General features: G+C 51.1%; 10 protein-coding genes across 16 annotated transcripts in view; 4 read left to right on the plus strand and 6 right to left on the minus strand.

Moving 5' to 3' along the window:
• LOC136958965 (ATP-dependent zinc metalloprotease YME1L1-like) overlaps nt 1-1,238 on the plus strand; it is an 11,906-nt gene extending 10,668 nt beyond the window's left edge. For both annotated transcript variants that reach the window (XM_067253127.1, XM_067253128.1), the window contains exons 15-18: nt 247-373; nt 602-675; nt 799-885; nt 1,018-1,238. In XM_067253127.1, coding sequence (XP_067109228.1) covers nt 247-373; nt 602-675; nt 799-885; nt 1,018-1,188 — 459 coding nt within the window. In that variant the 3' untranslated portion in view covers nt 1,189-1,238. The remainder of the gene's footprint in view (nt 1-246; nt 374-601; nt 676-798; nt 886-1,017) is intronic.
• Nucleotides 1,239-3,189: 1,951 nt separating this feature from the next.
• On the minus strand, nt 3,190-6,456 carry LOC136959525 (patched domain-containing protein 3). The gene is made up of 4 exons (XM_067253884.1): nt 5,737-6,456; nt 5,528-5,649; nt 5,117-5,262; nt 3,190-4,727 (listed from the first exon to the last, which is right to left on the minus strand). The coding sequence occupies exons 1-4, from the start codon at nt 6,454-6,456 to the stop codon at nt 3,190-3,192; spliced, it is 2,526 nt and encodes an 841-aa protein (XP_067109985.1).
• A 2,078-nt stretch (nt 6,457-8,534) lies between these two features.
• On the plus strand, nt 8,535-14,633 carry LOC136958867 (ras-related protein Rab-18-B). Of its 4 annotated transcripts, none has more exons than XR_010878709.1 (8): nt 8,535-8,735; nt 9,893-9,948; nt 10,054-10,115; nt 10,882-10,954; nt 11,054-11,172; nt 12,587-12,653; nt 12,947-13,998; nt 14,036-14,633. XR_010878709.1 is itself a non-coding variant. In XM_067252985.1 (7 exons), the coding sequence occupies exons 1-7, from the start codon at nt 8,668-8,670 to the stop codon at nt 13,117-13,119; spliced, it is 618 nt and encodes a 205-aa protein (XP_067109086.1). In that variant the 5' UTR covers nt 8,535-8,667; the 3' UTR covers nt 13,120-14,633. The 4 variants fall into 4 exon arrangements, 1 of the variants encoding a protein (XP_067109086.1); XR_010878708.1 differs by having other exon boundaries at nt 12,947-13,884; nt 13,922-14,633; XR_010878710.1 differs by having other exon boundaries at nt 12,947-13,884.
• A 1,280-nt stretch (nt 14,634-15,913) lies between these two features.
• On the minus strand, nt 15,914-20,038 carry LOC136958768 (homeobox protein Mohawk-like). The gene is made up of 8 exons (XM_067252868.1): nt 19,848-20,038; nt 19,187-19,331; nt 18,820-19,030; nt 18,380-18,703; nt 17,755-17,910; nt 17,528-17,663; nt 16,075-16,274; nt 15,914-16,020 (listed from the first exon to the last, which is right to left on the minus strand). Exons 1-8 carry the CDS (start codon nt 20,036-20,038, stop codon nt 15,914-15,916), a joined length of 1,470 nt encoding a protein of 489 aa, XP_067108969.1.
• A 4,984-nt stretch (nt 20,039-25,022) lies between these two features.
• LOC136958769 (MAGUK p55 subfamily member 7-like) lies at nt 25,023-33,244 on the minus strand. Its single transcript, XM_067252869.1, has 16 exons — nt 33,152-33,244; nt 32,803-32,880; nt 32,438-32,515; nt 32,222-32,353; nt 30,081-30,162; nt 29,622-29,707; nt 29,432-29,506; nt 29,159-29,355; nt 28,705-28,766; nt 28,193-28,237; nt 27,789-27,983; nt 27,534-27,614; nt 27,221-27,314; nt 26,285-26,393; nt 25,740-25,874; nt 25,023-25,202 (listed from the first exon to the last, which is right to left on the minus strand). Exons 1-16 carry the CDS (start codon nt 33,242-33,244, stop codon nt 25,023-25,025), a joined length of 1,722 nt encoding a protein of 573 aa, XP_067108970.1.
• A 2,129-nt stretch (nt 33,245-35,373) lies between these two features.
• LOC136958710 (ATP-binding cassette sub-family D member 3-like) lies at nt 35,374-44,931 on the plus strand. Of its 3 annotated transcripts, none has more exons than XM_067252792.1 (23): nt 35,374-35,498; nt 35,950-35,986; nt 36,114-36,209; nt 36,333-36,421; nt 36,640-36,709; nt 37,851-37,948; nt 38,168-38,291; nt 38,810-38,866; nt 39,121-39,263; nt 39,344-39,413; nt 39,600-39,669; nt 39,980-40,077; nt 40,288-40,379; nt 40,782-40,873; nt 40,966-41,038; nt 41,377-41,440; nt 41,737-41,814; nt 41,905-41,970; nt 42,220-42,309; nt 42,438-42,557; nt 42,822-42,926; nt 43,275-43,331; nt 43,560-44,931. In XM_067252792.1, exons 1-23 carry the CDS (start codon nt 35,389-35,391, stop codon nt 43,635-43,637), a joined length of 1,977 nt encoding a protein of 658 aa, XP_067108893.1. In that variant the 5' UTR covers nt 35,374-35,388; the 3' UTR covers nt 43,638-44,931. The 3 variants fall into 3 exon arrangements, with proteins under 3 accessions (XP_067108893.1, XP_067108892.1, XP_067108891.1); XM_067252791.1 differs by lacking the exon at nt 36,640-36,709 and adding an exon at nt 37,150-37,219; XM_067252790.1 differs by lacking the exons at nt 35,374-35,498; nt 35,950-35,986 and having other exon boundaries at nt 36,134-36,209; nt 36,337-36,421.
• A 93-nt stretch (nt 44,932-45,024) lies between these two features.
• Nucleotides 45,025-45,990, minus strand: LOC136958711 (caspase-8-like). The gene is given in 3 exon segments (XM_067252793.1): nt 45,025-45,392; nt 45,502-45,649; nt 45,652-45,990. Coding segments are annotated over 3 exon segments (648 nt in total). The 5' UTR covers nt 45,983-45,990; the 3' UTR covers nt 45,025-45,223.
• Nucleotides 45,991-47,465: 1,475 nt separating this feature from the next.
• Nucleotides 47,466-52,461, minus strand: LOC136958770 (amyloid beta A4 precursor protein-binding family B member 1-interacting protein-like). Its single transcript, XM_067252870.1, has 12 exons — nt 52,387-52,461; nt 51,874-51,937; nt 51,236-51,660; nt 51,088-51,165; nt 50,704-50,863; nt 50,438-50,559; nt 50,235-50,309; nt 49,850-49,993; nt 49,597-49,707; nt 48,574-48,672; nt 48,248-48,371; nt 47,466-47,912 (listed from the first exon to the last, which is right to left on the minus strand). The coding sequence occupies exons 1-12, from the start codon at nt 52,444-52,446 to the stop codon at nt 47,752-47,754; spliced, it is 1,623 nt and encodes a 540-aa protein (XP_067108971.1). The 5' UTR covers nt 52,447-52,461; the 3' UTR covers nt 47,466-47,751.
• Nucleotides 52,462-56,193: 3,732 nt separating this feature from the next.
• Nucleotides 56,194-58,666, plus strand: LOC136959501 (uncharacterized). The gene is made up of 4 exons (XM_067253851.1): nt 56,194-57,000; nt 57,567-57,773; nt 57,888-58,031; nt 58,510-58,666. Exons 1-2 carry the CDS (start codon nt 56,418-56,420, stop codon nt 57,737-57,739), a joined length of 756 nt encoding a protein of 251 aa, XP_067109952.1. The 5' UTR covers nt 56,194-56,417; the 3' UTR covers nt 57,740-57,773; nt 57,888-58,031; nt 58,510-58,666.
• Nucleotides 58,667-65,223: 6,557 nt separating this feature from the next.
• LOC136959523 (annexin A13-like) overlaps nt 65,224-66,341 on the minus strand; it is a 6,284-nt gene continuing 5,166 nt past the window's right edge. Inside the window, 2 exon segments of the mRNA XM_067253883.1 lie at nt 65,224-65,390; nt 65,393-65,480. Coding sequence (XP_067109984.1) covers nt 65,362-65,390; nt 65,393-65,480 — 117 coding nt within the window. The 3' untranslated portion in view covers nt 65,224-65,361.

Consider the following 66,341-nt stretch of genomic DNA (forward strand, 5'->3'; position numbering starts at 1 on the left):
CCTCAATGATCTGTTTCTCCTCCTCCTTCCTCTCTCACCCCTCTCCTCTCATCCCTCTATCCTCCCCTCCTCTCATCCCTCTATCCTCCCCTCCTCTCATCCCTCTATTCTCATCCTCCCCCTCTCCTCCTCTCATCCTCCTCTCTCATCCCTCTCCTCCTCTCTCACCCCTCTCCTCTCTCCCCCTCTCACCCCTCTCCTCCTCATCCCCTCATCATCCCTCTCCTCCTCTCTCCTGCCCCCCAGGTGTCCATGCTCCCTGAGAACGACCGCTGGAGTGAGACTCGCTCCCAGCTGCTGGCCCAGATGGACGTGAGCATGGGCGGGCGCGTTGCCGAGGAGATCATCTTCGGCAACGAGTACATCACCACGGGTACGTCCTCCAGGTCCGGAGCAGCCGAGACACGCTCAGACGTACCTGAGATCCTCTCAACCCCGGTCCTCGGGGACGCCCCCCCATCCTCGGGGACGCCCCCCGGTCCTCGGGGACGCCCCCCCATCCTCGGGGACGCCCTGCCCTGCATGTTCTAGATGTGACCCCTGCTCTAGCAAGCTGTCTGCATCCTAAGGCTTCATGTTCCTTCCTCCATCTCCTCCCCAGGTGCGTCTAGTGACTTTGACAGCGCCACCAAAATTGCCAAGATGATGGTGACCAGATTCGGAATGTGTGAGAAGGTAAAGTATCCAAAACTCATCCCCCGGGTTCTAAAGAATCACTCCAGGTTGTAGAGTTCTAGAGTTCCGCAATTGAACTCTGACCTGGGTGACTCCTCTCTTCCCCTTCCTCCCATTGGTCAGCTTGGGGTCATGACCTACGGTGATGTCACCAAGCAGAGCCCGGAGACGCAGGCTGTCATCGAACAGGAAACCAGGAAGCTGTTAAAGGTGAATGTTCAGCACCAGTCAGACTTCCCCTACAGTGGATGCCCCCCCCCTCCCCCAAACAAGTGTTGATGATGTCATAACTCCCCCCCCCCCTCCCCCAAACAAGTGTTGATGATGTCATAACCCCCCCAGGACTCGTATGAGCGGGCGCGGTCGCTGCTGAAGCTGCACGCTAAAGAGCACCGGATGCTGGCCGACGCCCTGTTGAGGTACGAGACGCTGGACGTCAAGGAGATCCGTCTGGTGCTGGAGGGCAAAGAACTGGAGCTCAGGGAACCTGGGCCAGGGGGGCTGGGGGCCTGAGATACACCTGGGGGCTGGGGGCCTGAGATACACCTGGGGGCGATGACCTGAACGGACACCCTGGGGCAGGGGGGCTGGAGCTGAGAGAGTCAGGGAGGTGGGGGGCCGGGGGCAGGGGGGCCGGGGTCATGGTTGTATATCATGGATCTGGAGCCCAGGGGGGCAGGTCTGTACACATGGACACCATACAGGACAGCAAGGGGCTAGAGAGGGTGGGTGATGAGGGTCTGGAGTCTGTATCTGGAATGTTGGGGTAGAGGTCAAGGGTTAAGGGCACTCCCTGTGACTGTGGAGGAAAGCCAGGCCAGGGGGGCTTGGGATTGGGGGGGGGGGGGGGGGGGGGGCTTGGGATGGGGGGGGAGGGGAGGGGTATGAATGTCGATATTGGACATGCTAATGTTGAATGGAGGCCTCAGGACTTAGATTATATTTTAAATGTCAACTGCAGTATGTATTTATGTACACACACACGCACGCACGCACGCACGCACGCACACACACACACACACACACACACACACACAGTCTACAGTCTTCCTGTTGTAAACAGAACCCAGCCCTGTGCTGAGTGCTCTGGTCCATTCAGAACCTTCCTAGTTGTCTAGATCTCCGCACTACGTGTGTGTGTGTGCGCGTAGTACAGAGCAGAATGCTGAGGGCTGACAGGGTTCCCCGTCTTGCTCCGTACCGCAGTCTGTCAACCGGGGAAATGTGACGTTACCGTTCTGTCCGGGTGCCCCATCCCCTGCCCCTTGTCGTCCTCCACCGGGCGTTGCCTGCTTTTGGTGACGCCACACCTGCTCCCAACGTCTGTGTTAGAGGAGACGACCGACCCTCTGGAATGTGAACAATCATCTACTCATTGCTGCGCGAGTTTGACGTGTGTTGATGTATGATGTTGTACAGAGGATTGTTTTAAAGCAACACCTTTCCCTTTTAAGAGATTATTTCTCTTTAAAGGGGAGGTTCAGTGTGTACCCAAGCATATAACCAACTATCATTTATCAGTTGTATTCTATGTTGTAATTTTTTGTTTTTATTTTGTCCAAGTACTTAAAGATCTTGGTTTCTGGCTTTTTACATATGCTTAGTTTGTAAATATGACCATGGTCGTTATGAGAACTGTATATAAATCTGTATAGAAGGCTTCTAGGCTGTCTGCATCATGTGAAGCACATCACCTAAACTCTTGTTCTTCTCTTAAAGAGGAGGACAGAGCCCAAGTTCAGCTGTGTGACGATGAAATGAATAAAACCTTGTAATCTTATCCTGTCTGTCTCCCCTGTTGATGCTGTCACTGTATGTTACATCAACATGGAAATTATTTCACTTTGCAGACTTCTTTACCAAGAGGGACGGACTTGTGCTTGTTGAAAGTTCAGCAGAACATCAAGCGCTGCTTGCCGCAGGGCCAAGCAAAAGAAAAAATAACTTGCATGTTAAAACATATTTACTGTGGTGTTTTGGGGGTTTGGATAAAGGCATACTGTGCAATTTATATTGGTCAATTTATCTTCTACCAGCTTGTAAACATATTCCTTTGTTTTGTTAGTTTATCTTTATTGAACTTTGTCATCATTGTTTATCCTCACCTCTGGGAAGCAACGTTGGTGTAGCAAATACTGCTTCTTTAATTAGGTTGGTATAGGTGCTGGTATTTATACGTTCATGTAACAAGCATACACACACCCTGTATGTAGTGAGCATAATGCGCATTCTAAAGGTGAAATAATGTATATTTATATGGAGTAAAAATAAATATAAAAAAGGTTCATAATGTCTGCAAACTGTTTATTCAGAGGAGCAAATATCACTTCTTGGAAAAGCTAAATTCCTTGAAAGCATACAGAATTTACTATTATAAAAAAAAAAAAAAAGACTTTTTCCACAAGTCTATTCAGGCCCTGTATTCTCATTATATTCTTAGATGCCCTGCGCTGTCCATCCATCCTTGATAAACCGGTTGGAAGATGAGCGGGCGTTTGATTGGCTGACGGGCGATCAGTTCCGGCACGTTCCGAACACAGTCAGAAACACAGGGATGAAGACGAGGCCGTGGAGCAGCCCGAACAAGATGACCAGGACCATGATCCTGAAGAAGGTCCAGAAGATGTAGCTACCAGACGCAGACAGAACAACCACTCCTAGGATGGTGGACAGGGCGCCTTGCATGATGGGATACCCCAGGTTGGCCAGGGCCTCCGTGGCCTTCTCGTTGGCGTCATTCTTGGAGCTGGAGACGAAGGCGTAGGCCACATGGGCCGAGAAGTCCACGGCGAAGCCGATGCAGATGACCAGGTTGATCATGGAGATGGAGTCCAGGCTCACGTCCCACAGAGACATGAACCCGGCCACGCCCACAATCACAGAGCCGATGGAGAAGGCCACCCACAGCGAGCACAGCAGGTTGGGAATCAGGATGAGGGAGACCACCAGCATGGCGACAGTGGAGACCCCCAGGGTCTGGACGGTGTTGTCCCGGATGACGGTGTACTGGTCGTGGTAGATGAAGCTAGGGTGGTAGACCATCAGATCCACCCCCAGCTCCGCCCTGCAGCGCTTGGCCGTGCTCCGCATGCCCGTCAGCAGCTCCGCCTCGCTCACCTGCCCCTCCAGCGTCAGGAGGAAGAAGCGTGAGCCGTTGATCCGCTCGTCCTCTGTGATGTTGACGTCCTGGCTGAAGGCAGGGTGGCGCTGGAGGAAAGCGCTCAGGTTTCCCTGGAAGGCTGCCTCAGTGCTGATGTCCTGTCCGGTCTCATTGGCGTATACCCGGAACTCCTGGAGCCAGGAGATTGCTCCGTCAACGTACCCCAGGCCCTGGAACGCCTCCATGCAGGAGCTGAGGTTGGCCCGTCCGGCCGCGCTCCAGTAGGGATATGGCCCCTTCACCGCCGCCATGACGACAGGGCCGTACGAGCCGTTCGAGGAGAAGTGGGCCTTCTGGTCGTTGTAGTAGCGGATGATGTAGGAGTCGTAGGAGGCCAGGTGCCTCAGGTCGATGCCCTCCTTCATCAAGCAGCAGCCGAACACGCTGGCGGCCAGATAGCCGGCGTACAGGACGCCCACGCACAGCTTCACCCACCCCTGGGTCAGGAACGGACCGTAGAACTTCCTGAAGAACTGATCCATCGGCTGACCCACCTCAGCCCCCGTGTCGAGGTTGTAGGCCCCTCCCACGCAACAGACACCGTAGCCAATCGGCTTCCCCGGGGGGAGGTCCCTTGGGATCTGAGAGCAGGTGAACCAGTGGCGGTTGCCGGCCTCCCTGCGGCCGTTTAGCGCCAGGACGCCGCCGAGGAAGCTGACGTTGTAGAGGAAGCAGAAGAGGATGGCGGAGCCGGCGTAGAGGCAGAAGGACTGGACCGACCCGAAGGACGAGCTGTAGCCCAGGAAGAGCGCCAAGGCGTCCGTCACCGTGGTGATGGTGATGGAGACGGCGGCTTCTCTGTAGGTGTCGGCCAGCCGCTCGGACACGCTGGTCAGAACGCTGGTCTTCTGCCAGGCGGAGAGCAGGATGAACATGTCGTCCAGGCCGATACCTGGGACAGGAAGTGACAGGAAGTGACACGGAGACTAGTGAGGTGGGGCGAAGAGAGGGTAGGGGTGGGCTTGGAAAACCTTGTTCCTTACTATGTTGATACTTTCTAATCAAATTAGTTATGTGTAGCCCTTTTTACAAGCAGTCACAGAGCGCTTCAACCCTCAAGGACTTGACTTCAAACAGTCAAATCATTCTAAACATTCCACGCCTATAAACAGTGTGTTTTTTTTACAAATGCTACACTGTTGTGTGTAACACTTCACACTGTAAACCTTACGGTGTTGGAGGCCTTACCCAGGACCAGGAAGGGTGCGGAGAGCCTTACCCAGGACCAGGAAGGGTGCGGAGAGCCTTACCCAGGACCAGGAAGGGGGCGGAGAGCCTTACCCAGGACCAGGAAGGGTGCGGAGGCCACGGTCATCACGAAGGTCTGGCCCAGCAGGAGCACCAGGCCGAAGCCAGACAGCACCCCCAGGCCGCTGGACAGGACCCCTGCTACCGCCACCCACACCTTGCTCCTCACCTGGTCCAGCCTGGGGGCGGGAGGTCAACATTGTGGAAGGTTGTATTTTAATAACATTGATTAACTAATACTTTAATCAACTTCACCACTGATGCACCTCCAGATGGTGAATAATTAAAGGTTCATCTGTTTCCAAACAAAAGTGGGGTGTAAACAGAAACCTGTTTTAGAAGTGAGCACAGCGGTGTGGAATAGAGTTGTGTAGAATAGATTAGAATAGAGTAGGCCATCGTAGAGTAGAACTTTATTGATCTCAGAGGGAAAACTGTACCAACCTCACGCAGGATATGATGGCGTATACGATGGCGATGGTGTAGGTGATGGCGAAGAGTTTGATGATACTTTTGGGAGTTTTGTCAAACTCCCACTGCATTGACATGGAGGTGGAGTGAGACACCTGGAAGGACACAGCAGGATGGTATGACATCGTCACCATGGAAACACGTTAAAGAGGCCTTGAACACGACCAGTTTTCACATCTCACCTGTATGGAAGTTGCGGATTCACTTGAGAGCAAAGCTATGAATTTCTCCAGCCAAAGATTGTTTTTTGTTGTGTTGTCTTCTCGTAAATAGTAGTACAACTGTATGGCCATGGCGCTTCGGACCAAGTTGTTATCCAGTTTCACACTGCCTAGAGACTGATGCAGGTTAAATTGACCGGCCTCCGAAAAAAAAGTAGGAAACGTCAGATTAATCCGATTCACGTTGCTGGGATTGTTGCTGAGGATCTCCAATATGCCGTTTGAGGTGCAGTTTCCGTCGACTGTCGCACAAACGTCCAAATACTTAAAGTGTTCCCCCGCCTCCTCACAGGGCACAGCCATGTTCCTCACCCTGCTGTCCAGGTCCAGAACCTCCCGCATGATCTCCTCCGTCCACACGTTGGTGTGGTTGGAGGCTATCCAGACGGCGTAGTCCCCGTCGGTGCTCAGTCTGAGGCTGGAGAACATGCCCTCGCGCTGGGGGAAGGTCTCCTGGACGTAGCGCCTCTCCGCCTTGGCTGGTCCGTCCATGGGGGTGAACTGTTTCTCGATGTTGCTGGACTTGCAGTCTTCCAGGAAGTAGAATCCGCTTCCCAGAGCTGCGGAGATGATCAGGGGAGCCGTGACGAACCACCAGGGGTGGGAGCCGATGAAGAGGCCGATGATCTCAAAGCAGATGCACACTGGCTTCTCTATGCAGTTGGTACGGCACTTAGCCATTCTGAAGACGGAACCTCGTGCCTCTAGAAAAGTTCTGACCGCACGGAGCACAGGTACTCGTCCACCTATGAGCGTCAGTCCCTTTGTCAGGTGTCTAGCAAGGTCTGCAGAGTGTGTGTCTGCTGTTGGAGCCTGAGTGTCCGCCGTGGCCACGTCCCAGGGTGTGACTGATATCCAGAGCAGCTGGAGTTGCTTCCTCTTAATCCAGAGACATTTGCATGAGAGGCTAGTCTTCTGTGGAATCTCACCATAAAAACAGGATTGGATCCCTCCCTCGCGCCCCTCACCCTGCCCTGTGCCTCACCCTCCCCTACCTCCCCTCCCCCTGATCCCCCCCTCCACCTTCCCCCCAAGCACACCCACCGCTCGGGAGTAATCTATAATATGATATATAATCTATGGTCTTGTTACTGTTGCTTAAGTAAACAAGGGTCTGTCCCCCCCCCCCCAGGAAGACCCAAGCTTTGAGGGTCCGCTACCCAGAAACAAGGACAGCTTGTGGCTGCTGTCTGTCTTCTCTTTGTGAGCAGCACTGTCATACCTGGTGGTTAAAAGATCGGGTTCTGCACCTGCTAATGGGACTGATTATCCAGGGTAGCGGTCCAACATGTCCTGGGGTAAGGTAACTCCATCTGAATCATCACCGAGAAAACTTCAGGAAGAATGATGTTGTGGTTGAGTTCTCACCGATAGTCTTATAACTATTCCTTTGCTTCGGTGGGTGGTTTTAAGATTGGGTATAAGTGAGGTGAAATCACGCACACCTTCACATCTTTGGGTGACACTACTGAAGATTTCAACTAGGAACTCTTACTATAGCAGTTACTTTGGGGGCTCTTGCATGGCTAGTCTCACACGACGCTATCTGCAAGTTTTGTCTTATTAGAGAATAATCATGAAGCCAGTTTGCTTTGTTTAAATATAAGTTTTTACAACACTGTTTATTGGCCCTAGCCTGGGGAGATTACCATTCTGCACCCTTCCTTCATGCACCTGCCTGCTATAATATGTAAAACTCAAGTTACTGAGTTACATCTAATAAATAACTAGGGTGCTATACAGTAATGACTGCCTTCCAAAACAACACCGTGTTAAATATACATTATCTTTCTAATACCACCTGTTAATGTCAAAATAATTTAGATTACATTACATTTCATACTGCAGTTAGTTAATTTGGCAGACGCTTTTATCCAAAGCGACCATCAAATAGTGAGTACAGAAAGTAGCAGAAGGTTATGTTTAGATGATAGGTTCTACAGAAGCCTATTTTGAGTTTACCGGACTTATTCGGTAAACTCGTTTTAAGGAACAGGTCCCAGGCGACCAAAAAGAATCAATTCCTTTAGGCCTGGAACGTTGACTGCGATGACAGAGCTGAGCACGCGACAATACATTAATTGTGTAAAGAGCTGTGGCGACTGTCAGCTTCTAACGTTTTAAACGTTAATATGAAACAAAAAACAAGGGGTGGGTCTATGGAGGCCCCTTCTCCACGACTGACCCACATCACCCCAAAAAGGAGCCTAAAGATGTTGTGGCTATTTATTTTCTTATCCTGTCATTTTGCTATCATTGTAAAAGTTTAGCTATGTCAACATTTTGGAAAAGTATTTTCGCCAGAAGAATGAACGACTGTCTAAGGTGACGATGCTGATGGTACGTCATACTTTAGGAGCTGGAACGGTGGACGTAGTATGATAACGCTAAAAGTCCACTGTGGAACAGCTGCAACATTTTGCCTGTAACAAATACATCCGATTATACCTTCAAAATAAAAGTTCATTATTCCAGTAATGGGTTACACTTAGTTACCATTTGCTACAACATTTAATGTATTTCTTTCTTTTTTTAAAGGTTGAAAAAAACAGTTCGAAACGTTAGAAAAATATGTATCTTTTTTTTTTTTTTTTTTTTTTTTTTAAAGGCTGAAAAAATATTTTCGATAAAAGGTTTTGAAAAAAATATTCGAAAGGTAGAAAAATGTATGTCGTGTAAAACGTAACAATATAATCTTAAGCTTTTATTTCGAAGGCATAGCAGTAACCGGACGTTGTGTTGTTGCTGAAAAACTTGTCGCTGCCGTTACAGTAAGTCAGATAACCACAGCGCCGTCAACTTAGTCAGCTCTTCGCAAGAGACAGGTTAAACCCAAAGCTAGCAAGTACCCACAAATAGCTATAATTAGCTAAATCCACCCACCCGAAGAATATGGATGACGACGTATTGACTACATTGAAACTATTGATTATCGGCGAGAGTGGAGTTGGGAAGTCGAGGTAAGACACTGTCAGTGTTGACATCAAGCTTGTTACGTAATTGCTTCAGTACACGTAGCCAGGGCCAGTTCAGAGGTAGCTAGCCCTGGCCTGGGTCTAGATGGCTAGGCTAACCAGCTGAATGTCTTTGCTCTGTGGAAAACATCAATATGCCCAGACAGTGTCATATCCACTCCACTTCACCGCTATTTTGACTGTATCATGGTCATTTCTGAGTATCGGATTGTTGTTAGATAGCTAACCTGCCCGTTTCTTTGTTGTGATGAAGGTGTAACCTTAGCAAGCTACTTTGTTTTATGTAATATGTGGCGAAGTTGCTAGGCTAGCTAGGTGCAATGGAAATTGTATGTTGTTGCTTAGGAAGCAATCAACTCTATATCCTATTTACCATCTGTTCATTCCTTGTCGGCTTCAAGCCTGTTCTCTACCTAGCTAGCGACATTCCTGTTGGAGTAGTCGAGAATTCTTTTGTCATGACGCAGGGAGAGGAGACTGAATCACGCAAAGAGGGGTAACTTCTACTGACGAAGTACACCCCATAATAACACAGCGAGCCTTCCCTGGCATAAGCCTGGCTTATTCGGTAGACTCGCTTTATGGAACAGGCCTCTACTATCATACTTGTTTCACTCAACCATCTCTGTATCTCTCTCTCTCTGTACCCCTCCCTCTCTCTGTACCCCTCCCTCTCTGTATCTCTCTCTGTATCTCTCTCTCTGTACCCCTCTCTCTCTGTATCTCTGTATCTCTCTCTGTACCCCTCTCCCTCTCTCTCTCTCTCTGTATCTCTCTCTCTCTGTACCCCTCTCTCTCTGTATCTCTGTATCTCTCTGTCTGTACCCCTCTCTCTCTCTCTCTCTCTCTCTCTGTATCTCTCTCTCTCTGTACCCCTCTCTCTCTGTACCCCTCTCTCTCTGTACCCCTCTCTCTCTGTGTATCTCTTTCTCTCTGTACCCCTCTCTCTCTCTGTACCCATCTCTCTCTCTGTATCTCTCTCTCTCTGTATCTCTCTCTGTATCTGTATCTCTCTCTGTATCTCTCTGTATCTGTCTCTCTCTGTATCTCTCTCTCTCTCTCTGTACCCCTCTGTCTTTCTCTGCCTGCCTCTCCACCCCTCTCTCTCCAACTACCCCCCCCCCCCCCCCCCCATCACTCAGTCTGCTATTGAGATTCACAGAAGACACATTTGATCCTGACCAGGCAGCCACTATAGGTGAGTCCAGATGACCTCCACCTCCACTGGAACATCCATCTCGTGGTTCAATGCTATCAGCTCGATCAGGCTGACCGATTTGTGCTTGGTTTTGTATCGATCCAGGTGTGGATTTCAAAGTCAAGACCATCGCAGTGGATGGGAACAGAGCTAAGCTGGCTATCTGGGTGAGTCTTTCAGCCCGGAGCAGGCCTTTGTTTTGCCTAAACACATCGTCTCAAAAAAACAAACGCCTGTAGTGTTGTAGTACAGACTTACACCACTAGGGCGCACCAGTGTACAGTGTTGTCTCTCAAATGCTGCATACTAGTTTGTAAATGTAAAAGAATGTCCCATTCTTCTACCTAGACCTCAGATTGAACACACAGATTAGACCACTGTGTGACCCTAGAAGAAGAGTGGTTTAACCATAACCAACCCTACAAGAAGTGTGGTTGTAAATAAAAATGTTTTTCTTACTTAACTAATTCATGAAGATAAGGAACAAACTAACAGGTAAATAAATGGTTACATTACATTACATTTAGTCATTTAGCAGACGCTCTTATCCAGAGCGACTTACAGTAAGTACAGGGACATTCCCCCCGAGGCAAGTAGGGTGAAGTGCCTTGCCCAAGAACACAACGTCATTTGGCACGGCTGGGAATCGAACTGGCAACCTTCAGATTACTAGCCCGACTCCCTCACCACTCAGCCATCTGACTCCCTACCTGGTTAGAGTAACTGAAGTGAGTCCTCCAACTGTGTGTGGAGGTGAGAGGCTGTCTGGTGAGAGGCTGTCTGGTGAGAGGCTGTCTGGTGAGAGGCTGTCTTGTGAGAGGCTGTCTTGTGAGAGGCTGTCTGGTGAGAGGCTGTCTGGTGAGAGGCTGGAGGTGAGAGGCTGTCTGGTGAGAGGCTGGAGGTGACCAGGCTGTGTTGATGTGTTGATGACAGGACACGGCCGGACAGGAGAGATTCAGGACCCTCACACCCAGCTACTACAGGGGGGCGCAGGGCGTCATACTGGGTGAGTTATACTCAAGTGTGTGTCCTCAGTGTATAACTCTAGTGTGTGTGTGTGTGTGTGTCCTCAGTGTATAACTCTAGTGTGTGTGTGTGTTCCCAGTGTATGACGTGACTAAGCGGGACACCTTCACCAGGCTGGAGAACTGGCTGAATGAGCTGGAGACCTACTGCACACGCAACGATCTGGTCAAGATGCTGGTGGGCAACAAGATCGACATGGTGGGTCCGACAGGGCCCAGACTCACCCCTAGACCCAGACAGGGCCCAGACTCACCCCTAGACCCAGACAGGGCCCAGACTCACCCCTAGACCCAGAAAGGGCCCAGACTCACCCCTAGACCCAGACAGGGCCCAGACTCACCCCTAGACCCAGACAGGGCCCAGACTCACCCCTAGACCCAGACAGGGCCCAGACTCACCCCGAGACCCAGACAGGGCCTAGACTCACCCCGAGACCCAGACAGGGCCTAGACTCACCCCGAGACCCAGACAGGGCCCAGACTCATCCCTAGACCCAGACAGGGCCCAGACTCACCCCTAGACCCAGACAGGGCCCAGACTCACCCCGAGACCCAGACAGGGCCCAGACTCACCCCGAGACCCAGACAGGGCCCAGACTCACCCCTAGACCCAGACAGGGCCTAGACTCACCCCGAGACCCAGACAGGGCCCAGACTCACCCCTAGACCCAGACAGGGCCCAGACTCACCCCTAGACCCAGACAGGGCCCAGACTCACCCCTAGACCCAGACAGGGCCCAGACTCACCCCGAGACCCAGACAGGGCCTAGACTCACCCCGAGACCCAGACAGGGCCCAGACTCACCCCTAGACCCAGACAGGGCCCAGACTCACCCCTAGACCCAGACAGGGCCCAGACTCACCCCGAGACCCAGACAGGGCCTAGACTCATCCCGAGACCCAGACAGGGCCTAGACTCATCCCGAGACCCAGACAGGGCCTAGACTCATCCCGAGACCCAGACAGGGCCCAGACTCACCCCTAGACCCAGACAGGGCCTAGACTCATCCCGAGACCCAGACAGGGCCCAGACTCACCCCGAGACCCAGACAGGGCCCAGACTCACCCCTAGACCCAGACAGGGCCCAGACTCACCCCGAGACCCAGACAGGGCCTAGACTCACCCCGAGACCCAGACAGGGCCCAGACTCACCCCTAGACCCAGACAGGGCCCAGACTCACCCCGAGACCCAGACAGGGCCCAGACTCACCCCTAGACCCAGACAGGGCCCAGACTCATCCCGAGACCCAGACAGGGCCCAGACTCACCCCTAGACCCAGACAGGGCCCAGACTCACCCCTAGACCCAGACAGGGCCCAGACTCACCCCTAGACCCAGACAGGGCCCAGACTCACCCCTAGACCCAGACAGGGCCCAGACTCAAGCCAAGAGTCAGAATTTGAAGCTTCAGAGCACAGTCCTCTAGCCCTGTTCACTGTTGATGTGGTTGGCTGTCTTAGTAATTCTGTAATCTTTATGACTGGCTGTACTGTTTGATGGGAGGTTATCAAACACCCGAACTGTGCTGTGTTTCTGTTCCTGAACGGTGTTTCTGGTGCTGAACAGTGTTTCTGGTGCTGAATGGTGTTTCTGTTCCCCTGTTGTGTTTCAGGACAACCGGGAGGTGGACAGGAACGAAGGCCTGAAGTTTGCCAGGAAACACTCCATGTTGTTCATAGGTGCAGTAGTCTCTCTCTCTCTCCCTCTCTCTCCCTCTCTCTCTCGCTCTCTCTCTCTCTCTAGGCTCTCTCTCTCTCTCTAGGCTCTCTCTCTCTCGCTCTCTCTCTCTCTAGGCTCTCTCTCTCTCTCGCTCTCCCTCTCTCTCTAGGCTCTCTCTAGGCTCTCTCTAGGCTCTCTCTCTCTAGGCTCTCTCTCTCTCTAGGCTCTCTCTCCCTCGCTCCCTCTCCCTCTCCCCTCCTCCCTTCCTGTCACCAGTGCTGATGACTGTGTGTTCTGCTCCCTGTGGCTCCAGAGGCCAGTGCTAAGACCAAGGACGGCGTGCAGTGTGCCTTCGAGGAGCTGGTGGAGAAGATCCTCCAGACTCCAGGGCTGTGGCAGAGCGACACCCAGGGACAGGGCGTCCGGCTGGGGGACACACAGCAGCAGGCGGGGGGTGGCTGTGGAGGGTACTGCTCCATACCCTAACTGGAGGGAAGGAACACTCGGAACTGGACTGGGCTGGGAACCGCAAATGAGGATGGAGGAGAGGAGGGAGGGAGGGAGGAGGATAGACTGGTGATGGGGCCTGATGTCCTTAGGGGCGTGGCACTGAGGGACTCACTTCCTATCAGCTGACGTGACGTGTCACATGACAGCATCACATTTGACCCCCCCCCCCCACCTCCTGTCTATGGAACTTGATTGTTTTAAAATGACACTTTTCTTTTGGTTTTCCATGCCACGTCATACACAATCTTTGTGTGTACGGTAATGGTATCATGTTAGAAATTCTGCCGCTCACCTGTCTAATAGCTTCCTCATGTCCTCTTAACTACCAACCAAGCCCTGGTCTGGGGAACAGCGCCACCTGGTGACTGCTGGGCCCCTCACCACGTTGGCCTGACAGACTCTGGAGGTACGTAGATATAAAAACACTAAAACTCGTATCCGCTCATGTCCGTTTGAGCGGCGCCCCCATAAAGAACGTATGGGGAACAGCTGAACCAGGCAGGCGCAACATGGGGTTTGGGGGAGGGAGGGGGGATAGTTCTGCCTTAATTACGACTGTAGCGATGATTACCGTGGCGCCTGACAGGTGATGGGATTGAAAATTGATAATAGCAGGTCAGTGGTCACCGGACACTTTTATCAGTCTTGAAGAGACAGGCGAGATGGACGTGGGCTCGAGCATTGTGAAGGCACTCAGAGAAGCCATGTCATGTCCTGTCAGGACATGTGATGTCATGTCCTGTAAAGCACCCAGAGAAGCCATGTCATGTCCTGTCAGGACATGTGATGTCATGTCCTGTAAAGCACCCAGAGAAGCCATGTCATGTCCTGTCAGGACATGTGATGTCATGTCCTGTAAAGCACCCAGAGAAGCCATGTCATGTCCTGTCAGGACATGTGATGTCATGTCCTGTAAAGCACCCAGAGAAGCCATGTCATGTTCTGTCATGTGATGTTGTATATGTCTGCCTGCAGGAACTTGTGCCTATCAACCGACGTCACCACGGCAACCTGGCTTGTCAATAACCACATCTTTTTAATATCGTTTTTCTTCTTAGTTTATTTGCTTATGTCATTTCCTCTGCTCAAGAGCAGCGTGTCTGTTTATACCACTGTTCTCTGTAGGCCTGTTAGCCACACGCTTACTGTACGCCACCCTGCGTCACACACACGCACACACACACGTACACACGTGCAGTCCCCTGTCCAGACCCTTGAGCCCGCTACATTCTAGTTCCAGAGACGTGTCTGCTGCATGTTTTCTGTCTGTGTTACATGAGTTATGTCAAGATGACCCAGAGCTCCTAATGAGTGTTTTTGTTGCAGGAACTTTTAAATTACATCTTTGTCTTCCTGGAGTCCATTTCTGAATTGTAATTTTGCCTTAATGTCGACCATGTTTGTATTGTTGCGTTTATTGAACACGGGCGTTCATATTAAATGAATTAAGTGAAAATAAATGACAATCTGAAGAGTTTCACTCTCCGTTTCCCTGGAAACCGTTTGGAGTTTCTGTTTCCCCATGTGTGGGTGTGTGTGGGTGTGCGGGGCAGGTTGGGATGAGCTTGTGTTTCCATGTAAGCTGTGTTCCCCAGGCCAGCTGCTGGTCGTGACAGGCTGGAAACAGGGCTGCCACACATGTCACCGAGGAGAAGAGAAGCATGGAAAATCCCAGTAAGCATGTAGACCAGAATCATCTCTCTGCCCTGTGCGTGTGTCTGTGTCTGAGTGTGGGTGCTTTGGTGTATGTATGTGGGGGTGTGTTAAGCATCACGATAATGTTCCCAAATGAAGCAGGATGGTCTCATACCAGAGGACCACACCAGCTTAAGTCACAGTACCTTCTAGAACCCTGCCAGACACAAACCTTCCAACATAACATTCTAGAACATTCTACTTTTGAAACATTCTACTTCTAGAACATACTGACAAAAAGGTATAACATATGTTTATTTAAATGAGCTTCTCTTACATTACAATGCACATTTACCATTGTATAATGATCCAGTCACTTACTAAATTGTAATTCGTTAAGATAACTTAGTGTAATGAGGCACACAGGAATATAAAAAAGATACATATTAACCAGACCACTTGTACCCAACAGTTGTTATGACCCAGGTTGATGATAATATACCCACACAGGGGCTCCCATTTCAACCTGTGATGTCAAGAGCTGTGGTGGACAGGTCTGTGGTGGACAGGTCTGTGGTGGACAGGTCTGTGGTGGACAGGTCTGGGGTGGACAGGTCTGGGGTGGACAGGTCTGTGGTGGACAGGTCTGTGGTGGACAGGTCTGGGGTGGACAGGTCTGTGGTGGACAGGTCTGTGGTGGACAGGTCTGTGGTGGACATGTCTGGGGTGGACAGGTCTGTGGTGGACAGGTCTGTGGTGGACATGTCTGTGGTGGACAGGTCTGTGGTGGACAGGTCTGGGGTGGACAGGTCTGGGGTGGACAGGTCTGTGGTGGACAGGTCTGGGGTGGACAGGTCTGGGGTGGACAGGTCTGGGGTGGACAGGTCTGGGGTGGACAGGTCTGTAGTGGACAGGTCTGGGGTGGACAGGTCTACCACTGAGCTATACCCTTCCTCAGAGTCTCCCAGAGCCACACCCACATGCAGGTCCAGACTCAGTCTCCTCTGGACGCTGGTTAGCGAGGAGAGCTGGTGCAGGTGAGAGGTGCATGATGGTCCGCTGACAGGAAGTGCAGTCTCTGTTCCAGGAAGTGAGTTGTAGTCTAAGGGGGTCTGGGGCGGTCCGGAGCCATGATTCATCTGTGTGACAGGACAGCCAGCTTCACAGTCTTCACCTCGGAGATGTGGGAAGACTTTTGGATGATGCAACTTGTAATGATAGGCCCTGTGGTGCAGCTCTGTCCTGGGATAGGCCCTGTGGCACAACTCCATCCTGGGATAGGCCCTGTGGCGCAGCTCCGTCCTGGGATAGGCCCTGTGGTGCAGCTCCGTCCTGGGATAGGCCCTGTGGTGCAGCTCCGTCCTGGGATAGGCCCTGTGGTGCAGCTCCGTCCTGGGATAGGCCCTGTGGTGCAGCTCTGTCCCTGGGCCAGGTTGGTGAGAGCCATGGCGGCGTGAATCTCCCTCCAGTCCTCGTCCTCCCGTCCCTCTCCTCCACTGAGAGGTAATGTTGTTCATTCAGACATGAATATCTTATAAATTAGATTCCAATAAATCCTCAATATGCACAAAGATATCCAGACATTATTAAACATGACTCCAATATCCCTCCAACTGTCAAAAATGGAGGCAAAGAAAAAGCCGAAGGTGTTTCTCACCTGTCAGGACCAGCATGGAGGGGGTCTCCAACACGGCCTGAAAACAAGCAGCGAGAAACAAGCTGTTAGGAGTTTTTTTTTTGAACACTGAGTCCATGGAAAACACACACACGCACACACACACACACTCGTTTACAGCGCCAGAAGGGTTTAACTGAGTGAAGTGCTCCAGTCTGGCTTCTCTTAGGCGCTGCGGCCAAAACAAATGTCATTAAGTTTCTCCTGAGCTTCTGAGAAGGAAAGAGAGTTTATCTGCTCAGCGTCAGGGCCGCAGAGCTGGTGTTTCCACAACACGGCTCTCTGTTCTACATGCCTCGACATCTATTCTTCCCTCCCTCCCCTCCCCTCTCTGGAACACAGAACCCTCTCTGGGTACAGTTTAGAACACGGAACTCTCTCCGGTTCCTGTTTAGAACACAGAACCCTCCCTGCGTCCAGTCTGGCTCGTCTCCAGTTCCTCCAGCAGGGTCCCGGCCTGGAGAACCGCAAAGCAGATCATAAATAATCCTGCCTGGCCTGTGTTCTGCTACTGAACGCCTCTAATCTTTAGTTTCTGCGGTTCTAACAGGTTCTACTGGGGGAAAGCCTTTCTGTGTTTCTAACAGGTTCTACTGGGGGGAAGCCTTTCTGCGGTTTTAACAGGTTCTACTGGGGGGAAGCCTTTCTCAGCATCGCAGTTTTTACCATCGCCAGAGATTTCTCCCCTTTCAGCTTTAGCTAGTTGCTCACTTGTAGACAAGCTACAACACTGAACACCAGCCTCATCACACCCCCCCCACACACACACACAAACACCCACACACACACTAACGTGTCCACTCCAGTCTGGCTCACCAGAGGAGAGAGTGGAGGGAGCCCTCAGCAGGCCAGTATTCATAAACAGACTGTTCTGGAACGACTCCATTAACCTCTCTGGAAGTGTGTAAGTGTGTGTGTGTTTATGCATATATTTGTGGTGTGTGTGTGTATTTCTCCCTCGCTCCCTGTTCTATAAAACTTCACGCCAGCTGGATTTATGGGTCTCCCGTCTCTTTAAGGGAAATACTCAACTTGATGTGAGCACCGCTGCTAACGCCTGAAATCATAAAGTACCTCCACACCTCCACGGGTCCACACCTCCCCAGGTCCACACCACCCCAGGTCCACACCTCCCCAGGTCCAGACCTCCCCAGGTCCAGACCTCCCCAGGTCCACACCTCCACGGGTCCACTCCTCCCCAGGTCCACACCTCCCCAGGTCCACACCAACCCAGGTCCTCACCTCCCCAGGTCCACACCTCCCCAGGTCCACACCTCCCCAGGTCCACCCCAGGTCCTCACCTCCCCAGGTCCACACCACCCCAGGTCCACACCTCCCCAGGTCCACACCTCCCCAGGTCCACCCCAGGTCCTCACCTCCCCAGGTCCACACCACCCCAGGTCCACACCTCCCCAGGTCCACACCTCCCCGGTACAGAACAGCCCTCAGGAGAGCACCTGTACAGAACAGCCCTCTGGAGAGCTCACATTGCATGTGATACTGTAGGTGTGATCTCTTTGTTCTAGAGCGCCCCTAACTCGCCTGTCCCGTGGAACGTTCTAGAATCCCTGCTGACAGACTCAGAATGTGTTTTGTGAGGGGGATGCGAAAGGTCTGAACTTGAGCAGCGTAGAAATAGTGCATGTAGAAAAACCAGCAGATCGAAGTATCGACAGCTGGTTTTTCAGGGACTGACAGAGGAAGTCTTACAGCCTCAGCTACAAGAGGAAGGGTTTTAAGAAATGTTATTAACAATAATTTTATTAATAAGAGTATTGTTTATTATATTTGCTTCACAGAGTCAGTCCAATACCACAATGCAGTGTGCCCCGACCAGCCTAACACCACCAGCCTCGATCCCCACCACCCCTCCCTCCTCACCCCTACGACCCAATGGAGGTCTGCATGGTGATTGGTCGGTCTTACCCACGTGATGTATTACACTGTTCTCCGCCTCCGAGGATGAGGAGGGTGAGACAAGCTCTTCGTCTGCCTCTATGGAGCTGATTGACTGGCTCCTCCCCCTGCAGTGGGACCCAGTGACATCATCAGCGTGCGCCAGGGCATGCTGGAGCGAGTCGTTCAGGTAGCGGTGCAGGAGGCTGCTCTTGTACTTAGAAGGTGGGGAAACTCTGTGGGCGGAGCCTATCCTCAACCCCGCCCCTCTGGTACTACTCTCCTGATTGGTCACCCTGATGGGCCTGTTGAGCTCTGATTGGCTGGTTGGTGTCGCTGAGAGGAACCCATCATCTGCAAACACCAGAGGACCCAACGTAAATATGAACTCCCCGGTTAGAATACATAAAGAAACACAGTCTCTTACTTTCAGTGTGTGTGTGTCTCACCAGAGTTGGTGTGTGTCTCACCAGAGTGTGTGTCGGCGCTGTTCTGGCTGAGTCTCTCTGCGCTGAGTCTCTCTGCGCTGAGTCTCTCTGCGCTGAGTCTCTCTGCGCTGAGTCTCTCTGCACTGCCCTGTGTGAGCTGCTCGTACAGCTGGATCCTCAGAGCCCAGCTAAGGTCAGGCTGGCGCACTGTGTTCTTCAGACGACGACGCGCGTTGGCGAACCAGTTAGACACCTGCAGGAGGGGGGAGGAGGGGGGAGGGTCAGGTGTATGTTAGCTCCCCACCACCAGGGGTTTGTATTGGTTTATAGTGTGTGTGTGTGTGTGTGTGTAGTGTGTGTATGTACAGCATGTGTGCAGCATGTGTGTGTGTGTGTGCCGCCTCCTCACCTGCACCAGGGTCATGTGTGAGGCCAGAGCCAGCAGCAGCTTCTCTGTCTTGGTGGGGTAGGGGTTGTCTCTATGCTGGTACAGCCAAAGCTTCAGAGGCCTGGCCATGCTCTGCAGCACCTGCCTCCGCTGCCCCGCACCTGGCCTGCAGGGGGCACAGGGCACAGGGCACAGGGCAGAGGGCAGAGGTCAGAGGTCACGGCCCCTGAGAGGGAGGAGCTGGGCGTAGGGAGCCGTAGTGGTAGATGTTTGAACTTTCTTTACAGTCACGTTTCTTTAGCAGATTTGTTCAAGCAAAACACAAATATAACTGTGTCTCTAGCTTACATATGTACTGTATGAATATGCATACAGAGAAAGATGTATAAGATATAACATAAAATGACCTTGGATGCATAAATGTACTTCATTATTTCCCTATACCTGTTGTTTGAGGAATAGAAACAGAACAATTCTGAACTATATCACAGAGGAATGAGTATGTTTTTAACATTATTTCTAAGGTGTTTAGTTTTTTATCATGAAATTCCATCCATCAGTCCTCCTAAACATCACTTCATATACTGTTAACAAACTCCCAATAGGAAGTTAACTGAATCATAATTGGTTTTCTTTCAGCAAGAAGATACGATCTGACGTTTAACTGTTCTTTAGCAGGTACTCACCCTCCTCTCCTGCTCCTCCCAGCTGAGCCCTCTCCTGGTGCTGGACATCCATCCTCCTCTCCTGGTGCTGGACATCCATCCTCCTCTCCTGGTGCTGGACATCCATCCTCTTCTCCTGGTGCTGGACATCCATCCTCCTCTCCTGGTGCTGGACATCCATCCTCTTCTCCTGGTGCTGGACATCCATCCTCACAGCACAGCTTCATGCTGTCTCTCTCCTCCTCTCTCCCCTTCTCCTCTCTCATCCACTCCTCCACCTTTTCTCTCTCCTCCTCTCTCCCCCTCTGCTCCTCACTCCTCTCCTCCCCTTCCCACTTCCTCTTGCTCTCTCTCTCCTTCAGGTCTTCTGTCTTCACAGCAGTTCCGTCCATCTCCTCCCCACTTGAACCGGGTTCCCTGGACCCTCCTGGTCTGGGTTAGGGTGAGAACGTTTAGAACCTCAGGGTGAGAACGTGTAGAACCTCAGAGTTATATCCCAAACTGGTAAAGCTGCTTCTCATCCTGGTTCTGCTGTCGGTCCAGGTCCAGGAACAGATGTTTAGAACCTTCCTTCACTCAGGACTCCAGGAATAGAGTCTCTGGTGAGACTTCCCCTTCTGTTGGAATTCCAGCCTTCAGTAAGTAGATCATCAGCCCTCAAAAAGACACCAGCCTCAACAAGACTTCAGCCTCTAGTGAGGCCAGCCTCAACAACACCCCAGCCTCTAGTGAGACTCCAGCCTTCAGACACAGCAGCCAGTCAGGATCCAGGGGATGAGTTCACCTGGCAGCTCCAGGTCTGTCTGCAGGAGGGAGGCAGGTCTGGAGGCAGGTCTGGAGGCAGGAGGGAGGCAGGTCTGGAGGCAGAAGAGAGAACGAGAGGAATGTTCTAGCTTGCGGGGCTCCGGAGTTCTAGAACTCCTGAGAGTTCCACAAACCTGCTCACTGGCTCCGACCGTCCTCCAATCACGGACCAGGACATGTTTCTGTGTTCCGTGGAGGAGGGGCTTGGGTCGGGCGCAGGAGACACTGCACCGGAGACTCCCCCTGTTCTCCCTCACTTTCGGTGTGTGTGTGCGTGTGTGTGTGCTTGCATGTGTGTGTGTTGTGTCTAACACCGACCGTATCAGATGTCAGTCCCAGCGTAGTCTTAGTTAAGTACTCTGACACATGACTCCCATCAGCTTCACTTCAACACTCAAACCTGCTGGGTCCCTCTGCCAGCAAGCCTGGCTTCACTGCAGAACACCACAGAACCCTAAAACCTGGTTCTGCATCCTTACTGCCTGGTTCTCCATCCTTACTGCCTGATTCAAACGCTAAAGTCTTGGTCCAGCAGCAGAAACTTGCAGACAGTCATGAGACAGATACAAGACAGATAGACAGATAGACAGACAGACAGACAGGCAGACAGACAGATGGTACATTAAGTCTTAAGTCTTCCATGAGTGCAAATCCAGTTTTTATTGATACTCCTCTGTGTTTAATTCCTACTGATTTATGACTTTGTGTATAATAACACAGTAGACACACTCCGTACATCTTTATGAGTGAAAACTCATTTACAGAGAAACAGCCAAGCCAGAAACCACCTCCCTTTACAAGAGCAAAAACAGTAACGTTCTGGCACGCCATCCGCAAACCTCACACCGCTCAGGCAAACCTCACACCGCTCAGACAAACCTCACACCGCTCAGACAAACCTCACACCGCTCAGGCAAACCTCACACCGCTCAGGTATACCTCACACCGCTCAGGCAAACCTCACACCGCTCAGGCAAACCTCACACCGCTCAGGCAAACCTCACACCGCTCAGACAAACCTCACACCGCTCAGGCAAACCTCACACCGCTCAGGTATACCTCACACCGCTCAGGCAAACCTCACACCGCTCAGGCAAACCTCACACCGCTCAGGTATACCTCACACCGCTCAGGCAAACCTCACACCGCTCATGCAAACCTCACACCGCTCAGACAAACCTCACACCGCTCAGACAAACCTCACACCGCTCAGGCAAACCTCACACCGCTCAGACAAACCTCACACCGCTCAGGCAAACCTCACTCAGGCAAACTGACAGTCGCTCCTAGCCTGGCGGCCTACTTAATCCAGTCCAATAACCGAATTATTCTAGTCCAATAATCCAACTATTATAGTACCAGATCTAACAGATCTAGTCCCTGGTTCCGGCGCTGGCCTGCCTGTTCTGAGGCTCCACGGGGTTCTGACTGACGGAGGTTCTAGAAGCTTCAGCAGCTGTAAAGCACACGCAGCTTCTCCACCAGGTGCTGTAAATTCCACAGCAGCATTCCGAGGTGGGTGGGTGGTGCCTGTCGCCCCCCCTCCTGTGTTTGAGGGTCAGAGTCAGGCTGTGTTCTGTGTTTGAGGGTCAGTCAAGCTGTGTTCTGTGTTTGAGGGTCAGTCAGGCTGTGTTCTGTGTTTGAGGGTCAGTCAGGCTGTGTTCTGTGTTTGAGGGTCAGTCAGGCTGTGTTCTGTGTTTGAGGGTCAGTCAGGCTGTGTTCTGTGTTTGAGGGTCAGTCAGGCTGTGTTCTGTGTTTGAGGGTCAGTCAGGCTGTGTTCTGATCGCCGTCAAGAAAAGTTGGATAAAACAACAACATTAACATTTAACTTTCTATTTAACACGTGATGGTAAAAGAGTAAATGTTTCCTCTGTAAATACTGTGAGTGTTGTGAGAGTATTAACAGTATCGCTCCTTCTGAACTACGATTCCCACAATCCCCTAGGAGCGAAGAGGCTGTGTCCATGTGGATGCTACAGCAGAACTACGATACCCACAATCCCCCGGGAGGCCACTGTGTCCGGGGGCCTGGAGGGAAGCAGGAAGAGAGCTGTTTACATAGCTCCGCCCCAGGGTTACGGTCGAAGACGCGCCGCAGTAAAAACGCTCAGGTTGATTTCCTGTTTCTCACGTTCCTGCTTCCTGAGTGTCTCCAGAGTGGATGAGGGTCCAGGTCCGTTTCAGACTGAACGCCAAACATGAACATTCAAACGATTCAAGATGACTTTATTCATCCCAGAGGAAATGTATCTTAGGCAGTAGCATGATATGAGTGAGGAGGGTGTATAGTTCAGTGGTTAGAGCACTTAAATGCAGATCATGAGGTCACAGGTTCAAAACCACCCTGTAGAACATGCTTAAGCTACATAGCTAATTTTCGTTTACTATGTTTTGCCACTGAATGTTAATTGACATATATATTTATGCTTTAGTTAATAACACGTGTGTGTGTAGTTAGTTTAGTACTTAGCAGACAGCTTCCTGTGTCGGTGACATCATAACCTGGACGCCACGGTCAGAGCTGGACGGCTGGTTTTCATTGGCTCGTCAGCGTTCCGTTAACAAGGCTGACGGTGACCTCAGACGGCGCCTGGAGACGCTCACGGCAGTTATGAAATTATACTGCCTCGCTCGGCAACCGCTGCCTGGCAACCACGGCCTGGCAAGACTGGCACTCTGAGAGAAGACTGGTACTGAGAAAGAACAGATTGGTGGAGAGAGAGAGAGACATAGAGAGAGAGACATAGAGAGAGAGGGAGAGAGGTGACTGGTAGAGAGAGGAGAGAGTGAAACAGAGAGAAAGAGAGAGCAGAGAAGAGACTGATAGAGATGATGTCAGTTCAGAGTTAGTGTGACTTTGTAATGTGACTGAACAATGCTGGAAGCCGAATACCGGTTGATCTTCTGATGTGAGATACTGCTGGAACGATGAACTTATGATCCTTGATTTTATGCCGTGCTTTCTACATGTCTCAGTCTCTCTCTGAATCATGTGTTTATGTTTCTATATTTTGATGTGTTTTTACGTCGTAACTCCAGGGCAGGACGGGTCCCTAGGAAGTCATCTTAGCCTTCCAACTCCCCTCCACTCTCCAACTCTCCTCCCCTCCTCCACACCTCCACACCCCTGCTCCTCTCCTCCTCTCCCCTCCTCCACACCCCTGCTCTTCTCCTCCTCTCCCCTCCTCCACACCCCTGCTCCTCTCCTCCTCTCCCCTCCTCCACACCCCTGCTCCTCTCCTCCTCTCCCCTCCTCCACACCCCTGCTCCTCTCCTCCACTCCCCTCCTCCACACCCCTGCTCCTCTCCTCCTCTCCCCTCCTCCACACCCCTGCTTCTCTCCTCCCCTCCTCCACACCCCCGCTCCTCTCCTCCTCTCCCCTCCTCCACACCCCTGCTCCTCTCCTCCTCTCCCCTCCTCCACACCCCTGCTCCTCTCCTCCTCTTTCCTCCTCCACACCCCTGCTCCTCTCCTCCTCTCCCCTCCTCCACACCCCTGCTCCTCTCCTCCTCTCCCCTCCTCCACACCCCTGCTCCTCTCCTCCTCTCCCCTCCTCCACACCCCTTCTCCTCTCTCCTCCCCAGTTCTCTCTACCCTCCTCTCCTCTTCCTCTCCCCTACACGTCTCCTCCTCTCCTTCTCGACACCCCCCCCTCCTCCCCTCGGTCCTCCTCCTCCCTAACTCTCCTCTCTCCTCAGTCCTCTCCTCCCCAGGAGAGGAGTTGAGAGGATGAATAAACAGCTTCTAAAGTGTTACTGAGGAGTCATTAAACAGCATGGACCCCAGAGTTTGATTCAGGCTGAGAGCTGAAGTCACATTCAGCAGGGCACTCTGTAGCTAACACCCATGACCTGGAAGGGAATATGTACCAGAGCAAATAAAACACCAGTAATTTAGTGTGTGTGTGTGTGTGTGTGAAAGAGAGTGTGAATATGTAACAGACATTTACTTACAAGTTTTATTGGAGGTCGTTTTTTTTATTTTTTTTTATTTACTTAACATCATTATTATGGGATACATTTTCAATAATCCCAGGACAGTGTCTGAGGCTGAACATGATTCATCAGTTTTCCCTTGTCACAGCTTGGCCAAACCCAGCAGCTGTCAGGACCATAACACACTGGGAACAGGGCCTTGGCAGAGAGAAGGCCTAACCTACCAGATAACTAACTAGCTTTGTTGCTAACTAACTATTTAGCTAACTGACTAGCTAACTGACTAGATGAGTAACTAACTAACAAGCTAAATAATTAGCCAACTGACGAATTAACTAGGTAGCTAACTAGCTAACTAACAAGGTAGCTAACTGACTAAATAACTTTGTAGTTAGTCCCGTCACCAGGCTACAGTACCAGGGTTTCTGAACCACCTCTGCTGCTTCAGGCGATCAGGTGCGGTTCCACCCGACGGGGATCCACTGGTTCTCCTTCCCCATCTTTCCCAGCTCCACCCTCAGCTCGGTAAACGCCATGGCGACGTCGCCGTTGACTACCACCTTCTCGAACAAGTGGCCGTACTGGGTTTCCATGGTGACGGCTGAGCCAATCATGTCCTGGAAGTCCTCCTCCTGTGAGGCAGTGATGATCAGTGGCTGGAACAGACTGTGTGTGTGTGTGTGTGTGTGAGGGTATGTGTATACGTGAGGTAATGAGTGTGTAAGTGAGGGTATGTGTGTCGGGGTTGGGCATGAGGTGCTTTAAGCAGTTGTCAGGTTAGTCTCATAACTACCATATATGTTCCCTTCTGCTGTGTGTGTGTGTGTGTGTGTGTGTGTGTGTGTGTGTGTGGTATGCCCCTTGTAAAACCTCCAGGTCACACACCTGGCTTGTAGCATGGTCTGGGGCTGCCCGCAACTGGGCTCAACACTGCCAGTGCCCCACAAAACACACACACACATACACACACACCTGCAGTCTGGAAGCGTACTTCTGCATCAGGGTGTTTTGACCCTGCAGCCAGTTAAGAGTTGACCTCTGACCTTTACCCTCAGTCAGAGGGGAGAGGAGTGTGAGTGTGTGTGTGTTCAGCTCACTGAGAAGGTCCTGGGTGTGTGTGTGTGTGTTCAGCTCACTGAGAAGGTCCTGGGTGTGTGTGTTCAGCTCACTGAGAAGGTCCTGTGTGTGTCCAGGTCTGACAGCAGCTTAGCTCTCCTCCTGGTGAGACGAAGCTCTTCCAGGGCCGGCGGCTTCACAAACACCACAAACGGTTTCTGCTCTGCCGTGTACAACCTGAGGATGGTCTGTGAAGGGGGGGAGGGGGAGGAGGGGAGGGGGTGGAGAGGAGCGAGACAGAGGGAGAGTGTGTAGAGAGGGTGGTAGGAGGGGAGGGGAGAAGGGAGGGAGAGTGTAGAAAGAAAGGGAGCAGAGGAGGGGGAGGAAGGGAAGAGAAAGAGGCAGGAGGGAGTGGGGTGAAAGAGGGAGGGGGGAGAGATGGGAGAGAGAGGTATAAGAGAATTGTGAGTTTAGTGAAACGAAGAAATGTCCAAACTAGTCCCAAAACCCTTTCCTCCACACAACAGACCTGACGACTTCCAGACAGATCGAAACCTCAGTAAGTCATGATTTGACTTGGCTTTTGTATCATCTATATTGTGATTGGCTGTCTGGCCTGTCTCCTGTATTGTGATTGGCCCTGTGGCATGTCACTCACCTGTGGCTGTACGTCCAGCAGACACACCTTACCCATCACCAGGACCTGGTGGACCGATGACACACTCAGTCCATAGTAGTTCCCCTTATGCTGCCCATACTCTATAAACCTGGGGAGGGAGAGGGGTGAGAGAGAGAGGAGGAAGAGGGAGAGAGAGGGGGGAGGGAGAGAGATAGATAGTACAGATAGCATAAACGTAGGAGTGCACTAATGAAACGTTTTGTTTTTCCCTCTCTAACCCTACCCCTCTCTCCCCATCATCTGCCTGTCTACTGCAGAACTGTCGTGTTGGATTATGCTCTGGAATATCAGCCGTGTCATCTCCGAGGAGAATGTTGACGTCAGTCTGTAGACCAGACAGCTGGGCCGGGTGGCGTTTAAACTCCATCTCCCACGATACACCCTGATCAAGAACAGCTGCTGGATGGACGCCTCTGATTGGTTGCCTCGTCGGTGTTCCACATGGTCGTGTTATCTTGTTTTGAGTACAAGTCCAGACATGTGTTTCTCTTGTCAGGTACAGATGTTGAATTTGAAAGTAGCAGAGGTTTGTTTGATTTGTATCACATTTGGCATTTACAGGACCGGTGTTTCACTTTCTTAAATGAGGTTAGAAGAAATCAAGTGAAACCTCAAGTCGACATTTACAACTGGTCTCAAGTTATGCTCATCCAAGATGTTTGTCTAGGTTGTAGACCTCAGGTTATAGACCCCAGGGTATGTAGCAGGTTGTAGACCCCAGGTTATAGACCCCAGGGTATGTAGCAGGTTGTAGACCCCAGGTTATAGACCCCAGGGTATGTAGCAGGTTGTAGACCCCAGGGTATAGACCCCAGGGTATGTAGCAGGTTGTAGACCCCAGGTTGTAGACCCCAGGGTATGTATCAGGTTATAGACCCCAGGGTATAGACCCCAGGACAGGAAGCAGAGGCCTACCTGTGGTCCAGAATGGCCTTCTCGAAGGTCTCTCTTGAGACAAAGTGATAGTCCACTCCATCTCTCTCCTGGCTTCTCCTCTTTCTGGTGGTGTCTGAGAGGGAGAGAGAGGGAGACAGGGAGAGAGTGAGGGGGGAGGGAGAGAGACAAAGAGTTGGTTAAATTTGATGTTTAAAAGTTTTAACCCTCTTCATCATCATGATCATCACTCAGTGAGTGAGTGACTCAGTGAGTGACTCAGTAAGTGACTCAGTAGATGACTCAGTAGATGACTCAGTGGTTGACTCAGTAAGTGACTCAGTAAGTGACTCACGAGGCACGGTGACGCTGTAACGTTCAGGGTCAGAGATCAGAATCCTCCTCTTTAGCTCGCTGACTCCTACACCACTGGGACCTGTACGTAAACAACAACAACCGGTAAATAACTACACGGCAAGGACAACAACCACATCTCACTGATGACAGACAGACAGACAGACAAACAGACAGACAGGTAATCAGACAGACAGACAAAATGGTGTGTGTGAGTGTGTGTATTGTGTGTGTGGTGTGTCTGAGTCCCACCCACCCACAAGCAGCACCAGGCGATGTGGGTCGTGGGGGGCCTTGAGGTAGGGAACCACCTCCAGGTATGTGGGGGTCTGGGCCTGGGTGTCCTGGGCATCCTGGGCATCCTTGGTCTGGGTCCCTGGGTCGTGGCTGGTCCTCCCGGCTTGGCTCTGACCAGCTTTCCTGCTCAGCCGGAAGCTCCTCCGCAGACCAGCTGCATCACAACAGGTGTGAGTCAGATACATACGTGTGAGAGGATAGGATAGAGGAGGAGAGAGAAGAGGAAAGGAGAAGACGAGAGGAAGAGAAGAGGAGAGCGGAGAACAGAGGATGTAGGACATTAGAACAGCTGGGGGTGAGAATGGTAACATAACAGGACTGTAATACAGGAGAACAGCTGGGGTGAGAATGGTAACATCTCACCAATATGGATCCCAGTTATGGCTCTATAGTCAGCATCCTCCTCCCCTGGTCAGAGTCAGAGAGAGACAGAGAGAGAAAGAGAGAGACAGAGACAAAGAGAGTGAGACAAAGAGAGAGAGACAAAGAGAGAGAGACAAAGAGAGAGAGACAGAGAGACAAAGAGACAGAGAGAAACAGACAGATGGATGTTGAGAGACAGAGAGAGGAAGACATAATGCACGAGACAGCTGGATAAAACACACCATGACATATCTTACCTTCCTCCTCTTTAGTGCAGCATGTGGACAGAACACAACACAAGTCAGTTTACCTGGGAGCTAGACTCACCTTGACAGGCACACATGACCCTTGGCCAGTGCTGTGACCTCCACCTTGACCTTTCCCCTATGACCCTCAGGACCTAGGGGTGAAATGGCCTACAGATGGGGTTTATATGGAAACACATCACCTGGTTGAGTGTGTGTATGTGTCTGTGTGTGTGTGTGTGTCTGTGTGTCAGGGTGTCTCATCACCTGAGTGTGTGTGGAGTCTGTGGGGCTGGAACAGGGCCAGAGGACGCTGGAGAGCTACCCTCCTACAGGCAAAGAAAAGCAGAAGAAATCACAGGGTTCTAGAAGGTTCAAGGAGACGACGACAGGGTTCTAGAAGGTTCAAGGAGGCGACGACAGGGTTCTAGAAGGTTCAAGGAGACGATGACAGGGTTCTAGAAGGTGCAGATTCTAGAAGGATGCAACTCAGGATGGGACAGGGTCTAGAAGTTCTGAGAGTTCTATGAGACACAGAGCTCTAGAGGATTCCAAGTTAGAAAGTGACAGATTGTAGCATTTTATAGGACATGATGACACAGGGCTTTGGAAGGTACAGATTGTAAAGTGTTCCAGTTTATGAAACTAAAAACATTACAGGATGTTAGAGGAACAAGCTTCAGGCATGCTGATTGGTCGATGGGAACGTCTGTGAGGTTACCTCTGCTGCAGCTGTCGGGAGGGGATTAGCCCCGCCCAGCTATTGCCGTCGGCATGACGACGGGCTTGCCACCAGTTGTCGTCCTGCTGGCTGAGGATCTCCAGGATGTCGCCCTTCTTGAAGGCTAGCCCCGCCTCCCTGCAAGGGATGGCAGGGTCGCCCAGAGGTTCGTAGTCAAACAGACACCTGACAAACACCTGAGGAGATAAGCAATGACGCTCAGTAGGATTGACTTGCCCTGTGGCCATCCAAATCAGGATGTGGTGTCAATACCTTGTTCTCATTGGCTGATAGTCCTTCCTGGGAGCCAGGGATCACCTTAAAGGTCACCGCCCCTTGAGACTGGGCCTGGGTGGAGAATAGAGGAGGTATGGACAACTGAGCAACACACACACACACACTTATACACACACACACCTACACACACACACATTCACACACATATTCACACACACACACAGACCAGAATGGGGACGACCTCCTCTGGCTGCTTGTCTTCCAGTGAGATCCCATTCACTTCTCTAAGTTCATCCCCCTCATGAATGAGGCCTGTGCAACACACACCACAGCAACTGTTATCATGTTATTACAGTCTTTAAAAGCTTATTACACGGTTATTACCCTGCAATAACCGCATCATACTGTAAAAACATTTATTTATTTATTTTCAAAAGGTGGATTTTTTTATGTATTTTTTTTGTTTCAAAAAAGAGGGTTTGAAACAGTTACAGGTAGTAGTAATGGCTACTTAAGTAAAAATAGCTTTTTACTTAAGTATATGTCAGAGCCCACACTTTACTTTAATTTGAGTGAAAAAAAACGTCAACTTTTTTAAACAAAGTGTTTAAAGTATTTTTAAACATGAGTATCTGTACTTCTACTTGAGTGAAGGATGTGTGTAGTATCTCTGGTGAACTCTCACCACTCTTATCAGCTGCCCCCCCTCTCATGATCCTGGCCACCACTATGGCCCCAGTGGAATCGCTCCTCCTGATGGTGGCTCCCTGGGGGGAGGGGGGGGGGGGGGTTAGAAGTAGTGGAGAGGTAAAAAAAAATATACTGAAACATGTTAAACTGAATTTAGATGTTGTAAGGATGAGATCTCTCAGCAGGCCGGAAAGAGTCACGACAATTATAAAAAGGGTTGACTCGGTTTTATTAGCTCGATGTCGGATCATGCCACCAATCCACAACAGAGTGGCTAGCATGAGTGAGAAAACATGTCTCTCAGAAGTCCTTTATATATGGCTGGACTGTACAAATATAGTTACCACCACAACATCTCCTTAAATGGTACACATTCCACAACTTGATGCACAGAAGAAACAACACACAGGTGATGCGGTCATCAATCATTGCTTCTACTATTCTCTGCATCTTGCACTTAACCTAAGTTGACCAGAGCACATTTCTTGATCTATATGTGTATTGTCCAAGGCCTGCTACGTGACCTCTTGACCACAGCAAGAGACAACCTCACATATGTATAGAAAATCTGCATATCAGATGTGTTGACTGGCAGGAGGAGATTGAAGAGATTGAGGATGGAGAAGGAGAAGGAGGAGATGGAAACTTTGGGCCAGCCAGCATTTCAGCAAATTGTGCATGTTGTCCAGGTACACACGCAATCCATCCATAAACGTCACCTCAGTCCAACAACAGTCGTTTGTTTCAGGACAGAAATTTGTTTGGCGTCTGCACTGATGCCAAATGTCAGAGCCAGTTACCACGCCAACCTTGCCTGCAGCAGATGGTATCAATAGGAACCCAATAGAAGTACAGCCCATAATATTGTGGTCCGTCAGGCCAGGTCAGGGTGGGGCTCCTTAGCTAGACGCTCTCAGAAACAGAACTGGAGATTTCTGCTCCACGTTGTATCAATAAAGTGCTCGCGGTCATTAGAAGGTCAGACTGGGATTCATCTTCATTTGGTATCAATAAAGTTTTTTTTTTACTCTGTCGTTGGCTCTTGATACAGACAGGCCACAGACATTCTAGTACACACACATGCACACACATGCACACACAGATACACACAAACACCACACACACTCACCTCACACAAAACCACACAGGCACACACATGCACTCACACACTCACACACACACACACTCACACACTCACACACACACACACACACACACTCACACACACACACACTCACACACTCACACACACACACACTCACACACTCACACACACACACACTCACACACACACACACACACACACAGTGTGGCTGTGCAGGCCCTCTGCAGGGTTTCATGGAGGATATGTGGCGTATGCGATGTGGAAGAAGTGAGTGTAGCGAGCAGAAAGGAGGGGCTCAGAGCAGCCCCAGAGTAGCCCCAGAGCAGCCCCAGAGCATCCCCAGAGCAGCCCCAGAGCAGCCCCAGAGCAGCCCCAGAGTAGCCCCAGAGTAGCCCCAGAGCAGCCCCAGAGCATCCCCAGAGCAGCCCCAGAGCAGCCCCAGAGTAGCCCCAGAGCAGCCCCAGAGCAGCCCCAGAGCAGCCCCAGAGCAGGGCAAGAGCAGGCCCACAGCATCCCCAGAGCAGGGCAAGGGGAAGGTGAGACCGGCTCCTCTCTCACCCCTCCCTGCGTCAGGGGCTTTCCTCCTGGCTGTACTCCTGCTCCACTGGCTTAGTCTGGCTCTGGGACTCATAAATCCAGAGCCTATAGAAAGACCCTGCACAGAGTCTGTGTTATATTACACCAGGACTGGCTGGACGTCAGGTATTGCTGCTGGAAAGAGGACGGCATTACATGCCCTGATGTTACATGGCTGTCTGAGCATGTAGATCTGGTCCTGGTCCTGGTTTTGTTGTTGGTACGGTTACATTTAGTCATTTACATTAAGTTAGATATGTCTGATTAGCATGACAGTAGTACAGTAGTGTTGTTAGCACGGTTAGCTATGTCTGATTAGCATGACAGTAGTACAGTAGTGTTGTTAGCACGGTTAGCTATGTCTGATTAGCATGACAGTAGTACAGTAGTGTTGTTAGTATGGTCTGGGGAGGTGGAGGTGTGTGGAGGTGGAGGGAGGTGGAGTTGTGTCTCACCAGGGGCTCCTGGCTCTTCACCAGGCTGACGATCTTGACTGAGTCCTCCTCCTCCCCTGAGAAGGCCGGCAGGGGGGGCAGCCTCGGGGCGTAGTCCTTCTGGGACACGGTTTCCAGGACTGACAGCAGAGCCTGGGGGGGGAGTGAGGTGTCTGTATATGTGTGTGTGTGTGTTTGTGTGTGCCTGTGTGTGTGTGTGTGTGTGTGTCTCCATACCTTGACGTGTGGTCTGGACAGTAGTCTGAGCAGCTCTATGGTGTCTGGGTCCTCAGAGGCCTGCAGCTTCTCCAGCAGCTGCAACACAACAACACATGCTTACCTCCACCCTGAGAACCACACCCGTCTGCCAGCGCATGGTTTATCTGCTCTGGTAGACAGGTCTTATCTGGCCACCCTCCCATTCAAACTGATTTCCCTCAGACCAGAATCTGGTCGGGTCAATCACAACCGTTTATCTGATACGGGCAGTGTTTGATATGATGACTGTACAGAGGAGCGTGTTTGTCAACAACCAGCGTGACGTTTCAATCATTGGTCATTGCTTTGTGAGTTGACAGTCAGTGTGTTTGGGTGAGACTCACGTCGCAGAGCAGAGCCTGTGTGTCGGCCTGGACAGGAACCGGCCTCCTGTCCTCAAACAGCCTCAGACGCTCGTGAACCTGTCAGGGGCGATACACCCTCTCTGTTACCTCTCTCCTCTCCACATGACCCTTCATCCAGGTATCCTTCAAGAAGGCTGGGTCAGAAAGGCCACCAGGTCATCTGGAACACTTGGAGAGCTCCGGAACCCCGTCTGCGTGTTCTGGAACGTCTGGGAGAGCGGGAAGGGCCGATGGAACCCTCAGGCGTTCTAGAACACGCCGGGTCTTTCTGAAACTCCCCAGCGTTCCAGGGTTCCCAGACGTGAGGTGTGTTTGTAGCCAGGGTCACCTTCAGGAGCAGGTGAAGTTTCCGGTCCTTCAGCAGACCATGCAGGAACCTGAAGTCCTCGTCTCTCTCTATCCCAGACATCTCCTCACACATATCTGGAGCAGAGCAGACCAGAGGTGACACACACACACAGACTCCTCCCTTTATGGGGGTCACAGGACAGAAGGTCACCGGACAAGGGTTAAAGGTCAAACTGAGGGTGTGGTGAAAACCAGAGACAGAACACACACATGTGCAACATTGCCCGTTAGTGAACTGGTTACATCACAAACACGTCTGCACTACATATAGTCTTGTCTACACTACATATTGTCCAGACTATACTATATATAGAGCAGTCCAGTCTATACTATCGTAGTCCTATCTGTAATATATTTAGGACTGTAGTTCTGTAGGAACAACAGCGCTCTCTGCTGAACACAAAGATACTTAGCAAGAGAGGGGTGGTTGTATATTACTATTATTATTTGATCTAGAAAGTTTTTATCTAGTTTGAGTGTGTTGGGTGAAAGGGTCTGTGTGTGTGTGTGTGTGTGTGTGTGTGTGTGTGTGTGTGTGTGTGTGTGTGTGTGTGTGTGTGTGTGTGTGTGTGTGTGTGTGTGTGTGTTGATTCATGCTGAATCCTGTAGCTTTTTTTCCCTTCTGAAACTGATCCTATTCTCTCTTGCATTCGATCTCACCGTGTTTGATGATCTGGAGATGTGTGCTCAGGCCACAGGCAGACTGACAGCAAAATCCTAAATTTCATTGAACAACAGGAGGGTTCATTTTACACACTGAGTGTTTAGACAGGCCCTCTCTCATGACATAGACCTATATAAACACTCCTGGTGTTCAGTGAACTCTTTGAAATGGGCTAGTTGTCACATCACCACAGCTGATCTGGGTCAGGCAGAGAGAGCTGGATCAATGGTGACTGCAGTCAACAACATCGACTCATGCATGTCTAACACATCTACACGGACACACAGCACCCGGCACACAGCACCCGTCACACAGCACCCGTCACACAGCACCCGTCACACAGCACCCGTCACACAGCACTGTGACACAGCACCCGTAACACAGCACCCGTCACACAGCACTGTGACACAGCTCCCGTCACACAGCACCCGGCTCACAGCACCCGTCACACAGCACTGTGACACAGCACCCGTCACACAGCACCCGGCGCACAGCACCCGGCGCACAGCACCCGTCACACAGCACCCATCACACAGCACCCGTAGCACAGCACCATAACGAATTCATTCTGTAGACACTTTCATCCAAAGCAACTTACATTGATTGAGCTACACCTGTCAACTATGACAAACACATCAATTAAACATCTCTCCTCTTCCTCCTACTCCTCCTCCCCTCATCTCTCCTCCTCCCCTCATCTCTCCTTCTCCCCCCTTTTCTCCTTCTCTTGCCCCCAGTCAGGGAGGTACCACTCACCAGAGCAGGGTCTGCCTCTGGTCTCCGAGGCCAGGATGGGTGCTTCTCCTCTGGGCGCGGTGGGTCTCGCCCCTGGTCTCCGAGGCCAGGATGGGTGCTTCTCCTCTGGGCGCGGTGGGTCTCGCCCCTGGTCTCCGAGGCCAGGATGGGTGCTTCTCCTCTGGGCGCGGTGGGTCTCGCCCCTGGTCTCCGAGGCCAGGATGGGTGCTTCTCCTCTGGGCACGGTGGGTCTCGCCCCTGGTCTCCGAGGCCAGGATGGGTGCTTCTCCTCTGGGCGCGGTGGGTCTCGCCCCTGGTCTCCGAGGCCAGGATGGGTGCTTCTCCTCTGGGCGCGGTGAGTCTGGCCTCTTCCCTCCTAGTACCAGAGCTCCAGCTGGCAGTGTCCTACATTCAGAGGGATCAATGGTGTGATGGGAGACCGAATGGTTGGAGCACACACACACACACACACACACACACATGAACACACAAATGCCATTCATGCACGCACTGAAACACATGTACACACTCACAAACACATGCACGCATGAACTGATTAATGCACTCCCTCACACACACACACAGGCACTTACGCACAACTGCACACACACACACACACACGCGCACACATATTAATACTCTTGTAGACTTTCTTAATGGAATGTTCTAAATCTTCATTTGTGTACATTTATACCATTCTTGAACACCATAGAGATAAATAAATAAATGATATCAATAATCAAACATGATCATTAATATGGTCCGCTTCCTGTTTTCCCAGCATGCAATCTGGTACTTTGAGACACAGAAGTAGAAAGATGGCGGCGGTCAGTAAGTATTTGACAGCCAAAAACTCTTCCATAGCCGGTGGTGTATTACTGTTGTTGTACCTTCTGAAGCGGAGGAGACAAGCGGCCAAGTTAAATGGGTAAGTTTACTTTGAAAGACGTGCAGCTACGCGAAAGGAGAAAAAAGTTATTAAAAGGTCACAATGCCACACAGATGTGGCCTATCTTGCTGTTAGTGCTACTGTAGCTGTCAAACCTGCTAAACAAGTGCAGCTTTCAGCCTGAGTTACAGACTAAGACAGTAGCAGACTAGCTAGCTAACATGAATATTCACAACCCGGTGACATTATTAACGGAAGAGTTTGTGTTTTTACACGAGCATAACCTTGCTGTGACTGACCGTGTCGCGATTCATTCAACCAACTAATACAGCAAACCACAACTACTTAAGTCAGCTAGCTAGCTAGGCAGTTAGCCAACAACATTCATTCAGACTCTGAATGTCAGTATGTGTGCTAAAGCGTCGTTTGAACGTTAGCCGAACAACTAGCTGGCCAGTTTGGGTGACGAACTCGTCTGTGTTCTGTGTAGGGGAAAGCGACCTTCAGAGGCTGAGAAAAGCAAAAATGTAAGTATGACTTTATGTCATTGTGTGTGTGTGTTCGTGTCTCTGTATGTGTGCTTGCATCATGTGTGTTGTGATGGGTGATGTGATGTAATGGGTGATGTTATAATGTGATGTTGTGGTCCAGCAGGACAGGCGACAGGAGAGGACCATGGTGGATAAGGTGTTCTTCACACGTATCCTGAACATCATCAAGATCATGGTCCCCAGGGTCGTCTGCAAGGAGGTGTGTGTGTGTGACTATATATATATGGGTGTGTGTGAGACTATACGGAGTGTGTACTTGTGTGTGTGTGGGTGACTATACGTGTGTGTGTGTGATATTAACCCAAGCCTCCTCTCTCCCCAGTCAGGATACTGTCTCCTGATAGCAGTCATGCTGGTGACCAGGACTTACTGTGACGTCTGGATGATCCAGAACGGCACAATGATCGAAAGGTAGGACACACACACACTCAAGCAGACACGCACACCTACGCACGCACACACACACACACACACAAACACACAGCTCTAGAAAAAAAAGAAACAATATTACTGCAGCTATATCCATATTCTGGCTACATGCAGCCTAGATGAATCCATGCACACGTACTGACATGCAGAAACTCTGTGAGAGCCCAGCCAGTGACCTGCTCCTCTCCTCCTCCCTGCAGCGGGATCATAAGCAGAGATGTCAGTCTGTTCAAGAGGCACTTTTACTCCTATATCGCAGTCATACCTGGGGTAAACCAAGCTGTAGTCTGGGTACCAGGTGCCCCTGCTCTGCCGGCCCAGTAACCCTGCACGCTGCCTGGGCTAGTGCTAGCCTCACTACCCCCTCCTGGGAGTGCTTGTTGAGATGTGTGGTGCTTTGTCACAACGACTGAGAACAACCTAGAGAGGATGATGTGGAGGAGGGAGAGCCAGGGCCTTTGTGTGGTGTGGAGGCCTCTGGTCCTGCCTCTGGTCCTGCCTCTGGTCCTGCCTCTGGTCCTGCCTCTGGTCCTGCCTCTAGTCCTGCCTCTGGTCCTGCCTCTAGTCCTGCCTCTGGTGGGTCCTGGTGGCGCTAAGCAGCCATGCCTCAGTTGTGCAACACTGAGCTTAAAGCCTGATTATAAACATGTTTGCTGTGTGTGTGTGTGTCCATCCTTGCGCGTGTTGACTCTATGCATGTTGGTTTGCAGTGCAATAATTGGTCGTTCAGCCAAAGATTTCAAGAGGTTCTTGTTCAACTTAATTAAAGTCATGCCGTTTGTAAGTCAAACTTTCTTTACTTCTGTGTCTGTTGTGGTGCCTAACTGTGAGCTACAGAACAACATGAGCTGTGATGACTAAACATGTTTAACTAACAACAATACTTACACGTGATTAAGGAGGAGCAGTGTGTCATGGGTGGTCAGGAGAGTGTGTAGTCTAGCTACCTGTCTCTCTGTCCGGGTGAATGAGTCTTCCTGTCTGTCTGTCTCTTTGTCTGTCTGTCTGGGTGAGACTTCCTGTCTGTGAGACGTCCTCCAGGAAGGTATAAACAAGGCAGCATCAGATGACTCTTCCTTTACTATGCGTTTCTTCAGACTTGTGATGTTCATTGGTAGACCATGTTCTAGATTAACCCTGCTTTAGGTTACTCTGTGCCTAGAATACTTGTCTAGTGTTCTAGAATACCTGCATTTTACACTACCCTGTATTTAGAATACCTGTGTTATAGAATAATATAGATAATATATAGAATAATACCGCCCCCCCCCCCCCTTACACACACACACACACACTCAGATCTCTAGTGGGAATTCTGGGTGCATTAATACTGCCTCAGCGAGATGTTGAATGACATCACGAGTGACATCACGAGTGAGCAGACCTCCTGCTGACTGTGTTCCTGTTCCAGATCTCCCTGGTGAACAACTTCCTGAAGCTGGGTCTGAACGAGCTCAAGCTGTGCTTCCGGGTCCGCCTGACCCAACACCTCTACGACCAGTACCTGCAGTAAGTGCTGAGGCCTGGCGCGCTCTGATGACATCATCCTCTGGCGCGCTCTGATGACATCATGCTCTTGAGTAGTTGTAGTAACCCGGCTAATTCCAGCCTTGGCCTTTCGCAAACACACTGGGCTCACGGCTCTCTGCATGCTGTCCAGTATTGGTCCAGGCATGTGTCAATCACTTTCTCTCAAACCCATCCTCCAATCACCTGTCTCGTCTCCAGGGGCTACACCTACTATAAGATGGGTAACCTTGACAACCGCATCGCCAACCCAGACCAGCTGTTGACACAGGATGTGGAGAGGTTCTGTAACAGTGTGGTGGACCTGTACTCAAACCTGAGCAAGGTGACACACACACACACACATACACACACACCTCAGTGTAGAAAGCATGTTGTGTTTACGTGGTACATGTAGTGAGTTGCAGGATGAGTTAGGGTGTGTTATGTAGTGAATAGCATGATAAGTTAGGGTGTGTTATAGTGAGGGTTATGGTGTTTTATATAGTGAGGGTTATGGTGTGTTATATAGTGAGGGTTATGGTGTGTTATATAGTGAGGGTTATGTAGTTATGGTGTGGTATGCAGTGAAGGTTATGGTGTGTTATATAGTGAGGGTTATGTAGTTATGGTGTGGTATGCAGTGAAGGTTATGGTGTGTTATATAGTGAGGGTTATGGTGTGTTATATAGTGAGGGTTATGTAGTTATGGTGTGGTATGCAGTGAAGGTTATGGTGTGTTATATAGTGAGGGTTATGGTGTGTTATATAGTGAGGGTTATGTAGTTATGGTGTGGTATGCAGTGAAGGTTATGGTGTGTTATGTGGTGATGGTGTGATTAGTTTCTCCCTCCTGCTCCTCAGCCTCTTCTGGACATCGGCCTGTACGTCTTCAAACTGACCTCTGCCATCGGAGCCCAGGTGAGCTCTGCCCTGCCCTGCTCGCCCTGCCTCACCCTGCCCTTCCTCACTGGTCCTGATCCTGGTTCTGGTTCTGATCCAGGTTCTGATCCTGGTTCTGATCCTGGTTCTGGTTCTGATCCTGGTTCTGGTTCTGATCCTGGTTCTGATCCTGGTTCTGGTTCTGATCCTGGTTCTGGTTCTGATCCTGGTTCTGATCCTGGTTCTGGTTCTGATCCTGGTCCTGGTTCTGATCCTGGTTGTGGTCCTCCCAGGGTCCGGTGTGTATGATCTCCTACCTGGTGTTCTCTGGACTGGTGCTGACCCGGCTCAGGAGGCCCATAGGCAAGATGACCGTTACCGAGCAACGCTATGAGGGAGAATACCGCTACGTCAACTCACGACTCATCACCAACAGGTCACTATCTGCTGTTCTCCTCCTCTCCTCTCCTCTCCTCCTCCTCCTCCCCTCCTCTAATGTGTTCCTCCTCTCCACAGTGAGGAGATAGCCTTCTACAATGGGAACCTGAGGGAGAAGCAGACCATCTATTCAACCTTCCACAAGCTGGTGAGATCTGGAGACAAGTCTGTAGTCATGGAGACCGGTCTGTAGTCATGGACACTGATCTGTTGTCTTGGAGACAGGTCTGTAGTTTTGGTGTCCTTGGGTGGCATGAGTAGTGTAATCTTGCCTCCTAAGTGGGTTTATGAAGTTATGGGTTGCCATGATCACATGGTCCCTTCCTCCCCTCAGGTGGATCACCTGCACAACTTCATCATCTTCAGGTTCTCCATGGGCTTTGTGGACAGCATCATCGCCAAGTGTGAGCGCTCCTCTTCCTCCTCTACCTCCTCCTCTTCCTCTTCCATCTCCTCCTCCCCTTCTTGCTCTTCCTCCCCCTTCTCCCCCCCTCCTTCTCCTCCCCCTCTTCCTCTTCTTCCTCCTATTACCACTAAGTCTCTCTCTCCTTCCTTCCTCGCCTCCTAGCTCCTAGCTCTCTTCCTCCATCCTCCGCTGCAACACTAAAACTGTGATACTGTATTTATTGATAAGATCAACTGCCAGTCCTCTTAAACACTTCCTTATTTACGTACTGTAGAATGTTGACTAACCTGAGGCTTCTCCCTGTACAGATATCGCCACCGTGGTTGGCTACCTGGTGGTCAGCAGACCCTTCCTAAACCACGCCCACCCTCGCCATCTACACAGCACGCATGCTGAACTGCTGGAGGTGAGATGGAGAGGGAGAGAGATGAGGAGGGATTGAGAATGAGAGAGAGGGAGAGAGAGAAAAAGACAGAGAATGCGTTTGTTGATTTGAGTCTCTTACCAAGTATCTTTGAGAGAGAGAGATATTGAGAGTGAGGGAGAAAGACAGAGAGAGTGAGAGAGAGTGTGTGTGTCTCTGTCTTACCCAGTTTCTTTGGTAACCCCTCCCCAGGACTACTACCAGAGTGGGCGCATGCTGCTCAGCATGTCTCAGGCCCTGGGAAGGATCGTGCTGGCTGGCAGGGAGATGAGCAGGCTGTCTGGGTAAACTACACCACTACCGTCCTCTACTCCTCTCTCTCTGTCTCTCTCTCTCTGTCTCTCTCTCTCTCACTCACTCATCTGGTTCTCTCTTGCTGTACTTTTACTCTCAATTTATTTTTCTCATCTACTCCCCTTCTCCTCTGACTCCCTCTCATCCCTCCTCTCTTCCTCTTCTCCTCTGACTCCCTCTCATCCCTCCTCTCTTCCTCTTCTCCTCTGACTCCCTCTCATCCCTCCTCTCTTCCTCTTCTCCTCTGACTCCCTCTCATCCCTCCTCTCTTCCTCTCTGCTCTCTTCCCTCCTCTCTTCCTCTTCTCCTCTGACTCCCTCTCATCCCTCCTCTTCTCCTCTGACCCTCTCATCCCTCCTCTCTTCCCTCCTCTCTTCCTCTCTGCTCTCCAGGTTCACTGCTCGCATCACAGAGATCATGCAGGTCCTAAAGGAGCTGAACTCAGGGAAATATGTGAGGACCATGGTGTCCCAGCAGGGCAGAAGTGAGTGTGTGTGTGTCGCTGGTTCTTGTTGTGTTTGCTTCCCTGGGTTAGGGTTTGTTGACATGTTTGTGTTGACATATTTGTGTTGACAGATCATGAGTTGCTGGACAGACTCACGCTGGTACCAGGAAGTGGGGAGATCATCCACGCTGACAGGATCATCAGGTAGAAACACCACTGAGGTAGAAACACCACCGAGGTAGAAACACCACCGAGGTAGAAACACCACCGAGGTAGAAACACCACCGAGGTAGAAACACCCTTCATCCATCTCTCCATCTATAATTCATTAATTCATGGGGATGAGTATAGCTCAGTGGTTAGAGCACTTGACTGGAGATCACAGGTTCACATTCCCCCTGTACTGGACATCGTTTTGGATAAAAATGTCTGCTAAATCCATTAATTCATCCTCACATCACCATCCACTCTTCATCCCTCCATCTCGTGTCTGTGTGTATGTCTGTGTCTATGTCTGTGTGTATGTCTGTGTGTGTGTGCAGGTTTGAACACACTCCCTTGGCCACACCCAACGGAGACATCCTCATCAGAGACCTCAGCTTCGAGGTGAGACCCTCACCATGGCAACCATGCTCTCACCATGGCAACCACATTCTCAGTGTCTCATGGCTTGTCCTGACTTCAACCATGGTCTAACTATCTATGGGTATCCATGGTCTAACTAGTTATGGTCATCCATGGTCTAACTATCTATGGTCATCCATGGTCTAACTAGTTATGGTCATACGTGGTCCTGCCCCTGCTCTGCTGGCTGGGCAGGTCATGTGTGGGCTGCTCTCTGCTGGCTGGGCAGGTCATGTGTGGGCTGCTCCTGATGCTGTTGTCTCTGTCGCCCCCTGCAGGTGCGTTCAGGCACCAATGTGCTGGTGTGTGGACCCAACGGCTGTGGGAAGAGCTCTCTGTTCAGAGTCCTGGGGGAGGTGAGGGGCCACACACACACACACACCTCTTTTTCTCACAGGTTGTGTGTTTTTCATTTTGTGTTTTCAACTCACCTGTGTGTGTGTCAGCTGTGGCCCCTGTTTGGAGGTCGTCTGACGAAGCCTGAGAGAGGGAAGCTCTTCTACGTCCCCCAGGTAAAAATACCTGCATATCCCATCTCCCTCTCCATCTCCCTCTCCTCTCCTAGTGACATTGACACCTACTAAATCTGTCAACTCTGTGTGTGTGTGTGTGTGTGTGTGTGTGTGTGTGTGTGTGTGTGTGTGTGTGTGTGTGTGTGTGTGTGTGTGTGTGTGTGTGTGTGTGTGTGTGTGTGTGTGTGTGTGTGTGTGTGTGTGTGTGTGTGTGTGTGTGTGTGTGTGTGTGTGTGTGTGTGTGTGTAGAGGCCCTACATGACGCTGGGATCATTGCGAGACCAGGTGATCTACCCCGACACTGTCCAGGACCAGAGGAGGAAAGGGATTTCAGACCAGGTGACCTGTCTGCCAATCTGTCTGTGTTTTTGCCTGTCTGTCTGAATGCCTGTCTCTCTGTACGTGATGTATGTGAGTATACCCTGTGCAGTGTGTGTAACGACCTGTGCTGTGTGTGTGTGTACCAGGTGTTGAAGGAGTACCTGGATAACGTGCAGCTGGGCCACATCCTGGATAGAGAGGCCAGCTGGGACTCAGTCCAGGACTGGATGGACGTGCTCAGTGGAGGAGAGAAGCAGAGGATGGCTGTAAGTGTGGGGGAGGGGTGTGTGTATGTGTTGTTCTCTGTGGCGTATTCTATCTTGCTACTGAGTGTGTAGTGAATAAATGTGTTGTTGTTTACCTGCAGTAGTAATGTGTTGTTGTTTACCTGCAGTAGTCATGTGTTGTTGTTTACCTGCAGTAGTCATGTGTTGTTGTTTACCTGCAGTAGTCATGTGTTGTTGTTTACCTGCAGTAATAATGTGTTGTTGTTTACCTGCAGTAGTCATGTGTTGTTGTTTACTGTGCAGATGGCCAGGCTGTTCTACCACAAGCCCCAGTTTGCCATCCTGGATGAATGCACCAGTGCTGTCAGTGTGGATGTAGAGGACTACATATACAGCCACTGTAGGAAGGTACAGTACACACACACGCAGCCTCATGCACACACACACACACACACACACGCAGCCTCATGCACATACACACACACACACACACACACGCAGCCTCATGCACACACACACACACACACACACGCAGCCTCATGCACATACACACACACACACACACACACACACGCAGCCTCATGCACATACACACACACACACACATACACACACACATACACACAAAGTATTTGTAGGATGATGTCAACAGTCACAGTCGTCTAGATAACTGACCCTAGCCTGACCTCTCATAGAAGTGCACCTAACCCATCCTAACACCTCACCTGTCTGACGTCCTCCTGTTCTCTGGCCCAGGTGGGGATCACACTCTTCACCGTGTCACACAGGAAGTCCTTATGGAAGCACCACGAGGTAGGAACATCTACTTCCTGTCTACTACTTCCTGTCTCCTACTTCCTGTCTCATTCTTGAGGCAGGTGTTGCCAGATGTTTCGCATGACAGATCTACTTCCTGTTCATCACACCAGGAGCTAGTAGTAATGATAGCTGCAGTTTGATTGGCCGATTTTTCTCTACTGGGATATAGGTTTGCTTTGAGGCCTTTGACAGGAAGTAATGTTTGTAACTTCCTGTCCCCAGTTCTATCTGCACATGGATGGGCGGGGCCACTACGAGTTCAGACCCATCACCAAGGAGACGGTGGAGTTTGGATCCTAACGACCGTTGTCCAGCACCTCATCACACATACTGTAGAGAAAGGGGGGGTGTAGAGAGAGAGAGAGAGAGAGAGGTGTCTGAATGTTACTGTATTACATAAAGCTTCCACAGCACAGTCAGAGCTCCCAATCAGAGCCCTCCTAACAAGGTACCGTAGACAGACCTTCCAATCAGAGCCGTCCTAACAAGTTGGACTGTAGAGCCACTGTGTGATGACTGGTTTAACCTCCGGGGGGCGCCTCTCCTGTTGCTCAGATCATTCCCCCAGACCTGTGCCATTAAACCTACATGCCTGGCTTCTTTGCCTTGGTCCTTAGCTGAGCATCCGAGCCTTGATCCCTAGCCTAGCATCCTAGCGTAACATCCTAGTCTAGCCTAGCATCCTAGCGTAACATCCTAGTCTAGCCTCCTAGCCTAGCATCCTAGCGTAACATCCTAGTCTAGCCTCCTAGCCTAGCATCCTAGCGTAACATCCTAGTCTAGCCTCCTAGCCTAGCTTCCTAGCAGTTTCTCCTAGCCTGGCTTCCTAGCCTTGCCTCCTAGCCTCCTAGCCTAGCTTCCTAGCCTAGCTTCCTAGTCTAGCTTTCTAGCCTCCTAGCCTAGCTTCCTAGTCTCACACGAAGCAGACTGCAATGTGGTCTCTCATCGCCATGTTGGCCTCTGATTGGCTGACCTACCACCTGCTAAGTAGAGCTAGGGGTCAAGAGTTGGAGGTCACCAGGGTCAAGAAGGAACCAGCTCACCTGTGTCATAGAGGATGTTGTGTATGTGTGTGTGTGTGTGTGTGTGTATTTAAACAGATACTGTGCTGAGAAGCTAGCCTTACCTCCCATGTTGTGCCTACAACAGGGTTTCTATGGTTACATAAAACAATCGGTTCTGATATCAACAAGATAAATTATGTCATCTTTAACTTTTGCCTAAAGCGTGTTAATGACTGACACCACCCTGAAGTGCATTCTGCATAGCTACATTAATTTACTGCACTAAGAATCAACCTATGAACTCACTGTATAATGTTTAGTCTGGATTACAACACAGTCCATACAGTTTGGATTATATGAGGTACTTGTAAGTACATATGGACTTTCCTACAGTGAACCTGGCCAGTTGCTGCCACAGTGAACTGCACAGTGAGTCATCTTTTTAATCTGTCCTGTTAGACTGTAATGTGTTCCTGTAAAGGAGGCTGATGATGATGTGAATGGCTGTTACCATGGTGAAGTTGAATGGCTGTAAAATGAACAATAGGTTTATATTCATTTAGTTGATTTAATATATTTCTTGAAAACAACCTGTGGTCTCGGTCTCTTCTGGTTGTCATGGTGACCTGGGAGAACAGGAAACAGACCTGTGAATTTTGATGCTTTTATTTGTGATTCAGATAACAAAGCATGAAGTACTTACAGATTACAGTACAAGTACAAAGAAATGTTTGTACAAAATGCTAGATATTTAATATCCTAAGTCAAATTAATACATAATGTACCATTAGGGCACACTTAATCTGTTTTGGAAGATACTTGGAAGTAAAAATGACAAAATTGTCACAGGAAAACAGGAGCATATGATTTGGGAGCGTTCTTTCATTGAAGAACACAGCCGGAACTGTTTGATCCAGACCTGCCGGGATATGGATGAGAAACAGGAAACACCAGCCTCTTTCTCAGGGTGAAAGTGGGTTCGGAGATCTGTGTATTTTTTCCTTCACTCACTTTTTCATTCACTTCAGTCAAGATGTACATGATGTCTTCTCTGCAGAGAGAAACACAGTTAACTCACACACCTCACTACTAACAAAAAACTAGCCTTAATTTGGATTGGCACAGATATGTAAGGAAAATGATTACTGAGGAATTAATACCTGGGGCAGTGTAAGATCAGTTCGTGACACAGAGCCTGGATGAAATAGGCCCCCGAAAGTGAATTCCTGTAGGAGAAATAATGCAGCACGGTTGCCTCGACAATCAGGAAATCGGCCTCTGATGGTTCCTGGAACTCCCAAGGGTTTAGTATGGTTCCGCTTCACCATCGACAGGCTCTTGCTTAACTTCCCCCATGGGATGGTTCCCCCGACATGCCTGGATGAAGAACACCTTGGGCTTGCCGATGAGGGCTGGGCAGTTCACACCGTTGAATGGCGAGAGAAAATTGTTTATGGGAAGCACTTTGTCGTCAACACCTGCAACACCACCCTCATCTCCATGGGACAGGATGGAGCAGATGAAGGCATCACCATGTTGTGGAACGTCCTTCAATGGAGCGTACTCTCCATTGACGTACTCGTACAGACCAAGCTGCTTCAGATCAGCCAGATACTGCAGATCACCACCAGGATCGGACATCTTTTTCAACTGAGAGATTACCTTCACCACTCTCTCGATCTCTTGTTTCTTCTGATCCATACACAGCAGCACTTTGAACCCCAGCCAGTCAAACACAGTCGACAGGGATTCTGCAGCAGAATTGTATTACCGATTAAATGACTGCATTTAAAAGCTAAACGCAATTGATTTAGCTATACGTTTGCTTCTATCTTAGTCGACTCATTCCCTTCAAGTCATAAAAGATGTGAAGGTGAAGAGGTTGTCATACCAACATCCATCTCTGTTCCAGCTCTTTGACCTAATCTTTTAAACGTCTTGTTGCTGATGATCAGACAGATTCCTCGGGGCGTGCTCTCAATTAGATACTCGTGGCTCTAATTGAGTGTTACTGTCTTACCTCTCTCTCTCATAAGACAGTAACACACACATCCACTCATTTCTCTTTACCATTTCAAAAATATTTTATTCACCCTGAATATATATTTTGTGTTCAACAAATGTTTAATAAACTTGAATATAAACAACACTAGCTGACAAAAATATGTCACCTTTTTGGTTACATAAGGATTTATATTGACATAATGACATATTACTTACCACCTGGAATGTCTTACTGAGATCTTCAAAATGCTTTACAATCTCTTTGTAAACCGGACACCGTTTTTGGGTTGCCACATTTAGACAGCATTTGCAGAACTCATGGCTACCGAGTTTACAGATTGGACCTTTGTGAGACATCTTCTTTGGCATCTTCTTCCAAAGCAGCACAAACACACAGCTTGATCTGGAGAGCCGGGTTAACTACACAGCTGAGTTCTGCGATGTGAAGAAGTTGAATTTGAAGTTGGTGGTTGTGATGCACGATGTGCAGGTGACGTGTTGAAGTTCAACAGGAGGAGAATGAACACAGCTCAACGGTAGCGTCCAATCTTAATACGTGGTTTACAAATGAATGGGAAATCCACATGACAGCCCTGGCAGAGAGTGAACGGCACAGAAAACACAGAGCAAAAGACAGGAGATAATTTTATACACAAGAAATCAAGTGACCACGTACTGGAAAAAGAAGGGGCAGATATTACATAACAGGATGTTTCTCTTTATACTCAGGATTGGGAGGGGACATCCTGTTATGGCATGTCTGTGAAATATTTTACTGTTGCTTATCCAGTGAGACTTACAGTAAGTACAGAACATTCCCCTGAGGCAAGTAGGGTGAAGTGCCTTGCCCAAGGACACAACGTCATTTTTCACAGCCAGAATCGAACCGGCAACCTTCTGGGGGGGATTGTTCCTCATATCTGTCTATATAATGAGAGGTCCAGAGAGATGTGGCGTTACTTTTTGTGTTTAAATGGTTAGCTTGGAGACAAGCTAGCAGACCCACTTTGTACCACCATGGCTTTTGTCTCCTTGCGAGCATGCTGCATGTAATAAACTTCCTTGAGATTCATCGACTCCACACTTTTTAATACATACATAAGCACAGGTTTATTGTCACTCACATAACACATGTACTTCCCCAGACTGCCCCCTAGATGGCGACAATACTTCATTAATTTAAAGGGCTTCAAGATGGGAAAACGCAGTCCCATTTAAACTGCATGTTTTCCTGTGAACACTAATTCTAACTAAAGGAAAATGTATAACAACCTTATCTTTTCTCCCCCTACTTCCAGGTTTTGCATCCCAGGCCAGCCCAGACGGGTGGAGCTTGCACCCTTAATGGTCATATCATTAATAACTCCGTCCATGTGGGCCACCCTAGGTTCTAAAACAGGGATCCCTTAAACGTTGTTGGAGCCCCTCCCAGGAGGGGGCGGGGGCTTGAAGTCAGGGGGAGGCACTGAGTCGTCCTGGATGTCTTCTGCCATTGGCTGGATTTGAGAGGAGGAGGAGATAGGAGTTGATTGACAGGTCTGTGAAGCCTCCTCATTGGTTCTTCTTGCTGTTAATCGGAAGTAGACAACGTAGGTTGTGTGTGTGTGGGTGAGTTGTAAGTGCTATTGAGCACGTGTGTATGTATATGAGTGAATTTGTGTGGAAGTGTGTCTGGATCTGTGTGTGTGTCTGGTTCTGTGTGTGTGTGTGTGTGTGCGGGGATCTGAGTATGTGTGTAAGTGTGTGTGGATCTGTGTGTGTGGATCTGAGTGTGTGTCTGGTTCTGTGTGTGTATGTATGTGTGTGGGGATCTGAGTATATGTGTGTGTGTGTGTCTGTATCTGAGTGTGTGTGCCTGTGTGGATCTGAGTGTGTGTGTAAGTGTGTGTGCTTCTGTCTCACCTCTGGGCTGACTGGAGGGTGTGGTCGGGGCAGAGGCAGTCAGGCAGGTCAGGAGAGGGGTGGAGCTGAAGGTGGAGGCTGTCTTCAGTGCTGCCTGGTAGCTCTTATACAGGACGGCCCCGTACTATAAAACAATCACACACACCAAGCTCTACTGCAGGGGACAAACCTAACATGCTGCTTCATTATTCAGGAGTGTGTAAACAACAGACTATTTACAGACTGCAAAAATGTGTATTTGCATGTATGTGTGTGTGCGCTGTGTGTGTCTATGTGAGTGTGAACAGGTCATGCCTGCTCCTGATTGGGTCAGCGTGTCAGGTGACCTTGGCGACCCGGATGGAGGCGACCCAGAGGAGCAGACTGGGCTCGTCCTCACAACACAGGAAGCGCACGTACCGGGACTCCCTCTGAATCCTGGGGTGCTGCGGGGGTCAGAGGTCAGGGGTCAGCATGGCCAGGGGAAGGGGCGGGGCCAAGGGGGAAGGACAAATCAACGTACCGCGAGCCCGGGGCTGTCACACTCACTGGTCACTCAGACAACCCAAGATATTTACTGACCCCTTAAAAATATACATACATATTGTATATATAATATTTATATTATTATGATATTATGTTTATAAACTATATATAATGTATACTATAAATAATGTACTTTGTAATATTATATTATACAATAGCATCTCAAAAATGTTAATAATACATTGGAACAGGTAAGCCTCTTACAGGTCCACCACTGATATATCTTATTTTTAAATGTATATATTTACAGGGGCAAATGAAATATAGTTCCATATTTGGTGAAGTCGCCCCACACAGGGATGGGTGTAAGATGTACACGATCTCCGCCCTCCATGTGAGAACCACACTAGTTCTGCTTCCTGTGAAAGCATCTTTCATGCCTCACTTCCTGTCCCCCACAGAGCATATTTCTAATGTGTTAGAAAGTGTTAATTTTGCACTTTCACCCACAGAGTGGAGTCTGTGCTTACCAGGTAGCAAGCTAACCACACCTCAGATACCAGGCTTCTATTTCAGAAGCTCTCTACTCTGTCTCTGTCTATAGCTGCATATACATAGCTAGAGGGATAGATATATAGAGGTTGTGTGCACATACAAGAATATGTTACTTTCACACCCTGAAGAAGTTTCAAGCCTCACAATCAAAAGCCACTTTTTGAGATTATGAGTTCATAGATGGAAATAAATGTGTGTCCTATGACTTGTAACAGTATGTGCCTGGCTGTCTGCCTGCCTGTTTTTCTGCCTGTCTGTCTGCCTGTCTGGCTGTCTGTCTCCCTGTTTTTCTGCCTGTCTGTCTGCCTGTCTGTCTGTCTGTCTGTCACCTTCAGTATGAAGCAGTGGTCTGTTGGAGCTTTGAATCTCTGTCTGTAGTCTGAGGTGGTGTAGATGTTGACTTGGTCCAACTGGAGGAGGCAAGCCAGGTCCATGGATGTCTGCGCAGTAAACACAATCAAAACAACAACAAACAAACAAACACACCTCAGATTAGGAGCCAATCAACAGACTAGGTTAGCAGACACACTTCCTGGTTTTCTATACTACTTCCTGTCTGCTAGTGTAGCACTTCCGGTTTACCTTGGTCTTTCCCTTAGGAACATAGTATATTCCGGAAGGGCGCAACAGGAAGTAGCGTTGTTTCCATGACTTTTTGCCACCCTCCTTCAGGAAGAGGGGGCCCTCCAGGTCTGGAACCCTCACTGGCCCTCCCTCAAAGTTCTCCTGGAGACACACACACACAGGGAAGGTTCGTTAGATGAAAAAGTAGTTTTTTGTATTGTATATACATGTGTGTTTTGTCTATGTATCTGTCTATCTAGCAGATTAAATGACAAATGATAAGTAAACAATAGTATACGTATATGACTCTCTCTCTCTCTCTCTCTCTCTCTCTCTGTCTCTCTCTCTCTCTCTCTCTCTCTCTCTCTCTCTGTGTGTGTGATGTGTGTTAGCAGAGTGTCACCTTCAGCAGGATGTCCTTCTGCCTCTCACTGTTGTCATTCAGGACTTGGTTGCTCTTTCTCCACTGATAAAACACCTGGAAGAGATCTGCGCTGTCACGTGCTTCCTGGAAGTTCTCTTCACCGCTCCTCCTATCTCCTCTCCCCTCTTCCTCATCCCTCCTCCCCTCTTCTTCCCCTCCTCCCCTCCTCCTCCTCTCCCCACCTGTGGTTGTGTGAAGATGGAGTACTTGCTGGTTCTTCTGAGGAAGCTGAGGGTGTTGCTGCTGTCTCGTGTCCAGGAACAGAGAGCTTCCACCAGCTTCTCATGGTCCTCGAAGCCCCGCTCTAGAACGAGACAGGAACAACCGCTTGACACTCATCCATGTGTGTGTGTCTAAACGTGTGTGTGTCTAAACGTGTGTGTGTCTACACGTGTGTGTGTGTCTACACGTGTGTTGACGTGCGTGTCTGTGTGTGTGTGTGTCTCACCCGCCTGCAGTTCAGGGTTGGTCTCACACAGACTCCAGTCCAGGCTGTGGTCGCAGTGCGTCTTTTCAAATAGGTCGTCTAGAACGTGTCTCACTGTCTGCCGCTCGTCCACCATCAGCGTCTTGGAGCTGCCGTCCTCCAGGAACACCCTCACCACCAGCTGGACACACACACACACACATGCAGACACACACACACACACACACACATGCAGACACACACACACAGACACACACACATGCAGACACACACACATGTTTCAGGGAACCATTGTAGCTCTTAATTTGTTCAAACTCTCTCTTTCCTTCTAGCTTTCTCATCTCTCTCTCATCTCTCTCTCATCTCTCTCTCATCTCTCTCTCATCGCTCTCATCTCTCTCTCACCTTCCTGATCTTGGCCTGCTGGATCTTCTGCAGAGCCAGCTTGATCTTGTCAGCTTTGGCCTGGGCCTCTTGCTCTGCCTGGTAGAAGAGGTAACGGATTAACGGATGAATTAATGAATTTATAAAACAAAAGGAGTGCGAACAGTACCTCTGAAAAGAGGACTTTTCCTGGTCCCGTTCCTAGTCCTGGTTCTAATCCATGTTCTGGTCCTGGTCCTGTTTCTAATCCAGGTTCTGGTCCTGTTCCTGGTCCTGGTCCTGGTCCTGGTCCAGGTCCTGGTCCAGGTCCTGGTCCAGGTTCTGGTCCTGGTCCTGGTCCTGGTCCAGGTCCTGGTCCTGGTCCTGGTCCTGGTTCTGGTCCTGGTCCTGGGGAGATGTTTGAGGGAGGCGGCGGGGGAGGAGGAAGAGCCCCCCACTGGCTGTCCTCCCGCCCGGTCATCCCCCCTGCGGAGCGCCTCCCCTGAGACGACCCCAGCTCTGACCCCTGGGACGACCCCAGCTCTGACCCCAGCTCTGACCCCAGGTCAGCCATCAGAGCATCCAGATCACGGTCCTCCAACTGCTGCAGAGACTCTGCCACAGAGGATCATGGGAATTCAAAATGGTGGGGACTAAGGGACAGTTTCCTACAGACTAGACTAACGCTCTCCTGCTCCTGGAGAGATACCCTCCTGTGGGCTCATAGTCCTTAACTGAATCTTGAACTCTGAACTCTAAACCTTGAACCTTGAATCCTGAACTTTAAACCTTGAACCCTGAACTTTAAACCTTCAGCCTCTTTCTCACCGTTCAGGTCGGAGAAGCCGATGGAGCTGATGACATCTCTGGAGATGACATCTGACCCCAAACTCTGAGAGGACGGAGAGGGGGACAGAGGGGTGGAGAATGAGAGAAGGAGATTTGAAGGTTTGAACTAAGCATAAAACCTTGGTTCTAGGTAAGTCTTGCGACTGTGTAATTCAAGCATTGGCAGAAATGGTGGATGTTTGAAACAATCTGAACATTGTCTTCTGACTTTCTCAGAAGGGAACTAATTCTAGGCTCCAACCACTGAACTAATTCAGTGGTTAGAGCATTTGACTGCAGATTGAAAGGTTGCAGGTTCAAGACTGTCTGCGATTGTACTCCTGAAATATGCATTGTGTGATCTGTAGTTTGAGATGAGCCCACGCTTAAATGACTGAAGCATGATGGGATCTGTAGTTAAATACATTCCTACATTCCTACAAATCATGGGAGATGCAGTTGAGAGATGGTCTTGATGACTAAAGCGTCATGGGACATGTAGTCTCTACTCACCTGAGTGAGGAGGTCCATCTCACCCAGCAGGTCAGTGAAGATAGTGTCCACGTCTTCCATCTGGACACAAGCAGGTACACTTCAGATACACACACGCTCTACACATCAACACACACACACACGCTCTACACATCAACACACACACACGCTCTACACATCAACACACACACACACGCTCTACACATCAACACACACACACACGCTCTACACATCAACACACACACACACGCTCTACACATGAATGCACAGTCAGACAGTCAGACAGTCAGACAGTCAGACAGACAGTCAGACAGTCACACAGTCACACAGTCCTTTGCTCCTCCCAAGGTTTCTTCCATTTTTTCTCCTGTTGAGAGTTTTTTGGGAGTTTTTCCTTGTCTTCCTTGAGGGTTTAGGTTGGTTGAGGGGCAGTTCTATGGGAATATGTGAAGCCCTCTGTGACATGCTTGCGTGTAAAAAGGGCTATACAAATAAATTTGATTTGATTTGATTTGACAGTCACACAGTCAGACAGTCAGACAGTCAGACAGTCAGACAGTCAGACAGTCAGACAGACAGTCAGACAGACAGTCAGACAGTCAGACAGTCAGACAGACAGATAGACAGACAGTTGGCTTTGACCCAAAACTCTAGAACCTTATTCTAAAATTGTAGATAGAAGCTGTGCTGGGGTGTGTGTTGGTAGCAGGGTGTGTGTGGTGTGTGTTGCTAGCAGGGTGTGTGTGGTGTGTGTGGTGTGTGTTGGTAGCAGGCTGTGTGTGTGTGGTGTGTGCTGGTAGCAGGGTGTGTGTGTGTGGTGTGTGTGAGGCCTGGTCAGAACAGTCGTACAGAGCTGTTCCATGTGGGCCAGATGTGGCAGTCTGACCCTCCAAATCCATCAACACCGACCGTGTTGTGATTAACCACCTGAATAATGACCTGTCACAAGAGCTCCCTCTCTCTCTCTCTCTCTCTCTCTCTCTCTCTCTCTCTCTCTCTCTATCTTTCACTCTTTCTTTCTCCTCCCCCTTTCAATCTCCCTCTCATCCCCCTCCCCCTCCTTCTCTCTCTTGTTTGTGTGCAGTTGTGAGCAGGTCGTCCTCTCCGGGCTGAGGAGAGGGAGGCAGGAAGGCTACAGGGGAGGCAGTGGGGAGGCAGGGAGGCAGGGGAGGCAGGAAGGCTACAGGGGAGGCAGTGGGGAGGCAGGGAGGCAGTGGGAGGCAGGAAGGCTACAGGGGAGGCAGTGGGGAGGCAGGAAGGCTACAGGGGAGGCAGTGGGGAGGCAGGAGAGGCAGGAAGGCTACAGGGGAGGCAGTGGGGAGGCAGGGGAGGCAGGAAGGCTACAGGGGAGGCAGTGGGGAGGCAGGAAGGCTACAGGGGAGGCAGTGGGGAGGAAGGGGAGGCAGGAAGGCTACAGGGGAGGCAGGGGAGGCAGGGGAGGCAGAAAGGCTACAGGGGAGGCAGGGGAGGCAGGAAGGCTACAGGGGAGGCAGTGGGGAGGCAGGGGAGGCAGGAAGGCTACAGGGGAGGCAGGGGAGGCAGGGGAGGCAGGAAGGCTACAGGGGAGGCAGTGGGGAGGCAGGGGAGGCAGGAAGGCTACAGGGGAGGCAGTGGGGAGGCAGGGGAGGCAGGAAGGCTACAGGGGAGGCAGTGGGGAGGCAGGGGAGGCAGGAAGGCTACAGGGGAGGCAGTACAAGTTTCATCTGGAAGTGAAAATGTTGCTGCAGTGTTTCACTACTGTCCAGCTCACACTGTTCTGTCTTCAACACAACACTCTCTGGAGGGCTATCTCCCTCTCTCTCTCTACCTCTCTCCCTCTCTCTCTCTACCTCTCTCCCTCTCTCTCTCTACCTCTCTCCCTCTCTCTCTCTACCTCTCTCCCTCTCTCTCTCTACCTCTCTCCTTCTCTCTCTCTACCTCTCTCCCTCTCTCTCTCTACCTCTCTCCCTCTCTCTCTCTACCTCTCTCCTTCTCTCTCTCTCTACCTCTCTCTCACTCACTCCCACAGCAGACACAACAGACACAGCAGACACAGCAGACACAGCAGACACACAGCAGAGACACAGCAGACACAGCAGACACACAGCAGAGACACAGCAGACACAGCAGACACATAAGACACACAACAGACACAGCAGACACAGCAGACACAGCAGACACAACAGACACAGCAGACACACAACAGACACAGCAGACACAGCAGACACAGCAGACACACAACAGACACAGCAGACACAGCAGACACAGCAGACACACAGCAGAGACACAGCAGACACACAGCAGAGACACAGCAGACACAGCAGACACAGCAGACACATAAGACACACAACAGACACAGCAGAGACACAGCAGACACAGCAGACACAGCAGACACACAACAGACACAGCAGACACAACCGACACAGCAGACACACAACCGACACAGCAGACACAACCGACACAGCAGACACACAACCGACACAGCAGACACACAACAGACACAGCAGACACAGCAGACAGTCCTCACGTGTTGATCCTCAGCAAGACCGATAAGGCTGTTGATCTATAGGCACCTGAAGTCATGAACAGTGATGCAGAAACACACACACACACACTCATACACACACTCACGCATGCCTGTAGTCAGTCTGCTCTCTCACACACACTGTAGTACTTACCACTGCTGTTATCCCAATCAACAGTCTAATAGAGAGTTCTGCAAGTGTGTGAGTGTGTCTTGGTCCAGTGCACCTTGCTCTTCTGTCGTTGGACAGGCAATGAGCAGAATGAGCTCTGCTCTCTGCTCATTGGGCTGGACTTCCTGTTCTGGGAGGAAGTCGATACACATGTATTAGTGTGTGCTTGTCTTTCTGCGTGTGTAGTGTGTCTGTATGATTGTGTGTGTGTGTTGTGGTGTGTGTGGTCTAAGAGTGTGACATGAACTGAAGTACAAATAACTTCCCAGAAGCAAGGAGGGAGTGAGCAGAGGGGGTGAGGAGAGGAGAAGAGGGGAGAGGAAAGGAGGAGGAGGAGAGGAGAGGAGGAGAAGGGGCAAGGAGAGGAGGAGGGTTTGGTAATGAAAGTGTACATTAAACAAGGCTGGTCTGGAGTTATACTGGTTTTATGATTCAAATATGTGGGTTCCTCTCTTGAAAGAGGCGGGAAGATCAAAGCCGCCCACCCCTCGGATCTGAAGCTGGCGTCAAGGATTTCATTTACGTTTGCCTCGTTAAAACTCCACATGCCTCAGAGAGAAAAAAAAACGATATGTAATTTAAACTTTAATTCTCTCTAGTTTACTCTGGTTTAAAATGAGGATTACCGTTAACTGCCTGGTCCCCCAAGAGGCGTTTTATCTCGACGCGTTTTTACGCATGAATGGAACTTGATGTTAGACCGCTGGACACGTCTGGTCACCAGAAACCTGGAAGAGTTTCCAGACTGTTCTATTCCTAGCGGAGACCCCATCTCTCCTCCTCCTCCTCATCCATCTCTCTCTGTCTCTCTCTGTCTCCCTCTCTCCTTTACCTCCCTCCCATCCTCTCTCCCTCTCTGCTCTTTCGACCCCTCTCCTCTTTTTCTCTCTCTCTCCCTCTTCTTTCATTCTGTCCAAATTGATTCCTTTCTCTCCCCAGGGCGCAATTCACATCCCGCCACAAGCCAGCCAGATCTAAACATTACAACTCACATAGATCAAAAATATGCTAAACATCCACCGTATGTAACATGGCGTCGGTGGAATAGCTTATGACTCGACTCTGTGGCATGTCCGGGAGAGCTACGGGTTAATTCTAGACCACGGGGGAAACCTGGAGCCAATTAAGCCGCTGGAATGCCACATGTGGACCGATCTCGACATCGGAACAGAGGCGAGCAGTAACCGTGGGCACAAGAGGAGCACGGGCAACTGTTTGAACGGTTTCACTCGTCTCAGCGAAGAGGCCTTGAGATAATCTGTTAATTGTTTTCTTTAACTGTAAAAAGAAGAAAGACTGATCGAGACTCAGCGGACGGGGTTTAGAGTGAGGATGCGTAAAACGGACGTGTCGTGGGTCTAAATTCTCGAACATTGGATGAGTCGTACCTACACAGTATATCTGACTCCACGGTCTTTACAAAACATGTCTGTAGTGACTGTTGCGTTTCTGTTGGGTTTCACGACGACGCTTTTCAGCGGGGTTGGAGGGAAGCTGGAGATATGCCGCGGATCTCACTGTTTTCCGCCCGACGACTGGAGCACAGCGTGCGTGGGAGCGCACTGCCAGGGGCGCAGGGAAGCGGTGCCGAGACAGTCCACACCCGACGTCCATGGTAGACACTCTCCTGGACGAGTCCGTCCCGTTTACCTGGACGCCCACACGAGGAATCAACGGCAAAGTGCGGCCGTGCCGTACACCGTCATTCACCCGGGCACGGCGGCAGGCACGGCGGCGGGTGGAACCAAGAGACTCAACCCCAGAACCGTCACCGCCGAGGTGTTCCACCCGGGGTGCAGAGGGGGAACCTGCGAGGACCCTGCCCCAGCAGGGAGGGAGCGGCCGTCCCCGGTCCACGTGACGGACAGAGCAGCGCAGTTTCTGGGTGAATTCCCGGAGCTGGCGCCGGAGCGTGGAGCCTCTCCGCTGGGGATACAGCTGACATGTGACATCAAGCCAGGTGATGTCAGATCCACCCAACATTTAGAGGGGTCTTGTCAGGGTGTAGACTGTCTAAGTAACTATGGGAACTTTCTATAATTGTTTGTACTTAAATAGCCCAACATACCTTCTCTATCCCTCTCCCCCCCCTCCCCTCCCTCCTCTCTCCTCCCCTCCCCTCCCCGCCCCTCCCCGCCCCTCCCTGCCCCTCACCGCCCCTCCTCTCCCCTCCCCTCCCCACCCCTCCCCCTCCTCCCCCCCCCCTCCCCTCCCCACCCCTCTCCTCCCTCCCCACCCCTCACCGCCCCTCCTCTCCCCCCCTCCCCGCCCCTCCTCGCCCCTCCCCCTCCCCCCCCCCCTCCCCTCCCCACCCCTCCCCTCCCCGCCCCTCCTCGCCCCTCCCCCTCCTCCCCCCCTCCCCTCCCCTCCCCGCCCCTCCCCCCCCTCCCCTCCCCGCCCCGCCCCTCCCCACCCTTCGCCCCCCCCACCCTCCCCACCCTCCCCTCCCCACCCTTCCCCCCCCCTCCCACCCCTCCTCTCCCCCACCCCTACCCTCCCCGCCCCTACTCCCCGGCCCTCCCCCAGGTTCTAACGAGGCGTCGTCAGAGGATGCGTTGGTTCTGCAGCTGAGGCTGTCCCAGGATCAGGAGCAGCTTCTGGGCTCCCTGCGCAGCCAGCAGGAGGACATGCACCAGCTGCAGCAGCACCCTCAGCCACCAGCAGGGGGCGCTGCTCAGCCACCAGAAGGACATCCTTGAGCAACAGGACCGCATGTTTCAGCAGATGACCCAGGTCTGGAAGAGGGGGGGCTGGGGGAGGATAGAGTGGGGCTGGTGGACAAGAAGTGAGATGGGAGGGGGGAAGGGGATTGTGAACCCAGCCCTGATGCCCCACTGTTGCCCCCAGGTGAAGGAGCAGTACACACAGCTGCTGGAGAGCGTTAAGCAGCTGAACTTCCTCAGCCTGCAGGGGGAGCTAGAGAGCCAGCTGGACTCCATGAGGACCCAGGCTGCAGCACGCCACACACAGCAGGGCTACGCTGCTCACCAGGTACCACACACACACACACACCAGATACCACACACACACACACACACACACCTGGTACCACACACACACACACACACACACCTGGTACCACACACACACACACACACACACCTGGTACCACACACACACACACACACCAGATACCACACACACACACACACACACACACCAGATACCACACACACACACACACACACACCTGGTACCACACACACACACACACACACACACACCAGGTACCACACACACACACACACCAGGTACCACACACACACACACACACACACCTGGTACCACACACACACACACACACACACCTGGTACCACACACACACACACACACACCAGATACCACACACACACACACACACACACCTGGTACCACACACACACACACACACACCAGGTACCACACACACACACACACCAGGTACCACACACACCCACGTCCTAACCCCCTCCGTGTGTGATGTGTGAGGTGGACATGCAGGCCAGTGTGATGGAGGTGGGGCGCCCCCCTGCAGGGCTGTGGAGGCTGTGCAGAGGAGCAGTTCTGCAGCGTCTCCACCGGAGGGCCTCGTTGTGAGAGCTGCACCATCTGCCCCCCGGGGTTCTTCCTAGTGGCCCAATGCAGCAGCCACACCGACAGGGTCTGCCAGGTACAAGGAGCGCATAGTGGAGGGTGTGTGTGTGTGTGTGTGTGTGTGTGTGTGTGTGTGTGTGTGTGTGTGTGTGAGTGAGTGTGTGCGTGTGTGTGTGTGTTTGTGTGAGTGTGTGTGTGTACACACACACACACAGTGGGGGAGTCAGGTGGCTGAGCGGTGAGGGTGTCGGGCTAGTAATCTGAAGGTTGCCAGTTCGATTCCCGGTCATGCCAACTGACGTTGTGTCCTTGGGCAAGGCACTTCACCCTACTTGCCTTGGGGGAATGTCCCTGTACTTACTGTAAGTCGCTCTGGATAAGAGCGTCTGCTAAATGACTAAATGTAAATGTAAATGTGTGTGTGTTTGTGTGTGTGTGTGTGTGTGTGTGTGTGTGTGTGTGTGTGAGTGTGTGTGTGAGTGTGTGTGTGTGTGTCCAGTAGAGTATAATAGAGTCCAGTGTGTGTGTGTGTGTCCAGTAGAGTATAATAGAGTCCAGTGTGTGTGTGTGTGTGTGTGTCCAGTAGAGTATAATAGAGTCCAGTGTGTGTGTGTGTGTCCAGTAGAGTATAATAGAGTCCAGTGTGTGTGTGTGTGTCCAGTAGAGTATAATAGAGTCCAGTGTGTGTGTGTGTGTCCAGTAGAGTATAATAGAGTCCAGTGTGTGTGTGTGTGTCCAGTAGAGTATAATAGAGTCCAGTGTGTGTGTGTGTGTGTGTGTGTGTCCAGTAGAGTATAATAGAGTCCAGTGTGTGTGTGTGTGTCCAGTAGAGTATAATAGAGTCCAGTGTGTGTGTGTGTGTGTCCAGTAGAGTATAATAGAGTCCAGTGTGTGTGTGTGTGTCCAGTAGAGTATAATAGAGTCCAGTGTGTGTGTGTCCAGTAGAGTATAATAGAGTCCAGTGTGTGTGTGTGTGTCCAGTAGAGTATAATAGAGTCCAGTGTGTGTGTGTGTGTCCAGTAGAGTATAATAGAGTCCAGTGTGTGTGTGTGAGTGTGTTTGTGTGAGTGTGTGTGTGTGTCCAGTAGAGTATAATAGAGTCCAGTGTGTGTGTGTGTGTCCAGTAGAGTATAATAGAGTCCAGTGTGTGTGTGTGTGTCCAGTAGAGTATAATAGAGTCCAGTGTGTGTGTGTGTGTCCAGTAGAGTATAATAGAGTCCAGTGTGTGTGTGTGAGTGTGTGTGTGTGTGTGTGTGTCCAGTAGAGTATAATAGAGTCCAGTGTGTGTGTGTGTGTCCAGTAGAGTATAATAGAGTCCAGTGTGCAGACGGGTTCTCTGCTGTGTTGCAGGACAGAGACGAGTGTCTGGAGATGTCCAGCCTGTGTGGTGACCAGCTCAAGTGCCTCAACACCCCAGGTGAGGAGCAGGACTCCTGGAAAAAACAAGCACTTCCTGTTTCCTGCTTCCTTCCTGTGACATTTCACTTGTGCTCTCCTTCTCTCCTCTCGTCTCCTCTCGTCTCCTCCTCTCAGGTGGATTTCGATGCCAGGGCATGTCTGAGAGGGAGGGCGGGGCCGACATGTGTGGCCATGCCTACTTCTACAGCGCTGAGATGGAAGAGTGCCAGGCGTGTTCCGACTGTGAGGGTCAACCCCCCTCCACGCCCTGCTCCTCCACCTCCGACACCATCTGCCCCTCCTCCCCCCCCTCCTCATCCTCCACCTCCTCCTCCTCCACCTCCTCCTCCTCCCACTCAGAGGCCAAACTGTCCCTGTCCTGGTCCGGAGACGTGACCCTCCCCTCCTCCTCCGCCCAGGGCTCGGGCCAGTCCTTCCCCATGATGAGGCTCCAGATCCTGGGTCGGGGTCCCGGGGGTCCTGGGGGCTCTGGAGGGGTGGTGAGAGCAGAGCAGGGAGGCCTGGTGTTCAGGCAGCACGGCCTGGTCTGGCTGGACGGGAACCTGGCCATCAGCCACGGCTGTCGGAGCTTCGTCCAGCTCTGTGTCCGCCTCAACGCCAGCGAGGGGGTCGAAGGTCGCGACCTCAGCGGGGTCAGGCTGGAGCAGAGGGAGGGGCGGGGCCTCCAGAGTGCCAGCATGAGCGCCGTGGCTGAGGTGGCGCCCGGTCACGTCCTCTCCCTCCTCCTTCGCAGCGCCAGCCATCACTGTAACCATAGCAGCGACGGGCTCCGCCTCCACGACCCCTCCGCGACTCCGCTCAGCCTCCTCTGGCTGTCGCACGACACGACACGGGCGCCGTCGCCATGACGGCGCAGGCCACGGCGTCCGCGCACTACCACACCAGCTACCGGCCGACCTTCCAGGGCACGGTGACCTCCGACCCCTACGTGGTGGCGTTGACTCACGACGGGCGTGGCGTGCGTTTCGCCGAGGCGGGGAGCGTGAGGTTCGTGTTCCGCCAGGCGCTGTACTCCATGGGAGCGGCCTGCGTGAGCGAGGGCTTCCAGGTGCTCGCCTACCTCAACCGCAACGGCACCGGGGTGGAGCTGGGCCGCGCCTTCCGGCCCGGCGTCCACTACCGGGACACGTCCGTCACCCTGGCCGCCGCCGCCGCCGTCACCCCGGGAGACACGCTGGCGTTCGAGGTGCTGGCGCCGGCGCAGTGCAATGTCCGCTACTTCGGCGACGAGACGGGAATCAGCGCGGTCGGTCTGCTCTGGGTCCCCGCCGCGCTCTCCGCCACGCTCCACGCCTCCCTGGCCCCCGCCACCTGCCCTCCGGCGCCGTGCGCAACAAGCCCCTCCTCTTCCGCCAGACGAGCCAACCAGTGGGCCAGGTGGCGTTAGTGGGCGGGGAGGAAGAGGGGGGGAGGGACTTCCTGTTCCGGGAGCGTGGGACGGCCAGCGTGTCTCTGGAGCTGAGGTTGATCCACTCCTGCAGCCTGGTGAGGGTGACACTGCTGGGGAGGGGGCCCGGGGGGCCCAGGGGGCCGGGGGGCCCGGGGGGGGCAAGCACGTGCCCCTGGGGCAGCAGGTGGGGGGGCAGATGGCGGAGGGCAGCCGCTGGGCCAGCCTGGCGCTGAGAGCCTCGGTCCCGGTGCAGAACGGCACGGCCGTGTTCTTCACGCTGGACTGCGTTCGAGGACGAGTCAACCAGATCAGCCACCAGGAGGGAGCGGGGTGGCGGTTATGTGGGTGGCAGGGTGAGGGATGGGGGCAGGGAGGGGGAGGGATAGGGAGAGGGGGGCAGGGAGGGGGAGGGGAGGGGGAGGGGGAGGGGGAGGGGGAGGGAGAGGGAGAGGGAGAGGGAGAGGGAGAGGGAGAGGGAGAGGGAGAGGGAGGAGGATCTTCTCACTCTCACCCCTCTCTCCCCCTCTCTCCCCCTGTCCCTCCTGTGTTAGAGCCCTGGTTGGACTGTATGATAAACTGTATCGATTCTCTGTTCCTCAATGTAGCATATTTGTGTAGCAAAGTGTTTGCAAACAAAAGTGTATAAACCTTTTTATTGAGCTTATTAAATGATGTTATAAACTCTATTGCTTAATAACTACACAACTTCACAATGCATTTACTGCTAAAATAACTCAATAAGTTAACGACTAGTTTACATATTCCTTCAATTGAGTTTTTTCATTTGTAAATGTGAAATGTTCTTGTACTGTGTAAAAACCTAATTATCATGATGATAAACTAGTGGTTATACTCCTGAACTGAACCTCTGAACTGAAATATTTGAATGTTAAAAGTGTTTCCCAGAACATGCCGTCCCTCTGATCGAGCAGTTGAAAGTCACCGCAGTTTTATAGATTACTTTTACAGATAATCCTTGTTGTGACATGTAGCGTTGTGTTGTCATGGGGACCAGCCAGGTGCCCCTCCAGGGGCATGTGGAACATGCGGAGGAGGGTTCTGCGTTCTTCGTTTAATGATACTTGTCAGAACCACCCAGAGATGGGGGAGGGAGGGGACAGAGAGGGGGGTAGAAGTTGGTTTGATTCCGCCCAAGACATTTCCTGAATGTCCTCCTCTCTCTCTTTCTCTCTCCACCCCCTCTCTCTCCCCCCCTCTCCCTCACTCCCTCCCTCTCTTTCTCTCTCCCCCCCCCTCTCTCTCTCCCTCCCTCCCTCCCTCTCTTTCTCTTTCTCTCCCTGCTTTCCCGTCTCTCCTCTCTCAAAGTAAAAAAGAGAGACATAGAGAGACCAGAGAGCACAGAGAGGAGAAATCTCCTTATGGACCGAATCTAACCCAGGTGTGTGTGAGACAGACAGATGGTTCTCATCACAGATCAAACACACACACACACATCCAGACTCCTGTCTTTTACATCCTGTTCCAGTACACAGATGGTGGAGATAACAGAGGAACAGTTAAGACGGAGTCCGGCTCCAACACTTCTTTCTGCGCCTCACCGTCTCCACTGGGAGTCAGATGGCTGAGCGGTTAGGGAATCGGGCTAGTAATCAGAAGGTTGCTAGTTCAATTCCTGGCTATGCCAACCAAATGATGTTGTGTCCTTGGGCAAGGCACTTCACCCTACTTGCCTCGGGGGGGAATGTCCCTGTACTTACTGTAAGTCACTCTGGATAAGAGCGTCTGATAAATGACTAAATGTAAATGTACTCAGGCTAGACAAGAGAAGCACAGACCATCGAATACAATCTAAATCAGATTATAAATTGGTTATCTCTTTTTTAAGCAGTGTCACAGAGGGCTTCACAGGTGGCCACAGATCAGCATCTCTAATCGATCTAAACCCTCAAACCATAAATCAAGCTGCCATCCTGGTCCTGACCTCTTCAGCTGTCTGCAGACTTGGCAAGAGATCCAAGCCCTTCCATGCTTCTGGATGTGGGGTAAGTTTAACCGGGTTTGACGGAGAGAGGGTTAGGCTCACAGGGATCGTCTTTCTAGAGCTTTCCGTAACAGCTCCATAACAATCTCTGCCTTCCTCACTCTCTTCCTCGCTCGTCTGTGCAGAGAGCGCCACCTGGAGGCTGATCCTCCACACTGCACCTTTCTGTTTCACTCATTCTTATCGGAACTCCAAGCCCCCCACCCCTCACACACAACGACAGATTAAACTACACGATATGGCATTCTTATTACTATTTTATTACTACTTTATTACTACTTTATTACTACTTTATTAGTTGACTGGTGTCAACAACCACCTGATCATTTTATCGTGTTATAATCACACCCACTACCCTCCACACAGATCCAGATTACAATGCTCTTCTCTTATAGTAGAGTAGGGTAGAGTACAGTAGAGTAGGGTACTGTAGGGTCGAGTAGGGTAGGGTACTGTAGAGTAGAGTAGGGTAGGGTACTGTAGAGTAGGGTAGGGTAGGGTACTGTAGAGTAGAGTAGGGTACTGTAGAGTAGGGTAGGGTACTATAGAGTAGGGTAGGGTACTGTAGAGTAGGTAGGGTACTGTAGAGTAGGGTAGGGTAGGGTACTGTAGAGTAGGGTAGGGTACTGTAGAGTAGAGTAGGGTAGGGTAGAGTAGGGTAGGGTACTGTAGAGTAGAGTAGGGTAGAGTAAAGAGGTTAGTAATTCAAGGCAGGTAATCTCTGAGACAGGTACATTAAAGACCCAAGCAGCCACAGAGCAGGTGACCCTATCTGAAGCTGCGGCAGGGACCATCAGAAGGCAAGTATATTAAAGGCTGTAGCAGAACATGAAGTGTTCAAGTGCTGTGGAATGACATCACGATGTTCCCTAACAGTCCTCAGTGTCGCTAGAGCACCTCCTCACAGTGACCAGTGTGTGGTTCTAGGACTCAGTCAGGGAGACAGCAGGCAGTCTGGATGCTGTGGTTCTAGGACTCAGTCAGGGAGACAGCAGGCAGTCTGGATGCTGTGGTTCTAGGACACAGTCAGGGAGACAGCAGCAGTCTGGATGCTGTGGTTCTAGGACACAGGGAGACAGCAGGCAGTCTGGATGCTGTGGTTCTAGGACACAGGGAGACAGCACAGGCAGTCTGGATGCTGTGGTTCTAGGACACAGTCAGGGAGACAGCAGGCAGTCTGGATGCTGTGGTTCTAGGACACAGTCAGGGAGACAGCACAGGCAGTCTGGATGCTGTGGTTTAAAAAGATGACGCTGGGGTCAACATCTGAACGGTTAAAAATCCCAGACCAGGGATGACGCTGGTTCTACAGTGGACTGTCATGTGACGTGTCATGTGATGTATCATGTGATGTATCATGTCACTTGTCATGTGATTCGTGGGCACTTGAGTGAGCGAGTGGCGCGATCGCAGCGTAACGGAAGGTTTGCATGAGAACTTCTATAAGCATCCGAGTGACACTGAGGGTGATCAGTTCCTGATCATCCCATCCGGTGATCAAGCCACCTGTCTACAGCTGGGCCAGACTGGAGGAAGATGGAGAAGAAGGAAAGGACCAGAATTCAAATTAAGATACTAATAAATAAATAAATAAACAGACAAATAAAGATAGAAGAGATTGTGAAAATAACGAGTATTTGTTTCATTACATACAGTGAATACAGTTATTTAGAAAGCAGCAAACTAGTGTTTCTTTGGGTTTAACTTGGAACATGGCTGATTGAGGCCTGGGCAGACGAACAGGCCTCAGGTCAGATCTCTGAGGATCACACCCTGGAGAAGCTAGGCTGCAGGAGACACTTAGCATGTTAGATGAGGAGGAGGAAGGAGGAGAACTGCAGAGAGGAGGAGGAAGAGAGGGGGAGAGATGGAGGGATGACAGGATGAAGGAGAGGAGGAAGAGAGGGGGAGATGGAGGGATGACAGGATGAAGGGTTTAGTGCAGGATCTCCAGGAGGAGGCGTTGAAGTCTCCTCCACACTCTGAGCAGAGCGCGTCCTTCAGAGGGACGTCGTACTTCTCCAGGTACATGTCCTTTACCGTCTCCAGGTCCACCTGCAGACACACAAACACAGCTGTAGAACTGTCCTCCACCCCAACACTCCAGAACTATCCTCCACCCGACACTCCAGAACTGTCCTCCACCCCAACACTCCAGAACTATCCTCCACCCCGACACTCCAGAACTGTCCTCCACCCGACACTCCAGAACTGTCCTCCACCCCAACACTCCAGAACTATCCTCCACCCCAACACTCCAGAACTATCCTCCACCCCGACACTCCAGAACTATCCTCCACCCCGACACTCCAGAACTGTCCTCCACCCCGACACTCCAGAACTGTCCTCCACCACAACACTCCAGAACTGTCCTCACCCCGACACTCCAGAACTATCCTCCACCCCGACACTCCAGAACTGTCCTCCACCCCGACACTCCAGAACTGTCCTCCACCACAACACTCCAGAACTGTCCTCCACCCCGACACTCCAGAACTGTCCTCCACCCCGACACTCCAGAACTGTCCTCCCCCCCGACACTCCAGAACTATCCTCCACCCCGACACTCCAGAACTGTCCTCCACCCCGACACTCCAGAACTATCCTCCACCCCAACACTCCAGAACTATCCTCCACCCGACACTCCAGAACTATCCTCCACCCGACACTCCAGAACTATCCTCCACCCGACACTCCAGAACTATCCTCCACCCCGACACTCCAGAACTGTCCTCCACCCCAACACTCCAGAACTATCCTCCACCCCGACACTCCAGAACTGTCCTCCACCCGACACTCCAGAACTGTCCTCCACCCCAACACTCCAGAACTATCCTCCACCCCAACACTCCAGAACTATCCTCCACCCCGACACTCCAGAACTGTCCTCCACCCCGACACTCCAGGCATCCCGGC

The sequence above is a fragment of the Osmerus mordax genome, chromosome 16 (genome assembly GCF_038355195.1).
Source record: "Osmerus mordax isolate fOsmMor3 chromosome 16, fOsmMor3.pri, whole genome shotgun sequence".
NCBI lineage: Eukaryota > Metazoa > Chordata > Actinopteri > Osmeriformes > Osmeridae > Osmerus > Osmerus mordax.

Bases quoted from the DNA above. Each gene is read 5' to 3' on its own strand.
- LOC136959525 (XM_067253884.1), bottom strand. From the start codon at position 6,456: ATGGCTAAGTGCCGTACCAACTGCATAGAGAAGCCAGTGTGCATCTGC. The intron at 5,650-5,736 runs GTGAGATGTGAA...GTGTCCTTCCAG, and splicing joins AATCCGCAACTTCCATACAG to GTGTCTCACTCCACCTCCAT. The intron at 4,728-5,116 runs GTAAGGCTCTCC...TTCCTGTCCCAG, and splicing joins CGCACCCTTCCTGGTCCTGG to GTATCGGCCTGGACGACATG.
- LOC136958867 (XM_067252985.1), top strand. From the start codon at position 8,668: ATGGATGACGACGTATTGACTACATTGAAACTATTGATTATCGGCGAG. The intron at 9,949-10,053 runs GTGAGTCCAGAT...GTATCGATCCAG, and splicing joins TGACCAGGCAGCCACTATAG to GTGTGGATTTCAAAGTCAAG. The intron at 12,654-12,946 runs GTGCAGTAGTCT...CTGTGGCTCCAG, and splicing joins ACACTCCATGTTGTTCATAG to AGGCCAGTGCTAAGACCAAG.
- LOC136958768 (XM_067252868.1), bottom strand. From the start codon at position 20,038: ATGGATGTCCAGCACCAGGAGAAGAGGATGGATGTCCAGCACCAGGAG. The intron at 18,704-18,819 runs GTGAGACACACA...TGGTGTTTGCAG, and splicing joins CAGCGCCGACACACACTCTG to ATGATGGGTTCCTCTCAGCG. The intron at 16,021-16,074 runs GCTGCGCCACAG...GGCCTATCCCAG, and splicing joins AGGGCCTATCCCAGGACGGA to GACAGAGCTGCACCACAGGG.
- LOC136958769 (XM_067252869.1), bottom strand. From the start codon at position 33,244: ATGTGTGAGGAGATGTCTGGGATAGAGAGAGACGAGGACTTCAGGTTC. The intron at 32,516-32,802 runs GTGAGTCTCACC...GTTGTGTTGCAG, and splicing joins CACAGGCTCTGCTCTGCGAC to CTGCTGGAGAAGCTGCAGGC. The intron at 25,875-26,284 runs GTGAGTGACATG...CCCCCTTCACAG, and splicing joins TGCTGGACGTACAGCCACAG to ACCATCCTCAGGTTGTACAC.
- LOC136958710 (XM_067252792.1), top strand. From the start codon at position 35,389: ATGGCGGCGGTCAGTAAGTATTTGACAGCCAAAAACTCTTCCATAGCC. The intron at 39,264-39,343 runs GTCACTATCTGC...TCCTCTCCACAG, and splicing joins TCACGACTCATCACCAACAG to TGAGGAGATAGCCTTCTACA. The intron at 39,670-39,979 runs GTGAGCGCTCCT...CTCCCTGTACAG, and splicing joins GGACAGCATCATCGCCAAGT to ATATCGCCACCGTGGTTGGC.
- LOC136958770 (XM_067252870.1), bottom strand. From the start codon at position 52,446: ATGGAAGACGTGGACACTATCTTCACTGACCTGCTGGGTGAGATGGAC. The intron at 51,166-51,235 runs GTACTGTTCGCA...CTCTTCTACCAG, and splicing joins GAAAAGTCCTCTTTTCAGAG to GCAGAGCAAGAGGCCCAGGC. The intron at 49,708-49,849 runs GTAAACCGGAAG...TTTACTGCGCAG, and splicing joins TTCCTAAGGGAAAGACCAAG to ACATCCATGGACCTGGCTTG.
- LOC136959501 (XM_067253851.1), top strand. From the start codon at position 56,418: ATGAGTCGTACCTACACAGTATATCTGACTCCACGGTCTTTACAAAAC. The intron at 57,001-57,566 runs GTGATGTCAGAT...GCCCTCCCCCAG, and splicing joins GACATGTGACATCAAGCCAG to GTTCTAACGAGGCGTCGTCA.